Source organism: Callorhinchus milii, unplaced genomic scaffold (genome assembly GCF_018977255.1).
Source record: "Callorhinchus milii isolate IMCB2004 unplaced genomic scaffold, IMCB_Cmil_1.0 Scaffold5, whole genome shotgun sequence".
NCBI classification, from domain to species: Eukaryota; Metazoa; Chordata; class Chondrichthyes; order Chimaeriformes; family Callorhinchidae; genus Callorhinchus; species Callorhinchus milii.
Genome location: NW_024704746.1, coordinates 50,983,795 through 51,055,883, shown reverse-complemented (window position 1 = coordinate 51,055,883; position 72,089 = coordinate 50,983,795). Strand labels below are relative to the sequence as shown.

Here is a 72,089-nt window from a genome sequence, read left to right as displayed (position 1 = left end):
TTCCACCTGTAGAGATCCTGAAGCATCTGTCCAGCTGCTCCACGATCGCCTCTCCTCCACTTTCAACTCCCTAGTCCTCCTGAAATCCAGGACCATCTCCAAACCCACCTGATCCCCCTGGTATAATAACCATCTCCGCTCCCTAAAAACCTAAACCTGGCTGCTTGAGCACGGATGGCAGAAAACTGGCCTGACAGTTCGTCACCAACTGTGGCTCGAGCACCTCCACAGCCATCTCCGTTCTTGACACGCGCGAAAACAGCCTTCTACTCCAACATCATCTTGGAGGCCAAAAACAATCCCCAAATCCACCAGGCAGCCTCATCCTCCTGCCTCTTGTCACCCACCCATCACTACTTCTCTTTCCCCCCTCACCCTCCCCATCGTCAGTTCCTACCACGACCCTCATCCTACATTCCTTCCTCCCCATCTCTACTTCCTCCCTCTCACCCACCATCACCTCAATGAAACCCACCATCTGCTGCCTCGACCCCCTCCCCACCAATTTACTGGTCACCCAGCTCTCCCACCTCCGTCCACTACTGGCTGATGTCATCAACCAGTCCCTTTCCTCTGGATCAGTCCATGCCCCCCTTAAAACTGTTGTCATCACCCCCCTCCTCAAAACATCTTCCCTAGATCCCTCAAACCCTAGCCACTTACGCCTTATTTCAAATCTGCCTTTCTTTGCAAAAGTCCTAGAATGCATTGTTGCCAATCAACTCTGTGCACATCTCTCCTCCTACTCCCTCTTCGAACCCCTCCAGTCCAATACAGAGACTGCGCTTGTGAAAATCACAAATGACGTCCTCTCTATCTGTGATCAGGGCTCCATCTGCCTCCTTGTCCTCCTGGACTTCTCCGCTGTTTTTGACACAGTCGATCATCACCTCAGTGGGACCACAGTCGCCTGGTTTGAGTCCTACCTCACGAACCGCCAGCACCAACTACATCTGCACCAACGGCTTCTCCTCCCGCTCTCACCCGGTTACCTGAGGTGTACCCCAAGGATCCATCCTTGGCCCCCTCCTCTTCCTAATCTATATGCTCCATTGGGGAGGTCATCCGCAGACATGGGGTACACTTCCACATGTATTCGGAAGACACCCAACTCTATTTTTCCACCTCACTTTGAGACCCCCATTCCCCTGATGTTCTGTCAGTCTGCCTGTCAGACATCAGGAGCTGGATGAGCGCGAATTTCCTTCAGCTGAATGATGACAAGACGGAAGCCATACTCTTTGGCTCTCGTCAATGTCTAAAATCACATGGTTCGCACCTCTTCCACCTACCTGACCTTTCCCATAAACTCTCCCAACCCATACGCAACAGGCGTCATGTTTGACCCCCAATTATCCGTCCTCCCCCACATCCAGTCCCTCACCAGCACCGCTTTCTTTCACCTCCGACGCATCACCCATCTCCGCCAATACCTTACTCCAAAAGCCGCTGAAACCCTGGTCCATGCCTTCGTCACCTCTCGGCTGGACTATTAAAATGCCCTCCTCACTGGTCTCCCCTCCACTACCATTCATAAAATCCTGGTTATACAAAACTCTGCCGCCCACATTCTTACCCGCACCAAACTCCGCTCCCCGATTACCCCAGTCCTTGCCAGACTGCACTGGCTGCCTATCCCAGAGAGGATCAACTTTAAGATCCTTCAAATCTCTCCACTCCTCTGCACCCCCCTACCTCTCTGACCTCCTCTCTCCTCACAACAATGCCCGTTGCCTTCACTCCACTGGGTCTGGCCTCCTTGTTCCCCAAGTCCTCCGCTCCAGCATCGGCGGCTGTGCCTTCAGCCACTAATCCCCGAGGCTCTGGATCTCCCTTCCTCACTCCCTTCGCCTCGTCCCCTCTCTTCCCACTTTCAGGTCTCAGCTGAAGATCTTCCTTTTTGACCTTGCCTTTTGTCACCTTCCTCCCCCTCGCTCGGCCCTGGGATCCATTACTGTGAAGCGCTCTGAGATGCCGTCCAGCATGGAGGGTGTTTTATAAATCCGAGTTGTTGTTGTTGTTCAAGATCCTCACTCTATTGTTTAAATCTCTTCACACCTTGGCATCCCCCTATCTCACCAACCTCCTCTCTCCTCACAGTACTACCCGCTGTCTCCGCTCTACTGGTTCCGGCTTCCTCCTTGTCCATCGAATCCTCCGCTCCACCATCAGCAGCCATGCCTTCAGCTACTATGCCCTGAAGCTATGGAACTTCTACCCTCAATCCCGTAACCTTGTCCCCATTTTCAGGTTGCGCCTGAAGACCTTCCACTTCTTTGGTCACCTTCCGTCTCTCCCTGGCTAGGCTTCAGGTTCTACCATTGTTAAGCGCTCTGGGATGCCGCCTGACATAGAGGGCGCTATTTAAATGCAAGTTGTTGTTGTTGTCAAGCACAAGCCCAACCCGATAAATATTCAAGTGAGGATTTGCAAAAAAAAATAATAGTAATAATTCTTGCATTTGACGTAGTGCTTTATCATTGAGACATCTCAAAGCGCTACACAGAATATACTGTAAAGTGAATTGACTATATTTTGGGGGCAAAATGTGGCAGGCATTTGCGCACAGCAGTGTCCCGCAAACACTCAGAGATTGGGTGACCACATTTTTTTTTGGAGGGAATATTACACCCAGAAAGTGATGTGCCAATCAACCAACAAACATGTTCCAACTTACTGCTAGGTAAACAGAGGCATGTGGAGTAAGTAAACTTGCCTAAGGCGACCTGCCCAGGAATGAAACCCGGGTCTGCTCGCTTGCGAGCCGAGCATGCTAACCACTATGCTACAGAATTCCACAAGTTAAACCCATGTTGCTGATCTTTGAAATTATAAATTGAAAATATCAGAACAGAGTGTTTCATTCAGCACAGAAGCACATCCAGAAACAAATGATTAACATCGATCTAACCAGTTATGGTCACTCGAGTTGACTCAAGCCTCAGATACATGAGACAATTGTGTCCAGAATGATTATTTCTGCCTGTGATGCAATGTACTTGTTTGTGTCTACAAGAGAGGGCTATGATGTTGGCTCACAAAATTTAAATTAGAGACAATTTTGTAACTCCATTAACTACTGACTTGTAAACATGACCTCTTGGCTTCTCTGCCTCTGTTCTGAAGACTCCTTGTTTCACTGGAGCAACTTTCTCACACTTTGGCTAAGTTGACCAGAACCCAAATTTGGCTGACTTGCTGATGTTAAATGGGCACTTCACCTCAAAAGCACCTGACAGTGCTGACTCCAAGGTTGGCTCAAAAATTAAGTTATAATAATAATTCTTGCATTCAGTATAGACCTTCAGAAGGTCATCCCAAAGTGCATCAGAGGATTTCCTGTGAAATGGATTAACTGTGCATTTGTAGGCAAACACGGCAGCCCAATTGCACATAGGAATATCCCACAAACAGCATGAAATGAATGACCATTTTGTTTGGTGGCTTGTTTGCCAGCACACAGAGGAAACTTATTTCTCTTTTCGAGTAGTGTCATGGGATCTTTAATGTCCACCTGAACAGGCAAACGGGTCCTCAGTTTTGAATAATGTCTTATTCAAAAGCCAATACCTCTGACAATGCAACACCATCCTTACCACTGCATTGGAGTCTAAGTATACATGGGATTGAAAATGTGGACAGTCTGAACATGACTGAGAAGCTGTATGGGGCTATCAATCCATCTGATCCATTGCTAAATTGGTGATAAATGGTAAGTACTTTGTCTGATTGGGTGACTTAACAGGTACAAGAACTATTCAATGATGGATTGTTTCATGACATCAAGATCATTGGTACAAGTTACAATCTCAAAACAATGTCTGTTTGATTGGGAGATGCTCATTGTCCTCTCAGAGATGGTGGTGACCAGTGGTTTCTTGAACTTCCTTCCCAGAACACCCAGAGAAGCTGTAACCCTTGCTGTCTGACAGGAGAGATTTTCTTACTTTCGGAGGGTGATTGTTTTGGTGCTGGCTATAACCAAGATTCATTTCACTGTGCTCCTCAGTCAGAATACCAGCAGAATACCAGAAAAAAGGAAAGGACGGGGAAGTCTGTATCAGTTCCTGATGTGAAGACACTCATGGGATGGGATCACCTCTCAGGAAATCGTAGCCCACTTGCCGAAGGAGGGAATCAGAATCTGAGGGTGCGGATATGTCTTCTAGAATAATAACAACAAATTATATTTGTATAGCGCCTTTCACATCAGGACGATGTCCTAAGGCACTGGACAGTCAGGGAACAGACAAAGAATGAAATGTTCTTGCAATGCAGGTGGTGGACAGTAGTTACCACACGTAGTTATCACACACAGTTACTCATACAGTTACCGTACACAGTGACCACGCACAGTTACTAAACACATTTACTACACAGTTATCACACAGTGTTACCACAGTTACCATACACAGACCAAACCACCTCTTGCAATACTTAATTGTGTTGGATTCATAATAATAATGATCCAGAATATATTATAAAGTATGAGTGTGTGGGAGAAAAGTGGCAGCAAATTGTGCACAGCAGTGTCCCCCAAAAATCATGGATTGAGTGACCAACTTTTTTTTATGGAATGATTATTACCCCCGGAATTTAATCCGGCAATCAACTAACAATTAGGTTCCTACTGACTGCAAGGCACATGGAGTAAGCAAACTTGCCTAAGGTTTCGCCCACCCCGGGAATCAAACCCGGGTCATCTCACTTGCAGAGCGAATGCACTAACCACTATGTTACAGGACTCTACAATTCAGTGTAACTGGACTGAACAGAATGGTTTTGTCTCGGGCTTTCCGACCACTTGGATAGTAGATCAATCCAAGAGTGACAAAAAACAGTCAGGTCAAAGATTAATGATTCTCTCCTTTGTTTCTGGATGTACTTTTCAATGGATTCTGTGATGAATGAAACACTCTGTTCCAGCCTTGCGTTTAGTATCAAACCTAGAAAATATTTGAGTAGATACTGATGAGCAAATACAATCATACAATCATAGAATCATAGAATTCTACAGCACAAAAAGAGGCCATTTGTGCCAGCTCTTTGAATAGAGCAATTAATGTCAATCCCACTCCCCAGCCCTTTCCCCATAACCCTGCAAACCCATCCTCCTCAAATACCCATCCACCGCGTTTTTAAAAGTTGTTATCGAATCGGCCTCCACCACCCTTTCAGGCAATGCATTCCAGATTCGAACAACTCGCTGCATGAAAAAATTTCTTCTCACCTCCCCTCTGCTTCTTTTAGAGACTATTTCGAATCTGTGACCTTGAGTCACCGCCACACTCACCAGTGGAAACAATTTTTCCCTTTCTAACCTACCAAATCCCCTCATGCTTTTGAAGACCTATTAGGTCTCCTCATAACCTTCTCTGGTCCAGTGAGAATAATCCCAGCCTCTCCAGCCTTTCCTCATAATCAAGGCCCCTCATTCCTGGTACCATCCTCGTAAATCTCATCTGCACTCTTTCCAATGCCTTAACATCCTTCCTATAGTGTGGTGCCCAGAACTGGGCGCAGTATTCTAACTGAGGCCTAACCAGCGTTTTATATAGGTTAATCATAACCTCCTGACTCTTGTACTCAATGCCCCTATTTATAAAGCCTAGTATCTCACATGCCCTTTTTACAGCTTTGTCTACCTGTCCTGCCACCTTCAAGGATTCATTTACCTGCACCCCCAGGTCTCTCTGTTCTTTTACCCCCTTTAAGATTGTATTACCAGCCTATATTGCCTCCCCTCACTCTTTCTACCAAAATGCATTACCTTGCATTTCTCCACATTGAAACTCATCTGTCTGCCCATTTTACCATTCTGTCTATGTCTTCCTGCAGTTGGCTCCTATCCTTCTCACCGTTGACTACCCTACCTAACTTTGTGTCGTCCGCAAACTTGGAAATGGTGTTTGCTGTACCCAAGTCCAGATCATTTATGTATATTAAGAAGAGCAGTGGTCCTAATACCGATCCCTGGGGAATGCCACTGTACACTTCCCTCCAGTCAGAAAAGCAACTATTCACCACAACTCTCTGCTTTGTGTTTCCCAGCCAGTTCTGGATCAATACTGCTACTGTTCCTTTTATAATTCCAGGCAGGGTGAAACCTTGGGCAAGTTTCCTTAATCCAAGGATTATTATTATTATTATACCATGAGCTTCTATTTTTCTTACAAGTCTTTCATGTGGCACTTTGTCAAATGCCTTTTGAAAGTCCATATAAACTACATCAACTGCACTACCTTTAGCCACCCTCTCCATTACCTCATCGAAAAATTCTATTAGATTTGTTAGACAAGATTTGCCTTTAACAAATCCTTGTTAGCTGTCCCTAATTAACCCATATTCTTCTGAGTAAAGATTTATTCTATCCCGGATTATAGTCCCCAGGAGTTTTCCCACTACTGATGTTAAGATGACTGGCCTGTAGTTCCCAAGTTTGTCCTTCTGTCCCTTTTTGTACAAGGGAATCACATTGGCCACTCTCCAGTCCTTTGGCACCACTCCTGTTGAAAAATTGAAAAATTGTAGCCAAAGCCTCCGCTATTTGTACCCGTGCCTCCCATAGTAATCTTGGTTGCATCCCGTCCAGACTGGGCGACTTATCTATTTTCAGCACAGTCAACCTTTTCAGTACTTCCTCTCTGTTTATACTTAACCTATCCATTTCCTCTACCCTCTCCTCCGATACTGTGGCATTGGTGCATCCACTTCTTTTGTGAAGACAGATGCAAAGTACTCATTCAGCACATCAGCCATGCCCTCTGCCTCCACAATAAGATTTCCCCCCTTGGTCCTTAATTGGCCCCACCCTACCTTTGACTAGCCCTTTTTGCTTGATATGTTTGTAAAATATTTTAGAAATACCTTTAATATTACCCGCTAACCTTTTCTCGTATAATCTTTTTGCCCCTCTTATTTCCTTTTTCAAACCTTTTCTGCACTTCCTATATTCTATTTGGTTGTCCTCTGTATCTTGGGTTTGACATTTGTTATACGCCTCCTTTTTCTGCTTCATTGTAGATACAATTACCTTTGTCATCCACTGAGGTTTGGAAGCCCTTTTGTGGGAATGTATTTATTCTGCCCCCGAGCTATCTCATCCTTGAAGACTTCCCACTGCTCTTTAGTTGTTTTACTGCCAATCTCTCTTTCTAGTCCACCTTGGCTCGGTCCCTTTTTAACTCAATGAAATTTGCCCTCTTCCAGTTGAATATCTTCACCTTAGATGGTTCCTTGTCTCTTTCCATATGCACTCTGAATCTAATGATGTTATGATCACTATTGCCCAGTTGCTCTCCCACTGAAACCTGCTCCACTTGCCTACTTCATTCTCCAGAACTAGATCTAGCACTGCTTCCTTCCAATCACATACAATATAAAAATTACATTTAAATAGCTCCTTTCACAAGTATAGGACGTCCCAAAGCACCTAACAGAATTGGCTGTGCACAGAAACTGGGGGTGGGAGCCAATGGGGAGGGTGAGGAGGGGGAGGATGATTGAAACTATAGGGTTAGACCTTGAGACACACTCTGAGCAAGTTGAGAGATGGTAGAAAATCAGAGGGACTTGGGGACAGAATTTCAGAGAGTGGGACTGAAAGTCTGAAAGCCCACCCGCTGAGGGCTGGAAGGGCAGGAGTTATAGAGCAGGCTGAGTGAAGGGAGCAGTCAGGTCAATAGGTTTTGAGGAGGTCACAGAGGATAGAGAGGGGTGAGACGTGGAGAGGTTTAAAGATGAGAATCAGAATCTTGAACTCTATCCACTAGGGGATGAGGAGCCAATGGAGCTGAGCAAGAATGTGAATGACAAGCTCACAGAGCTGGGGATTCCGGTGAGCAGAGCATTGGTAGCATCCTTCAGATGGAATGTTAAACCGAGATCCCATTTGCCTATTCAGGTGGATGTTAAAGATCCCACAGCACTATTCAAAAAGAGAAGGGAGTTTCTCTCAGTGTTCTGACCACCAATCCCCAAAATAATATTGATCACTCACTTCATTGCTGTTCATGGGACACTGTTGTGTGCAATTGGCTGCTGTGTTTGGCCCACAAAGTACACAATCAATCCACTTTACAGTATTTCCTGTGAAGCACTTTCAGATGGCTTAATGACATGATGAGGCGCAATATCAAATGCAAAGATTTTTATTATTATATATTATTTTAGTCAAACCTGGACATGATAATTCCATGGATGAGGGTCTCAGCAGCCCAAGGGGAGAGTTAGTAGAAAACATAGGCTGCAAAATTCTTCAATAATCTGTGTTTTGTGGAGAAGAGTTGGGAAGTCCTGTGAGCAGAGAGTTGGAGTGATGAATACGTGGATAAGCCCGAGAGTAGAGGCATTGGCGGAGGCAAGCAACGTTTCAAAGGTGGGGCAAGCTGAAGAGTTGGGAAGTCCTCTGAGCAGAGAGTTGGCGCAGTCTAGCCTGGAGTGATGAATATGTGGATAAGCCCGAGAGTAGAGGCATTGGTGGATGCAAGCAACATTTCAAAGGTGGGGCAAGTCGAACGGGTCACAGCAAAAATGTAAGGTTTAGAGGAGAGTTGGGATTCAAACAAGACCCTGAGTTTCTACACTAGGCCAGCAAAAAGGAGTGTGCATCCATGCATGTGAGAAGCGCTGATGGGAGCCAAGCAGGAGAAATTTTGTCCTGTCAATGTTCTATTCAAGAAAGTTAGAGCTCATCCAGGATTTGATGTCTTACGGGCATTCGGTCAGAACAGCATTGCTCCTCGAATCGAGGGTGGAAGCAAAGAGATAAAATGGGTGCAAGTGAGCTAGGAAGCAATAACTCACTTCAGTACCTGAGGAATGAAAGACAGGTTAGAGAGCATGGTTGGGTCAAGGGAGAATGTTTTATATTAGAATACATTAGAATATACAGCACAGAAACAGGCCATTCGGCCTAACTTGTCTATGCCGATGTTTATGCTCCACATGAGCCTCCTCCTGCCCTTCCTCAAATAAGCCTTCAAGCATAACCTTCTATTCCTATATCCCTCATGTACCTATCTAGCTTTCCCTTAAATACATCTATGCTATTTGCCTCAACAACCTCTTGTGGTAGGTAGTATGTTCCACATTCCCACTACTCTCTGTGTGAAGAAATTTCTTCTAACTTCCCTATTTGATCTATTTGTGACTATTTTATGTTGATGACCCCTGGTTTTGGTTTCCCCCATAGGTGGAAACATCTTTCCTGTGTCTACCCTATCAAAATCTTTCATCATTTTAAAGACCTCTATCAGGTCACCCCTTACCCTCCTCCTTTCAAGAGAAAAGAGTCCAAGCATGTTCAGCCTTTCCTGATAGGTATAAGCTTTCAGTTCTGGGATTATCCTTGTTTGAGAAAGTTGGCAGAGGTTTTGAAAGAGAATGGGAACTGGGAAGTTAACAATATCAATTAGTAGGGAGAAGAAAATGGAGCTGGGTGGTCAGGGATGGGTGGGATTGGGATCAAGGGAGCACATGGTGAATTTTGAGTGGGAATTGAGGAGAGAGATGAAAGAGAGACGGGGTCGAAAGTGGAACATTGGTAGGTTTAAATGATCCTTTGACTTGGGTCAATAGATCCCACACTTTTTCCAATAAACCTTTCTAAAACATATTAGATTAATTAGTCTGGGAATCACTGTGAATGTTTCTGTGAGCCCTGCAGTTCATGCCGCCCAGAACAAAGAGGAAACAAAGGAGGGCAACCAGAATGACTGAAGAGATGGGGGTCTAGATTTTGATAAGCGACTGGGCATGTTCCTGCTTGAAAAGAAAAGCTTGTAATATGATTGTGGTTTTTATGATTCTATTAGATAATGTTCTGTAGACCATGACAAGCTATTTCATCTAGTCTAGAACAATAGATTCAGAGGACATGGCCTGCGATTGAAGGGGAGTAAATTCAAAACTAATCTGCAGAAACACTATTTCAGTGAGCAAACAGAAACTCAATGGGACAAGCTCCCTAAGGAGACGGTGGAAGCCGAAAGTGTCAATTCATTCAAATGCAAATTAGATCAATTTCTTTTGGAAAATAATATTTTGGAATTCAGTGTATAAGTAATCTGAGACATGATGTATAGTAAGTGTGGTATGCTTTGAAAAACTAGGCAACTTTGGATCTAAGGTTTCCATAAAGAATTAATTGCTGTCAACATCTCCCATATTGTAGCATGCGACTACCACCACCACCAAGAACAACAACGATTTGCACTTATGTAGCCCAGCCACCCACCCCCCCCACATGCAGGGTAGTGTTGCTAAGTACTTAACAGTAGTGGAGCCTGATTCCGGGACGAGGTAGGAAGTGGCCATAAGCACGGTTGAACAAGAAAGTTTTCAGGCAGGATTTGAAAGAGGAGAGAGAGGGGGCAAGGCAGAGGGAGTGAGGAAGAGTGTTCCAGACTTTCGGGGCATAGTGACTGAAAGCATAACCTCCGATGCTGGGGCAATGGGTGCGAGGGATGAGCAGGAGAACGGTGTCAGTCAAGCAGAGGCATCAGGTGATGGATTGGGGATTGAGGAGGTGGGAGAGATAGGGAGGTGCCAGAGAGTGAAGGGATTTGAACACGAGCGTGAGGATCTTGAAGTCGATCCGTTCGGTGTTGGAGAGCCAGTGGAGCCTGGCAGAACTGGTGAGATGTGGGTACGGAATTTGGTCCAGATAAGTATATGGGCAGCAGAGTTCTGAATAGTGGAGCTGGGGAGATTGGCAAAGAGTGCAGTTGAATAATCCAGGCGCGAGGTGACAAACGCATGCATAAGGGTTTTGGCTGCTTTTGGGGTAAGGTATGGTCAGAGGTGGACAATGTGGTGGAGGTCGGAGAAGGCAGTCCTGGTCAGGAACCAGATGTGGAGGATGAAGGACAGCTGGGGTCGAACTTGACTCCTAGATTGCGTACTCGTTCAGTGAGTGTGAGGGAGAGCCCAGGGAGGTTGAGGAGTTTAGATCCGCAGGAGTGAAGACATTGATTGAATTCAGGGAGTATGGCTTCTGTCTGTCCACATTCAGCTGCAGGAAGTTTACACTCATCCAGGCACTGATCTGCCAGACAGGCTGATAAAATATTGGCGGACCTGGAGTGAGCAGCAGCTGGGTGGGGAGGGGGTCTAGGAAGCAGGTGGTGAACTTCATCTAGGTGATTGTGGTTGAGAGGGAAGGGGGAGAAATGGGGGCAAAGGAGTGTAAGGAGTGGGGAGTGGCAGGAGCAGCGGTGGAGGGAGAAGGCAGTGTGGATCGTCTGGTGGGGTGGAAGCTGGTGGGGCAGGTACCGATGCAGCCAAGTGGATGTTTTCAATCTTTGAGGTGAAGAAGGCTAGGACCTCGCACTTGGTGCTTAATATGAGGATAGAGGGGGCTTAAGGGGACGTACGGAGGAGGTGATAGATGGTGGAAAACAGCAGCTTTGCATTGTTGTTTACCTCCAGTATGACTTTGGAATAAACGTCAGTTTTGGCCTCTGAAAAAGGCGGTAGGTTCAGAGCCACAGATGGCGGTGTATCGTGAGTCCGGATTTCTGCCATCTGCGCTTGAGCATCCGGGTTTGTGTTTTGAGTTGGATGACTGTTGTACCAGGGGAGCTGGTGGGTTTGGAAACAACCCTGGATTTCAGGGGAGCCAAGGAATTAAAGGCTGATACCAGGATGATAGAATGTGAACTAGATGGACCTTAGTCTTTTTTCGTTCAGCAATTCCTATATTTCTATATGTTGTGGTGGATTTTCTTCCAGTCTTATTGTGTCTGCTCCACTCAGGGGCTGTTAATGACTGATTGAACGTCGGTGACTTAGGTATTATCATTTGCTGTGCCAATGGTAACTGATTTGTTTCTTTCCAAAAGGTTGCAGAATCTGCATATCTGTGTGTCTGTGTGTATGTGTGTGAACAGTTCTAACTTAATCAGAAGAAGAGAGAGGTAGGAATTGGAATTGTGTGTTAATGTAAACATGTTTTGCTTTGATAATAGTGTTTCTGCTCTTATTTCAAGAAAGAACCTTAACTCTGCACATGCAATACTTGAACAATAAGTGAAGCCATTTTGACATTCATGGTTACTGTTTTCATTTCAGATCCAGGAAACGATCTTCACTCTGCAGACATGATGCTGGGATACTGGGTTTTGCTGCTCGGTGCATTGCTCTCATGTGGTGCTTCAGGTACTTTTCACTGTACAGACAGCAGCAAGACATTTCTCTGCTCTCTAATCCTGCCAGAAATGTGTATGCGGGTCATCAGGGTGGATTACTTGTTACTTTTCAACTCTTTGTAGGATTCTATGATTCTATATTTACTTGAAAAGAAAAGAAATTGCAAGGCTATGGGAAAAGAATGGGGGAGTGGGACTAATTGGATAGCTCTTTAAAAGATCTGTCACAGGCACAATGGGCCAAATGGATTCTATGATTCTATTTACAGAGACGAAGCACATCTAAACACAACCTTCAAGAATATTCTTGCTTTTGTAAAAGAGTCCCTGGTTTGTACTCTTTTGTGCTTCTCAATTTTTGCGTCTTTGCTTCCACCATGAACAAATACTCTAAAGTTCACAATATATAATAATACTTGCATTTAATATAGTGGGTTATCATGTCATCTGGATATAATGGAAAGTGGAGGTACTGTGTGTTTTGTGGGTGAATGCGGCAGCCAATTTGCACAGAGAATATCCCAGACATCCATGGAGTGAATGATCAATTTTATTTGGGAGATTTTTAGCCACGACACCAGGAGAGACTCTCTTCTTGACTTGAATAGTGCCATGGGATCTTTAACACCACCTCAGCAGGCAGCTAGGTCCTCGGTATCAAGGTGACGAATATCCGAATGATGGCACCTCTGTCAATATGGCGCACCCTGAGCACTGGGTGCTCAGTGTCAGCATGAATTATATTGTCAGCATGGATTGCTGACAATATAGTGTCAGCGTGGATTATATTGGGTCCAAGTCCCAACATGGAGCTTGAACCCACAATGTTCAGACTCAGAGCCGAGTTTGCTACCAACTGAGCCAGGCTGGCACTACAATGCTTTCTGTGCAGCAAGGGTGGGGGTGATTCCTTTGCGGAAAGGAGGGCACGGTTGTACAGTAGAGATCTTTGTCCTCCTGTTCCCGATCACTATCCAATGACTCTGCTGTCTGGATGTGTTCTGTATGGCTCAGTGCTGCCAGCCAGTGCAAGACATTGGAGAGCTCTCCACAGCTGTGCTTTCAAGTAGTTTTTAAATTTTCCTGAAATGTGGAGCTTGATGTCTTGAATTCTGTTTGTCATCCTGCCTCTTTTTCTCATTTGCATTTTGGAATTTTGATGAAGCTCTGTTGCGAGACCTTGAAGACTTCAGGTGTATCACTGGGTGGACTCCTTTTCCAGAGGCAAAGACCTGTAGCAAATACTTCAGCGGACCATCTAGCTGGCTAGAAGCACAGGCAAGACTCACATTATCCTGATTTGTTTTGTGCTTTTTACTAAGTTCATCAGTTACTGAATTCCAAAACAAGGATCGTAAAATTTGATGACCATTCCAAGTGAAGCTGTACAGTGCTTTGGTCAGGCATACACGGAACACTGCATACAGTTCTGTTCTCTGAAACTGGTAGCAAAAGACCATAAAATGTAAATATTGTTTTTTATTCAGGCATAGGGTGCAAAAGCAAGTAGCAAGTAGTTTTGAACTTGTACAGCACCTTGGTTAGGTCACAGTTGAAGTATTGTAGACAGTTTGGAGTACCCTATATCCCTTTAAAAGCAATCAAAAAGGTGCATGATAGATACATATTGATGTCATCGGGCATGAAGGGCTTTAGTTTGAGACTTAAGGTGAAAAAAGATGAAGAGGTGACGTATTAAAGGTCTTCAAGATTATGAATAGGATAAAGAGTAATAGGTTATTTCCACTATTTGGGAAGTTGGTAACAAATTTAAGGGAAATCAATGCAAAGAAACAAATTACAGAGAGGGAAGAGGATAGATGACATTTGGAATTCTCTGCACAAATTTTGTTTTTTAAAGTGTAGTCATCAATAATTTTCAAAGGGAATTACATTGATGTTCAGATGAGAATCAAAAGATATGAAAGTTGAGCAAGAGTGTGGGATTACATTGTTTTAGGTGCAGATAAATAGAAGTTCAGACTTGATTCATTATTGTTTCTGTCCTGTGACATTCTATGTTTTGAAATGGGCCAAGGGATTTCTTTATCCAAAACTCTCTTGCAATCTTGAGCGTTGAAAAGCTTCGCCCATGAAATACACAGTCAATCCACTTTACAGTATATACTGTGAAGCACTTTCAGACATCTCAACGACAGGATAAATTTAAGGATTATTATTTGTGAGCAATGAGGTGCAAACAATACCTGATTTACTAAGAGCCAATTACCTACTTGTACTCGATTGGTCATTGGCTCACTTGTACTTCATTAATTACTGAGATTTTCCTGCTTTTCCACTTATTTCATGTTTCACCAAATCATTGTTCTGCTCTCCAAGGGAGAAGCTGAAAGAGACCTAGAGGTATGAGTTGACTTATCACTCACCATATCAAAGCAGTATGATCCAGTAAAACACTTGAAAGGCAAACAGGGTACCGCACTTGAGATTCTGGTCACCATAACATAAGGGGCCTTGAAGCATCGCAAAGGATAACAATGAGGATGATCCCCAAGTGTTAGTGGAATGAGCTATGAGTAACGATTAGATAAACTAAGACTCTTCAGTCTTGAGAGAAGCTGATTCAGAGGGGAATTCATAGAGGTGTATAAAATTTTAAATGGAATTGAATACAATACAAATTATATTTGTATAATGCCTTTCACATCGGGAGGACGCCCCAAGGTGCTGGACAGTCAAGGTTTTAGACCCGAGTTGGGGATTGGGATCGGGGAGGATAGAGGGCAGGGAGAGTGACCGAAAGTTCAGTCAAAGAGGAGGGTTTTGAGACGGGCCTTGAAGGAGGCGAGGGAGGGAGTGAGGCAAAGGGAATAGAGGGTGGGTGGAAAGATTGAAGTCCCAGAAACCGATGTTGGAGAGGGTCGGGCAGGTGACATGGAGCAGGCCGGAGCCTGCTGAGTGGAGGGAGTGGACAGGTTCATATGGGGTCAGCGGGTCGCAGAGTTAGGAAGGGGCAAGGTCATAGAGGGCCTTGAAGGCAAGGACAAGGATTTTGTCCTCTGCGGGATGGGGAGCCAGTGGAGCCGGGCGGCGTGGGATTGATGGGGTCATGGAACCTAGTACAGAAGAGGACACAAGCTGCAGCGTTCTGGATGATCTGCAGCTTGTGGAGGGGAGAGTTGGGAAGGCAGACAAGCTGGGAATTGGCATAGGCAAGCCTAGATATGATGAATGCACTGATGAGGGTTTTGGGTGGCCTGAGGGGTGAGGCAGTGGCTGAGCCGGGCAATGTTGCAGAGGCAGAGCAGATCAGGATACAGTGGAAAGGGTGCCAGTGGACAGGGAGAGGTCTATGATGTTTCTGAGTAGGGGCCAAGGAGGTGGAGCTGGTAGGTAAGTAGAGGGATAGGAATGGTGTTGAAGGAGCATATTGTTAGTTTCATGTGGGTCATAGTGCTGGTGATAGAGGAGGGGAAGACAGGATCAAAGGCATGGAGGGAGGGCTGGATAGGGTCCATGGTGTTATGGTGATAAGGGTGGAGGTTAGTAGTTGGAAGGGCAGAGGCAGCTGAGCAGGCTCCTTCGATTTTGGTTTCAAAGAAGTCCAGCATCTCCTCACATTTGGAATTGAAAACTAAAATCCAAACATTAAGGCTTCACCAAGACAGTAGAACAAGAGGATATAGGTTTAGAGTGGTACAGGGGAATTTTAGGACAGACGCCAGGAGGTTTGATTAAGAAAAGAACAGTGATTGTTAAGCAGAATTTGCAAGATGCTTGCTGAGTCAGATGTTCTATGCAGCATGTAACTCTCTAAATGTTAAATCAATCCCCAGGAATCTCAACCCAAGTTTCTCACCACCTGCAACATACCTGATGACAGGTGTTGCAACCAAAGACTCCATCACCTTCTTCATTTCATGCCTGGGTCTCAGGTTTTTTCCTCCTTGGGTTTGTCTCTAGGCCTCCCCCACAAACATGTCATTGACGACTCCACCCCCACACCATATCTATGTCCTCAGCTATACCATGTCCTCAGCTACAACACATCCTCATCTATACTATGTTCTAAGCTATACCACATCCTCATCTACACCATGTCCCTTCCTCATTGACACCATTTCCTCATCTACACCATGTTCTCAACTAAACTATGTTGTCATGTACACCATATCCTCGTCTATAGCATCTCCTCATCTGCACCATGTCCTCATCTACACCATGTACTACGCGACCACCACCTCCTCACCTACACCATGTCCTCAGTTAAACCATATCCCCATCTACACCATGTCCTCATCTGCACCGCATCCTCAGCTACATGAAGTCCTCAGCTACACCACATCCTCATCTACACCATGTCCTAATCTACACCATGTCCTAATCTACACGATTTCCTCATCTACACCATGTCCTCAGCTACATCATGTCCTAAGCGGCGCCACATCCTCATCTACACCATGTTCTCATCAACACCATTTCCTCATCAACACCATATTCTCAGCTAAACCATGTCCTCAGCGACATCATGTCCTCGCGTAGACCGTGTGCTAATTTACACCACCTCTGCGTCTACCCCATGTCCTCAGCTACAACATGTCCTAATCTAAACTATGTCCTCAGCAAAACCACATCCTGATCTACACCACGTCCTCAGTTACGCCCATCCTCATCTACACCATGTCCTAATCTACACCATGTCGTCAGCTACACCATGTCCAAAGGTACACCACATCCTCATCTACACCATTTCCTCATCAACACCATTTCCTCATCTACACCATGTTCTCAGCTAAACCATGTCCTCATTTACACCACGTCCTCAGCTACACCACGTCCTTAGCTACACCACGTCTTCATTTACACCACGTCTTCATTTACACCACGTCTTCATCAACGCCATGTCCTCAGCTACTCCATGTCCTCATCTACACCATGTGCAAAGCTACACCATGCCCTCATTTACACCATGTCCTCAGCTACACCACATTCTCGTCTACACCAAGTCCTTATCTACACCAAGTCCTCAGCTACACCACATCCTCATCTGCACCACGTCCTCATCTTCATCGTGTCCTCATCGACACCATGTTCTCAACTACACCACATCCTCTTCTACATCACATCCTCTTCTACACCATATCCTCATCTTGACCGCATCCTCTTCTACACCACATCCTCATCTACACCACATCCTCATCCACACCACGTCCTCATCCACACCACGTCCTCATCCACACCATGTCCTCGTGTACACCATGTCCTCGTGTACACCATGTCCTCGTGTACACCATGTCCTCGTGTACACCATGTCCTCGTGTACACCATGTCCTCGTGTACACCATGTCCTCGTGTACACCATGTCCTCGTGTACACCATGTCCTCGTGTACACCATGTCCTCGTGTACGTCCTCGTGTACACCATGTCCTCGTGTACACCATGTCCTCGTGTACACCATGTCCTCGTGTACACCATGTCCTCGTGTACACCATGTCCTCGTGTACACCATGTCCTCGTGTACACCATGTCCTCGTGTACACCATGTCCTCGTGTACACCATGTCCTCGTGTACACCATGTCCTCGTGTACACCATGTCCTCGTGTACACCATGTCCTCGTGTACACCATGTCCTCGTGTACACCATGTCCTCGTCTACACCATGTCCTCGTCTACACCATGTCCTCGACTAGACCATGTCCTCGACTAGACCATGCCCTCATCTAGACCATGCCCTCATCTACACCATGTCCTGAGCTACACCATGTCCTGAGCTACACCATGTCCTCATCTACACCATGTCCTCATCTCAGCTACACCATGTCCTCATCTACACCATGTCCTCATCTCAGCTCACCATGTCCTCATCTCAGCTACACTATGTTCTGATCTACACCATAATAATAATAATAATAATCCTTGCATTTGATATAGCACTTTTCATGTCTTCTAGACCTCTCAGAGTGCTTCACAGAATATGCTGTAAAGTGAGTTGACTGTATATTTGTGGGCGAAACGCGGCAGCCATTTGCCACAGCAGTGTCCCTAAATGACCAATTTATTATTGTTTTTGTTTTTTGGGGGGATTATTATTAGGCGTGTGGAGTAAGGAACCTTGCCCAAGGTTTCACCCTGCCGGAAATTGAACCCAGGTGTCTCGCTTGCAAGGCGACTGCTCTAACCACTGAGCTATAGGACTCCACATTATTCTGGTTTAATTACAACATTAGCTTGCAAACGACCTATATGCTTATTATCCCTGTTCCTAAAAACACACATAAAACTATTTGAAATGTAGTTGTAGATATTTTACTTCTGATCTCTTCAATCTGTTGTGGAATCGTATTGGTGACACTTAGCATGTAACCAAGTGACCATTTTACTTGGTTCACAGTTTCTATAAAACTTATTTGTTTCCAGCGAATTGGTGAAAACTTGTACCCATGTATTAGCAGTGTTTGCATTAGGAATCCGTCAAAACAGTTTTGTTTGATATCATGATCTTTATCATCTGGTAATATAATTTTCAGCTTGGCCCAGCCTTTTGTACAAAAAGACCTCAGCTCACCATGTCCTCATCTCAGCTACACCATGTCTTTATCTACACCATGTCCTTATCTACACCATGTCCTCATCTCATTTCACCATGCCCTCATCTCAGCTCACCATGTCCTCAACTATACCATGTCCTCAGCTACACCGCATCCTTATCTGATCTACACCATAGTCTCATCTACACCATGTCGTCATCTCAGCTACATAATGTCCTCATCTCAGCTGCACCATGTCCCCAACTACACCATGTCCTATCTCAGCTACATCATGTCGTCATCTCAGCTACATAATGTCCTCATCTCAGCTACACCATGTCCCCAACTACACCATGTTCTCAATTCAGCTGGATCAGTGCTTTACACCACGCTCAGACCTGAGAGAATTGTTGAAAATATCAGTGAGTTTAATAAACAATATAGAAAGAAATGATTTCCACTATTCAATGAATCAGTAACTATGCCAAATGCTTTCATGTGTAACTTGCAATTTTAAGATATTACATTTCTGCCAATGAGTAATTTGGGAAACAAGCTGAGTGGTGTTTTAAAGGTTCATTTGGAGGTTTGAGAATGCTCAGATACTGACCATCAATACTCAATAGAATAATTGACAATATTCTACAATATTCTACAATCAATAGAATAATAAATCTTACATTTGGTATTGCATCTTTCACATCACAAGGATGTCTCAAAGCGATTCATTGGATTACTGTAAAGTGACTTTGTACTTTGTAGGTAACTCCAGCATTGAATTTGCACACAGCAATGTCCCACAAATAGCCATGAAGTGAACCCCCATTTTTATCTGGGGGATTGTTGGGCAGGACACTGGGAGGAATTGCTATGAGATCTTTAACGTCCACCTGAATAAGCAGATGTTTAAATTCTCATCTAAAGTAAGGCACCTCCGACAATTCAGTGCTCTTCTGCTCTGTATTGGAGTGTCAGTTTGCACTTCGAGCTCAAAGACTTGACTTAAACACATAATTTTCTGACTCAGAGGCAAGAGTGTTACAAACGAAACCAGTCTGCCACCAATTAGGGATTGCTGCTCAATGATCAATCCCAGCTCTACAGTCAGTGTATGGGCTATACAAGAATACAATATGTGTGAGACTGTATTGCGTTTTCCTAACTTCATCTTTGTTTAAAATATTTCAAGAACAGGGAATGGTGCAGGTTAGGTTGTATTCCTTCCTACAACTGAATGTTGACAAAACGGAAGCTCTATCACCATCTTCTATCCTGTGGCTCTGACCTCTTCAACCTCTCTGACCTATCTCTGTGACTTACTGAACCGGTGCACAACCTTAGCATCAGGTTTGACCTAGAGCTATCCTTCCTTCCCCACATCCGGTCCTTGACCAGGACCAACTTCCTCCAGTTCCACCACAATGTCCGCCTCCAACAATACCTTACCAGAGATGCAGCCGAAACACTCATCCATTAGTTTGTCACCTCCTGACATGACTTCTCAAATGCCTTCTTTGCCGGTTTCCCCAACTCCATCATTCACAGAATCCAGCTGATCCAAAATTCCGCCGCTCGCATACTCACCCCCATCACACCAGTTCTAGCTGGTCTCCACTAGTTCATCAAATGGATCAATTTCAAGATCATCCCACTTGTTCTCAAATTCCTCCATGATCTGGCATCTCCCTACCTCTCCAGCCTGCTTACCCTCCAACCCCCAATCCCCTGCTTCCACTCGACAGGCTCTGGCTTTCTGCACATCCCTTGTTCCCTTCATTCACCATTGGTGCCCATGCTTTCAGCCATGGCACCCCAAAATTCTAGAACACTCTTCCTCTATCCCTCCACCTTGTCCCTTCCTTCCTCATCTTCCGGTCGCGCCTGAAGACCTTCCTATTCGACCGTGCCTTTCCTCAGCTTGGTGTCATGCTCTGCCACTGTTAAGCACTCTGTGATGCTACACTGCAAGTTGTTGTTGTGTTGCATACAACAACTGGATGGAACTTAATTGTACAAAATTGCAAATCTCTGAAACAAATTATTTTTTACTTCAAGGCTACCTGTGCCTTGGTGGTAGCAGAGGCAACCCTTCCTTCCATCCACACCGAAAAACAAAATGATTTCCTTCATGATCTGGTGAGCAATGCAACCAAACATCACGATCGCCCGTTCTGGATTGGATTCAATGATATCAATGTCGTAAGTTTGACTGAGTTACTGTATTACAAATTATTTAGGATGGGTGAGGGTTAGGATGACAGCTAGATTTAGAGGAATGAGCTCTGAACAATGATGTGTCAAGTTTGGATTAATTATCAATTATTAAAAGAAATATATCTGAGGAAATGTTAGTGAGGTGTATAAGATTTTAAAAGGAATTGAGAAAGTAAACTCAGAACAGCACTTTCAAATATATTAATAATAAATCTTGCATTTGATCTAGTGCTTTATCCTGTCATTGAGATGTCTCAAAGTACTTTTAATAATAGTAATATAATAATCCTTGCACTTGATAAAGAGCCTTATCACATCTACAAGACTACTCAAAGTGTTTCACAGAATATATTGTATAATGAATTGACTGCATATTTTGTGGGCAAAACATAGCAGCCAATTGTGCACAGCAGTCTCCCACAAACAGTTGTGGATTGAGTGAACAAATTATTATTATTTTAATATTTATTTTGAATGGATTATTACCTCTGGAAAGCAAGCCGCCAAAAGACTAACAACTGGGTTCCTACTTACTGCTAAACAAAGGAAAAATATCTAAAACAACCTGATGTTGTTGCTAATACGCTTCACAGGATATAAGGCGCGATATCAAATGCAAGGATTATTATTACTATATCTGAAATTACTCTTCTGATTTTATTTTCTCAATTCCATTCAAAACAGTTGAAGGTCACTCAACTTATTTTTTTTAATTTCACTTCTAGGAGGGTTTCCATAACAATGGAAGCTCAAAACTTTGATATTTAAAATTGTAACCTCATTGAAGTGCAGTTGGTTGTCTGATACCCAGCCATAGGAATTAACCACATTGTGGATATAAAAATCATGCGAATATGAGGTCATCATGTGAATTCAATGTACATGGTGTCCACAAAGATCTGTTACCCCTTTTTTTTTACACAGTGCACTGACCAACAAGTGAAACATGTAGAAGAATGATGATAATTGTATTTAGAAGTATTAATTGTATTCAGAACAAGCGCTTAACTGTATTTAAACGTTCAAAGCATCAGTGTGAGTGTAATAATTTTCATGGCAGATATTGATCTGTCACCATGTCTGATGCGACATCTTCCGTAACATGGATGGAATGACAAAGCGAAATGCGTCTTTGACAGCTTGGTCAGAGCTCTGTCCTTGGTTCCCTCTTCTTCAATATCTATATGCTCCCTCTTGGTGACATCATCTGCAGACTTGGGGTCAACTTCCACATGTATGTGAATGACTCCCAACAGTATGTCTCTGCCTCCATCCTTGACTCCAGGACCACCGTGGTCCTTCAGACTGTCTGTCAGACATCAAGTCTTGGTTGAGAGCTAACTTTCTACTGTTGGAACGTCAACAAGACCAAAGCCCTCCTGATTGCCTCCTGTTGGTGTCTCCACACCTCAGGCACTGACAGCATCACCATCGAAGGATGCACACTCCATCTTACTAAGCCAGTCCCGGACTTTGGCATCTTGTTTTACCCTCAACTATTCTTTCTACCCCACATCCGTGCCATGACCCGCTCTGCCTTACCCCACCTCCGCAACATCACCCGGCTCCACCATTGTCTTCCATTGCAGGCAGCCAAAACCCTCATACATGCATTTATAACATCCAAGCTTGACGGCCTCCCCAACTTCCCCCTCCATAGGCTGCAGATCATCTGGAACTCTGCAGCCCACATTCTCTTCTGCACCAGGCTCCGTGACCCTATCACCCTCATCCTTGCCTGACTCCACTGGTTTCCCATCACACAGAGGACACAGTTAAAGATCGTAGTCCTCATCTTCAAAGCCCTCCATGGCTTAGCTCCCCCCTACCTCTGTAACCTCCTAACCCCCTACAAATCTGTCTGCTCCCTCCATTCAGCAGGCTCCAATTTGCTTCATATCCCCCACTTCGCCTGGGCCTTCAGCCATTCTGCCCCACCCTCTGGATCTCCATCCAGCAGTCCCTCCACCGCAACCCCTCCCTTGTCTCCTTCAAAACCCATCTTAAGACACTCCCCTCCAACCTTTCTTTCGATCTCCCTGCTTCCCCTCCCTACTCTCCACCCTCCCCGATCTCGACCCCCAGCTCAAGTCCGAAACACTGACTGTCCAGTGCCTTTGGACATCCTGATGTGAAAGGCGTTATACAAATGTAATTTTGTTATTGTTGTTGTTTCAGCTTCTCCATAGTCTCATATCGCTGTTCTGTAAGAGGGGGTAAGAGATTTTGTGGACCCCCTGTACAGTACATTGTGAACCAAAATATTATTTAAGTGTGACTTATACATCACCACAAAGCACAGTATTATCTTTTTTCTTTTGCTCTCTCATCCACACAGAACGGCTCTTTGGTTTTCTTGTCCACTGTAGGGTCACTGTAGGATTTACCCCCAAAATAGTTCAAGGGTTTTGAAGTTTATAAGAGTGAACTTTTTGGTTTTGTGGGAACGTTAACGCCGATCAACTCTGGCACATGAATGATTGCCTTCAGAAGAGTTGTACTTGAACCTCAAAAGAAAAGCCGATCAGAATGAACCTCCAGCGCCACCCGCAACCTGGTTTTGTCAATGACGACAATAAAATCATTGATTATTGGCCTCAGAAAAGCTTGAGGAATATGTTAACAGTCATCTGCAATGGAAAAACATGGGAAAAACCACAGCAACTTACACAGCTCCCTTCACACGAGGTAGCATCTTAGAGCTTGTCAACAAAATGAAAGAAAATGAAGAGAAAGGAGTCAGCAGTGGCAGGAGAAGGTCCAGGCGTAAATGAAGCTGCTTCAGTGAGACGGTCACCATTCCCACTGGCATCGTGGAGCTACAGGCACATCTTTTTCTTATGTTAGACCACATTTCAAAAGAGAGGTTAGGTACAGAAAGAAAGATTCAATGTGGTCTGCCATACAACAACAACTTGCATTTGTATAGCCCCTTTCATGCAGGACGTTGTCTTGGAGCGGTTCACAATGGTGGAGCCCGACGGTGAGCTGGGGTGAGGGAGGAGGTGACAGTAAGCATGGTCGAAGAGGTAGGTCAGTTGTGATCTAAAAAAGGGGAAGGAGGGGGCAAGATGGAGGGATTGACGGAGAATGTTCCAGAGTTTCGGTTCATAGTGGCTGAAAGTGTAGCCACCAGTGGTGGAGTGAAGGGGAAGAGAGGCCAACAGGAGGCCAGAGACAGTCTAGAGTAGACAAGAGCTGTTCTGGGCGGGAGGAGGGCAAAAATTGAGAAGGAGTACCAAGGTACAGTGGTCCTTTATTTTATAGTTAAGTCAAGTATACCTGGGCTTACGTGGGGCAGCTACAAACATAGGAGTACTTTTTTTAAATAAAGCTGATTTCTTAAATGGAATTAAATCCAAACCTGTGGTATGAGAGGGCATTCAGGATGAGAGGAAGATCATGATTCATGAATGCCAGGAACATTTGTATTCACTCTACATCATTTGTGACGTCTAGAAGAGCACTATATAAAATGTAAGGATTATTATTATTATTATCATCCTTCCTTTGAGAGCAAGATGAGCAAAAAAGATCAGCAAAACAACAGCTTCCTGAATCGAGGAGAGGCAACTTTGCAAGGCTGAAATACTCACACCGATCAGCAAAAAGAGAGCGTGGAAATCCTTGGGAAGAAGTCTCAACCTGGTACAAGTAACAATAATACACATAAAATAGAAACGAAACATTATCGAATGCATTGTGCATTTTTTTGCTTGCACTGCAGCACAATTAATGGTATCTTCAACAGGAATTGCACTAACGTCCTGCTTTTCTTTAGAAACTGCTGCTGAGCAATCAACAGTTCCCACCTGACTCATGCGATCTGCTTCCAGCACCTCCAGCAGCACAGAGGAGCAGGGAATGAGGAGGGAATAATGACCAGCAGTGAAGAGCAGGAGCACCACCATTATAATGGTGAGCCAAGAACAACAGGCGAGGCCAGCAGAGGGAACAGCTCCCTTCCAGCACATCAACCACTGAACAAAATTGGAGCAACAACATGATGAACATCATTGTGCTCTCCGCACAACAACAACAACAACTTGAATTTATATACAAAGTGCAAAATACTGCAGATGCTGGAAATCTGAAACAAAAACAGAAATCGCTAGGAACTCTCAGCAGGTCAGGCAGCATCTATGAAGAAAGGAAAGCAGTCAACGTTTCAGGTCCATGACCCTTTGTCAGAACTGGGGCATGTTTGGAGGGAGAGGCTTTTAAGGGCTATCAGACGGGGAGGCAGGGCAAGGGAGACAAAGGAGAAAATGGGGTAGAAGACAGGGGATTAAAGAGATCTTAATAATGCAAAATAAAGGGGGGGCTGGGGGGGAATTGCAACAAAATAGGCAGACCAGAGAGAAAAGAGGTGTGTCCGGGACCCAGATGATGTGGTAATGGTCACAGAAGAGAGAGGGGGGGAGGGAGCTGTTATGAACTGAATTGTTGAAATCAATGGCCGTGGCTCATTGGAACAGCATAGGAGACTTGCATTTCACGGCCTTCATGTGGGGTAGCGTCCCAAAATGCTTAAACTCACATCTCCCTCAATGCCTCCACCTCCCAGCACCGCAGATCCAAACCAACACCAATCTCTGCAGAAGGACGCACAGCAAAACAATCAGAAATGAGACCCAGCAGGGTAGTGGAGTGAAAAGCAAGGCAGTGGAGGGAAGAGCAAAGCAGTGAGGGGGGGTAAGGGGAAGAACACTTAATGTTGTACAGAGAACCTCAGAGGTGAGGGGCATGGTTGGTGTGAAGCACAGAAAAAGTGCGAGATGGAGCAGTGTGAGTGTGAGAGAGATAAGAAGGCGATGTCACTAATAGCCCATTGATTCCACCACATCCATTCCCCATCCTCCCTGGTTGCAAAACCTGGCTCAACCACTGAGAGGAATCCAACATACGATCGGAGAGTGCTCTGCAGAGTCTGCTATCCTCCTGAAAACATCGCTCAGAAGCAGAGGCATTGTGTCAGATCATTATAATTGTCACAGTCATTATAATTTTCTATTAAAAAGTAAATAAAAACAAAAGTATGTACACACCCGAAAAGTGCGTCTGCTGTGGAGGGTGTTTATTCTTTCAACACACCCACCCATTCATGAAAATGTATTTTATTTTTTCATACTTGAAAGCAGTTTTCGAATATTGCCAGAATTCATTTTTTATTTAAAGGCATTAATAGGTGGATTGCCAAATCTATTTTCTGAACAACTGTATCTAAATTACAATATATTATAAAAACATTCTTTTTTATAGAACAGACAACTTCTGCACCTCCTAATCCAATCCTCCGCCTCCCTTCTTGTGATCCTGAAGATGGTGTTACCTTGAAATCATAAATGCTGTAGAACAAATGCTAAATGATACACCTCTGCTCCCAAAAGCATTTTTGTAATTCCTGAAATTTTGCCCTTCAATTCTCCCGCATATCCTCAAGTGAAGTGTTTGGTACTTTACATCTGTACCCCCCAGCCATGTTTATATGGTACTAGAGTATGAGGGAAAGTGTGCAAACTGTATGAAAATTTGCACAATCTCTGAAACCATTTACTTCAATTGAAATCAAACAGGTCAATCTAGCAGGCACTGAAGCATCATTTTTGTGCTTTTTTTTTAACCGTATCTGTGTCTGTGTGTCTCTCTATCTTCCTGCCTTATTTCTCTGTAAAGTTCTTTAAGATGTTTACAATATAATCTTTCCAATGGATAGAGATTTTCACAATAAGTAACATGTGGGACTGTAACGTGCAGATAAAAATGCAAAGAACTAATTATTTATGCTAACATCACAGCCCATCATAACTTCTGTATCTGAGCACCATTGTAGAAGAATGGTGCTCAGATACAGAAGTTATGATGGGCTGTGATGTCAGCATAAATAATTAGTTACTAGAATACCATTGTAGATGAATGGACATGGAGATAACTAGTATTCTACTGTACTGACATTGTTATTCACTCTCACACAGGAGGGCAACTTCAAATGGAGTGATGGATCTAAGATTAATTTTATAAACTGGTACAACGAAGTTCCTGATGACTTCAACGAGCACGAGGACTGCGTGCATATGAACCACCGTACGTTGTAGTCTCTTTTCTTATCTTAATTCCAGATCTGGGGCCTGAGATTGACTCAGATAAATCACAAGATTGCTTTGGATGAAGAAAGCTCTTCAGCCCATCCAATCTCATCCCTACAGAACACCTGCCCTACTGCCCCACCATTGCAGCAGTGAGCTGCTTTTTAATGAATCTCAATGTCTAGGTCTCAACCACACTTTGATAATCCTCTGAGTCAAGAAAAACATCCTAGTATTTGTCCTGAAATCACCTTTTACAACTCTAAACCCATGTCCTCCGGTTCTACTATCTTGGTGCAGCCTCAAGTATTGATCTGGGTTTATGTTTTCAATCTGATTTGAAATGTTATACAGCTCTATGAGGTCCCCTTGGAGTCACCTTCTTTCAAGAGTGAAGAGCTCCTAGTTTGACTAATTGTCACTCATAGCTCATTCCTCTAATATAGGGGCTCATTCCTCTGACACTGGGGATCAACCTTATTGATCTCCTCTGTTATTCTCTCCTACTGCCTGAAGGCTATTCTGTTCAGGGAATGTTATTCTCCTCTGCTATTCTCTGCAATTCCCAGTACCCCGTCCTCCCAATGTGAAAGGTGCTATACAAAAGTAATTGTTATTTTTGTTGAAGGGGCTGGGCAGCCACCTTTTGCTGTACTGACCAGAACTTAAGGAGTTCCTGTAGCTCAGCGGTTAGAACACTCGCCTTGCAAGCGAGAGACCTGAGTTTGATTCCTGGTAGGGTGAAACTTTGGGCAAGTTTCCTTTCTCCACACATCAGATAATAATCCCTCAAGNAAAAAATAATAATAAAATTGGTCACTTCAATCCACAACTCTTTGTGGGACACTGCTGTGCGCAATTGGCTGCCGCGTTCGCCCACAAATATACAGTCAATTCACTTTACAATGTGTTCTGTGAAGCGCTTTGGGACACGTCCTCCCGACGTGAAAAGCGCTATATCAAATGCAAGGATTATTATTATTATTATTATCTAGAAGATGTGAAAAGCGCTGTATCAAATGCAAGGATTATTATTATTATTTACTGCGTGCGGTACTCAAGATGCAGTCTGACCAGTGCACTGTACAGCCTGAGTAAGATATATGATCTGAAGTATTTCTAAAAAGGGTTCTAAGAACAGTGAATGCTCCAGTTATTTATTGCCATAACAGGCATGATAGCAGTGTTTACCCACTCACTGATGAAATGGCAACAAGGAATGTGATGCTTTCAGTGAGGAAATGTATTGGGGGAAAATACTTCCACATGTAAAGATGAATATTTAGCATTGGAAGTGAGCGCTTGCTGAGCATCGAACAACTTGGCTCAGTGCCAGAAGATTGTGGGTTCAAACTCATGTCGCAACTTAGAATCAAGTTTAAATTAAGCTGACACTCCAATGCAGTGCTGGAGGTGGGTGTGTGTTGTGGGGGAGGTGGGGGGGAGGGTTTACATTGCTGGAGGTCTCAAAGTAAGATGTTTTAGAAAGAGATGAACCTACAGTGAGATTCAGTTCACACCCAGAAAGCAGAGAGATGGTTCGGTATTGGCTGGACACCACCCTGCCTGTAGCTATTTTCCCTTTCTATCCCAAATCTGAAATCCACATACACAGAATATTTTGATTCACTGAAGGTTGAAAGTTATAGGTTATTACTGACAGATGATTGCATTTTAATTATTTTACAGATATACCCAAAAAATGGAATGACTTGCCCTGTGACGAAAAATTGCCGTACGTTTGTGCCTATCAAAATAAATCATAAAGTTGCACGAAGAGATTCGCGGCATTGATTTGCTTGTAGTTACTGCATTCAGTTAGTCACCAGCAATAAAGTTAATTGCTCAGCAGCTTATTGTTGTGCGTTTAATAATTTTTGGGACCTGATCCTAATCTTGCATTTATTGATTCCTTCTGCAATCTCATTGTACATCTCTGCTGCCAATAACCCTGAAAACTTGCTGTGAAAGGGTGGTAACCTCTGATTGAGATATTCAATCACTCGATGCCTGGTAGTCACGCTGACCCTTGCAGTGCTACTGACCTGTATTTAATGTGGGAACTGCAAATATTCTGCAATTATCAGAGAGGCAGAGTGTCATGCTGTTAGAGTTGTACCCAGTCTAAGAGCTAATGAAGAGATCGCTGGATCCACACTGTGCTCCTCAGAGCTCAAGGCATCTGATAGTGGATGTACTTTTCTGGACCAGCTCGAACTCCGCAAGAACAATAATTCTCGCATTTGATGCAAGTAACTTTGAGACATTTCACAGTGCTTTGCAGGTAATGACTGTGAACTCTCTCCCCCAAAAGGCTAAGGATGCTGGATCCATTAAAATTTTCAAGATTGACGATAGATTTTTGTTAGGTAAGAATATCAAGGGATATGGGGAAGAGGCGAGTCATTGGAGTTGAGATACAGATCCTAACAGAATAGCGGTACAGGCTCGAGGGGCTAAATGGCCTACTCCTGTCCCTATGTTCCTACAACTGTACAGTATAGTCACTGGGTATTCGTAAGTCACTCAGAAAACAATTGGAAAATAAAAGCGGTAGAGGCAGACCTGGGAGGTTGAGGAGGTCAGAGCTGGAAATGGGGAGACAATAGCAGGAGCTGAGGAGGATAGCTTCTCTCTTGCTCATGTTAAGGTGCAAGAAGTTGAGGCACATCAAGGCATTGATATCCGACAAGCAAGCGGACAGAACAAGCATGGACTTGGAATGAAGAGTAAAGGCGGCGAGGTAGAGTTGAATGTCATGTCATCCGTATATATGTGGAAGTTAACCTTGTTTCTGCAGATGACAAGAGATGTAACTGAAGGAAAGGAGTTGGTGGAGGATAGAGCCCTGAGGTAATTCACAGGTAACTTTGTGACAGCAGGAGGAGAACCTGTTGAAGAAGATAAAGAGGGTCTGGTTGGATTGAAATGAGGAGAATGTGGTCCTACAGAGGTGAATGAGGCGAAAGCACAGAAAGTGAGGAAGCACTGGAGTAAACTTTGTTGTCAAGTCAGTGTTGAGCAGGGAAGCTGATTTCTTTCAGATATAAGCTGGGCTCAGTTGATAGACCTCCTGTCTCTGAGTCAACAGGTTGTAGGTTCAAGCATTAAATCAGTACTTTGAGCTCATCGTCCAGGTTAACTTTTCAGGTGGATATTAAAGATCCAATTGCTCTGTTTGAAAAAGAGAAGATAACTTCTCCCATTGTTCTAGTTAACAGTCCCCTGGATAAAATTGGTCATTCGCTTGGCGTCTTGTTTAATCCTCAACTATCCTTTCTACCCCGCATCCGTGCCATGTTCCTCTCTGCCGCCGCAACATCGCCCAGCTCCGCCATTGTCTCACATCACAGGCTGCCAAGACCCTCATACACGCTTTCATAATATCCAGGCTCAACTACACAAATTCCCTGCTTGTCGGCCTTCCCAACTCCTCTCTCCATAGGCTGCAGATTATCCAGAATTCTGCCACCCATGTTCTCTCCCGCACCAGGCACGGCAACCCTATGAGTCCCATTCTTGCCCGACTCCACCGGCTTCCCATCACACAGAGGATACAATTCAAGATGCTGATCCTTACCTTCAAAGCCCTCCATGGCCTCGCTTCCCCCTACTTCTGCGACATCCTAACCGCCTACCAACCTGCCCACTCCCTCCGTTCAGCGGGTTTCAGCCTGCTTCATGTACCCGCCTTGCCCGCCCCACTGTAAATAATGATTAATTATGGATGATTATATTATGATTCAACAGCGAGAGCTTCCCAATCATCGGAGCGTAGTGCAAGGAAGTTAATTGGGACTATAGACTAGCTACCACAATGATGGGTTTTGGTCTTCCCTATCCTTAAGCAATCTATTCCATTCGAACCAATTGCGAGTAACAGACACTTTGCGTGACCGGTAGTGAACAGAGGTCCACCGCAATTAATGTTGGTCGATACTGGGTCTGAAATCCCTATCCTACACTCCAAAAATCCGCGTAAATATTAGAGTGCCACTAATTTGAGATGCTGCCTCACAGGTTTCGATGGTAACCAACGTAAGGCTATAGATGTTTCATGTTTAAGGAAGGGATGTTGTCAGTAGTTGGTCCCGAGGCGATGGATATGCCCAAAGAGAAGAGTATCCTCGGATCCGCCGTACTCCTCATGTACTCCATAACCATTAATTTTGCAAATCAACACTTATGGATTGGGGATCCCTTCGGAAATGGGATAATGGATTGTACTACGTGATCGCTGACTGTTTTGCTGTTAATGCCATAAAGAAATTCGAGCAATACCCCCATTACCTTCCCTAAAGAATGCATTGCTTCACTCTTCCGCGATCATTCAGACATTTTGGTCAAGCACAAATATGATTGTGGGAGAATGGATTCGCCTGAAACGATGAACAGTCCTCCCCACCGACAGTGCCAACATTACCCAATATCTTGGGAAAGTCTCCCGTGGGTTGATGTTGCGATCGAGTCACCGTTGGATCAGGGAATCATTTGCAAAGGCAGGTTTACCGCAAATTCTCCAATATGGCTAGTCTGTAAACCCGACGGGAGTTGGCATCTCACGATTGATTATTGTCACCTTAACAAGGTTACCCCTTCCTGCGCACCTGTAGTTAGTGACTCTCCTACGTTATTAACCAGTCTGCCGCGGACTGCCCGAGTGTTTTCGACCCTAGATATTTCTAATGGGCTCTGGAGTGTCCAGGTGACAGAGGAAGACCAGTACAAGTTTGCTTTTATGTTTGATAACCAGCAATACATCTGGACTTGTGTTCCTCAGGGGTTTCACAATGCTCCCACCATATTCCACAAGCGTACGGTGGCGATTCTGAAGGGGTGTATACACTCCGAATGTATATTCCAGTACGTGGATGATATACCACGGCAGATGAGCAGCAACATTTGGAAATCTTGGCTGACGTAATCCAGCGGCTACAAGCAGCAGGTTTAAAAATCAATCCTAAAAAGGCTCAATTGATGCAACCTACTGTCACCTTCCTGGGCGTCCAAGTATCCGAGACATGGCGAACACCAGATGAACACAAGGTGGAGATCATACAACGATTGCCCTTACCTATTTACAAAACTGCCCTGAGATCATTTTTGGGATTGGTGGGGTACCAGTGATCCTTTATATCATCTTTCACTGAACTGGCAAAACCTTTGCACGAACTCTTTAAAGGGGACAATGACTCCTTGCTGCAGCAATGGACTAAGACACATACTAAGGCAGTGGAAGCACTGTATCCTCTCAGGCTACATTTCACCCAATCCCATTTCTGCGTTCCACCTGGAGGTGGCTGCATCCCAGGAGAGTCTCTCAGCTGTACTCTACCAAATGTAGAATGGCCGCCTGACCCCCATTGCTTTCGCCTCTGGTATATTAACTGGAGTAGAATAGGGGCTTGACTCCTGCAAACAACACCTACTCGCAACACACTGAGTGTGCAGTAAAGCACTTCATCTTTATTACTGGTCTACAGCATCTAGTACTCCATACTCCACATACTCCTCTCAGCCTACTTTTGAATCCAGGGGACTCCCACGTTTCCTCACAGCGACTGAATTATTGGACTTTGTTGTTAATGGAGCAAGACCTTGATATAGTCACACATCATACTATGCTGTTGCCTCACATGTTAAGCTACAGTGGTGAATTTCACAAGTGTCCCCTTCCCAGAACTTGGTTCACACACAGAGCACTAAGTCCCCGGCCGGTGGAAAGAGCAGTGGATGTTTATATTGATGGCTCATCCTTCCACGACAACGGCACACTACACAGGGTTTGCAGTCCTGATAGAGGAGGACAAGGAACTCCTGTTTAAATGTACACGCCACTCAGCCCAATATGTCGAGCTTGCCGCTCTCCATGAGGCTGTCACAAACACCGCTGAAATGTCTGCGAACATCTGGTGGGATAGTGCATATGTTGTCAACATGGTCACATTGCTTTCCCTGTATGTAGCTAATGACTTTAAATCAAAGGATGACAAACCGCTAGCCCACCATCAGCTGTTGCGCAGCATAAGGCAACTCCTATCCAATCGACAGGCAACTCTGCACTTGGGTAAAGTGAAAGGACATTCCAAGTCGTCTGGCCCACAGGTTCTCGGAAATTCGGCTGTGGATCGAGCTGCCAAGTAGGTCGCGTGCCACGCCACCATATGGTCCCCACCGGTACCGCATCGGACTGTGTGGAAATGGTTAACAGTGCACAACAGAGCGACGGGTCATCGACTTGGGATCTCTGCAGCAAACCCAAGAGCCCTACCAGCAAGTGATGGCCTGGCACAACGAGGGAAAACCCGACCCTCCTCCCACTGATTGGACTATGGACACACTGGTAGAGCAAACCTCAAGTGACTCGGGGACTAAGCCATTGCTCATGTGTGCTCCCACAGGGAAATGCCACCTCCGGAAGGCCTATGGACCCACCTACAGACTTCATTGAGCCATTACCACAGATCAAAGGGGGTTACAAATTCTGCTTGGTGATCATCGACAAATTTACCAAGTGGATGGAGGCGTTCCCCACCGCTTTGGCGGCAGCTAGGCTGCTATTGCGTGAAGTGGTCTGCAGGTGGGGAATATCGGTGCAAGTGGACAGCAACCAGAGGTCTCATTTCACGAAGCAGATCTTCATCGAATTACAGGTCATGTTATCCAGCAAAAGCTTCATATTTCCTTTCACCCCCAATCATCAGGGGTAGTGGAGAGGGGAAACCGGACACTAAAAACAATGGTCAAGAAGTTTTGTGCAGACCACCCCACGCAATGGATGGAAACGCTTCCTATGTGCCTGATGGCAATCAGAGCTACTCCACATTCCACCACAGGGATAACCCTACATCAAGCAATGACAGGCTACTAGACAATAACACCAGGAAACATGATGCTGCCCAGCTTAAAACGGGTCCAAATAAGCACCATTACTGAAACTTAGGTACTCAAAATGAAAGGCTACTAACATGTATGTAGCCACCAACATTGGGAAATCCCAAGCAGCAATTAAATGCTGCTTTGACAAAAAGTCATAGCAACTGAATATGACGTGGGAGACTCGGTTATGGTCCTGGACTTTGGGAAGAAAACCCTCCCTTTTCAAGCCTGATATAGAGGCCCCTTTCCACAGTAGAAAAGGCCAGCCCCTCCGTATACTTACTGTAATACAATATAAAAGGGAGGAAGCACACAAGATGGCATCGCATTAATCAGCTGAATAAGTAACACATCATATGCTTGATCCTTTACAGAAGCAGAAACAAGGATGGAAGCGTTAGCCAGGACAGGGAGACTGGGATGAGGAGATTAGGAGCCAGGAAAAGAGTCATGAGGGGCAAAGGAATGCATGAGAACTCATCACTGAGGGGTACCGAAACAATGAACACCATGTGCGGGTTAAGATGAGCAGATCTGAAGGAAGGTAACAGTCAAAAGGTGATGTGACTGTAAGAGTCAGTACTTTTAGAAACTGAGTGAAGTTGTTTCAGATCGGGGAGAGAACGAGGAGGAAATCTGGTCACATTTGAAGGGCTGACCTCTCCAACCGAAACTCAGAAACACAAGATTGAGAACAACTGCTCAGAGGATGAGCAGAGGGCTGAAGGAGGGAGAACTAAACGGACTTTGAGTTAAAACTCAGAGACCAACAAACCGGCGGCTCTTCCAGTTGGTCACGCTGATCACTGGAGAACTCCGGACTGCAGACTTCAGGGGAAAGATCCCCTGATGCACCAGAGGGAGACAGGGTAGCCGAGAGAGAGAGAGAGAGAGAGAGAGAGAGAGAGAGAAAAGGATGCCTTGTCACAGACTCCAGACACCAGTTGGATTTAACCACTGACCCAGCCTCCTTTCCCAGCACGCTGCTTAAACCCAACCAGAGTGATTGACTGCTACTTACCAGGAATATAGTTTCGCAACTTCCACGCATCCATGAATAACGCGCCCTCTTTCCCTTAAAACCTTTGATATTATGTGATGCCACCTTGTTATTTATTTGGAACTCTATTTGGGATTAGTGTGCTACCTACGGGACTGTATGTGATTTATTTAGTTTAAAGTCTAATGTTCATTTAACTCTTAAGGTATAACCAATCACTAACCCTATGAGTCTTTCAATATTCGTGATGTCAGTTGCAACCAATTATTTTGATTAAATTTACTTATACTGTCAAAATGTGGTTCAGATCTGTGTTTGTATCAATTCAGCCGTCGCCGCTACAGTTAACACCACCATTGCGGGCGGGCCTTCTGCCACTCGGTCCCCATCTTCTGGAACTCCATCCCGCAGTCCGTCCGTCTCATCCCCTCCTTGCCTCCTTCGAAACCCGCCTCAAGACCCTCCTCTTCGACCATGCCTTTGGTCACTCTCCTTTTCCCTACCCTGCCCTCCAACCTCCCCAATCCCGACCTCCAGCTCAGGTACGAAACACTGACTGTTCCGAGCCTTGGGACGTCCTCCCGACATGAAATGCACTATACAAATGTAATTTTGTTGTTGTTGTTCACAGCTGCTTGTGAGACATTACTGTGTGCAAATTTGGCTGCTACTTTTGCCATATAGGTCATAAAACTCTACAGTAAATTCTGTAAAGACATTTTGGAGATATATCAAATGCAAAGATGATTATTACAGTAGATCAAAATATTGAAATTTAATTTATTTGTGTGCATTATTGTAGTGGATGGTTGAGACTATTTTTGTTTGGTCGGCTGGGTGTTTAACACATACGGAAACCCGTCATCGTGTTCAAGAATATCTAAATCAGACTGAGAGTTCCACATATGTTTGCCACTGACACATAAACATTTCCCTGTATTGGAAAGGGAATATGCACTCTTTACGATCTTAGCTGCAGAAGCACCAGAGTCCATGGTTATATCATCAATCGTCGGGTCCACATTGTCAGCCTTGGTCCTGGGCTTCGTGATCAACCATATCCTTCATGTGGTGGAGTACCTTGCCAAGTTCACTTGTAGCACCAGGAACATCAGTCACTCCATTCTGGCAGATGCCCTATCATCAGCACCCCGCACCCTCCTCCTCCTTCCCTCTATCCCCCCCATCCCATGTCCCCTACCATCCCACACATGCCTCCTTCACCACCCTCTCCTCCTAACGTGGGCTTCAACCTTCTTTGCCCCCATCTCTCCCTCCTCCCTTTCCCCCACCAAAACCCATATGAAGTCCAGCACTTGCTGCCTTGAACCCCTCCCCACCCAACTTCTGAACACTCAACTCCCCCTCCTCGCTCACTGCTGGCTGACGCAATCAACCAGTCCCTCTCCTCAGGCTCTATTCCCATTGCCCCTCAAAACCTATCCTCGATACCCCCAACCTCACAAACAGAACCATCTCAAATCTGCTCTTCCTGGGCAAAGTTTTTGGAATGCGCGGTTCCAAATCAACTCTGCTCAAAAATTGTCCTCCACTCCCTACTCAAGGCCCTCCAGTCCAGTTTTGCCCAGCCCACAGCACAGAGATATCGCTCACCAAAGTAACAAATGACGTTCTTTCTCTCTGTGATCGGCGCTCTCTCTGCCTCCTCATCCTCCTGGATCTCTCCATCACGTTTGACACAGTTGATCATGCCATCCTCCTCAACCACCTATACTCACTCATCCACCTTTGTGGGACTGCACTCGCAAGGTTCAAGTCCTACATAGCAAACCGCCAGCAATGCACATCTTGGCAATTGTTTTCTCCTTCCACACCCGCCCGGTGACTTGGGGGTACCCCAGGGCTCCATTCTTTGCTCCCTTCTTTTCCTTTTCTACATGCTGCCTCTCAGCAATGTCATCTGCAGACATGGGGTCAATTTCTATATAAAATCAGAAGATACCCAAATCTACTTCTCCTCCTCTAGCTGCAACTCCCAGTCCGCTGATGTTCATCAAGGCCTGGATGAGCATAAATTTCCTGCAGATGAATGCTGGCAAGACGGAAGCCATACTCTTTGGCTCCTATCAACATCTTCTCTCATGTGGGCCTGAACGTCTTAACCTCCCCGGGCTCTCCCTCAGACTCATTAAACCCATGTGCAACTTAGACATCAGGTTCAAACCCCAGCATTCCTCACAACCGTTCCCTGACCAGGACCGCTTTTTTCTACCTCCGTCACATGGCCCGCCTCCACCTATACCTCACAACCAAAGCAGCTGAAACCTTTGTTTATGCCTTTATAATAATAATAATCCTTGCATTTGACATAGCGCTTTTCACGTCGGGAGGATGTCCCAAAGCGCTTCACAGAACACACTGTAAAGTGAATTGACTGTATATTTGTGGGCGAACGCGGCAGCCAATTGCGCACAGCAATGTCCCACAAACAGTCGTAGATTGAAAATGACCAATTTATTATTGTTTTTGGTTTTGGAGGGATTATTATTAGGCGTGTGGAGTAAGGAAACTTGCCCAAGGTTTCGCCCTGCCTGGAATTGAACTCAGGTCTCTCGTTTGCAAAGCGAGTGCTCTAACCACTGAGCTACAGGACTCCACGAAATGAAATGACAAGCACCGAGTTTGCAGCATTTGTGAGGAAAGAAGCCTCATAGGTGCCTCATAATGGCAAGAAGAGAACAGTAGGAGAATGTTGAGAAGAAGGGAAGGAATGAAAAAAGGTGTATGCGTGAAATGTAAATATCATTATGTGTTCAATTTTTCATTGACCTAATAACACATTTTAAACAAATAGTGCAGTAATGGACACTAGTGTCGGGTTTTGAGTAAGTGGAAAGTTGTCAACCCTGTCCCTGACAAGTACTTCTGGATTGTGCAACTGTGGATAAGGTGCTTCTCTGGGCCACTATGTGGTGCTATGGCCCAAAGCTACCGCAGCCAAAACACTTGTCCATCTATTCATCACCTCTCGCCTTGACTACTCAAATGCCCTCCTCGCCAGTCTGTCCAGCTCCACTGTCCACAAAATCCAGTTAATCCAAAACGTTGCCACCTGCATACTCACCTGCACTAAACTCTGTACCCCCATGAAACCAGTTCTAGCCAGGTTCCACTTGCCCCCTATCACCAAACGGATCAATTTCAGGATCCTCACACTCATCTTCAAATCCTTTCATGTCACGCTTTCAATCATGACTCTCCGAAACTCTGGAACACTCTGTATCCCTCTACCCTGCCCCTTCCTTCTGCATCTTGAGGTTGCGCCTCTTCCTTTTTGACTGTATCTACTGTCACCTTCCCCCCCTTCCCCTGGCTCGACGTCTTGCTCCTCCACTGTCAAGCACTCTGGGACACAACCCCACGTGAGGGACACAATATACATGCAAGTATTTCCACTATCATATCAAGAAAAAAAGGTTAGTCAAAAGTAGGGTGGGGCCAATTAAGGACCAAGGGGGAAATCTTATTGTGGAGGCAGAGGGCATGGCTGATGAATGAGTACTTTACATCTGTCTTCACAAAAGAAATGGATGCACCAAATGCCGCAGTTTCGTTGGACACAGGGGTGGTGCCAGAGGACTGGAGAGTGGCTAATGTTATTCCCCTGTACAAAAAGGGGCAGAAGGACAAACCTGGGAACTACAGGCCAGTCAGCCTAACATCAGTGTGGGAAAACTCCTGGAGACTATAATCCGACAGAATAAATCTTCACTTAGAAGAATATGGGTTAATTAGGGACAGCCAACATGGATTTGTTAGAGACAAATCTTGTCTAAACAAATCTAATAGAATTTTTCGATGAGGTAACGGAGAAGGTGGATGAAGGTAGTGGGTTGATGTAGGCATTTGACAAAGTGCCACATAAAAGACTTGTAAGAAAAATAGAAGCCCATGGTATAAAAGGGACAGTGACAGCATGGATCCAGAACTGGCTGGGAGACAGAAAGCAGAGAGTTGTGGTGAACGGTTGCTTTTCTGAATGGAGGGAAGTGTATAGTGGGTCCCCCAGGGATTGGTACTGCTCTTCTTAATATATATATATATATAAATGATCTGGACTTGGGTATAGCAAGTTCCAAGTTTGCGGACGACACAAAGTTAAGTAGGGTGGTAAACAGTGAGAAGAATAGGAGCCAACTGCAGGAAGACATAGACAGAATGGTAAAATGGGCAGACACATGGCAATGTGGAGCAATGTGAGGTATTGCATTTTGGTAGAAAGAATGAGGGGGGGCAATATAGGCTGGTAATACAATCTTAAGGGGGGTGAAGGAACAAAGAGACCTGGGGCTTCAGTTAAATGAATCCTTGAAGGTGGCAGGACAGGTAGATAAAGCTGTAAAAAGGGCATATGGGATACTAGGCTTTATAAATAGGGGCATTGAGTACAAGAGTCAGGAGGTTATGATTAACCTATATAAAACACTCGTTAGGCCTCAGTTAGAATACTGCGCCCAGTTCTGGGCACCACACTATAGGAAGAATGTTAAGGCATTGGAAAGGGTGCAGAGGAGATTTACAAGGATGGTACCAGGAATGAGGGACCTCGATTATGAGGAAAGGCTGGAGAGGCTGGGATTATTCTCATCGGAGCAGAGAAGGTTACGAGGAGACCTAAGAGAGGTCTTCAAAATCATGAGGGGATTTGATAGATTAGAAAGGGAAAAACTGTTTCCACTGGTGGGTGTGTCGGTGACTCGAGGTCACAGATTTAAAATAGTTTCTAAAAGGAGAGGAGAGATGAGAAGAAATCTTTTTATACAGCGAGTTGTTTGAATCTGGAACGCATTGTCTGAGAGTGGTGGAGGCTGATTCGATAACAACATTTAAAAACGCGGTGGATGATTATTGAGGAGGACGGGTCTGCAGGGTTATGGGGAAAGAGCAAAGGAGTGGGATTGACATTACATTGCTCTTTTCAAAGAGCCGGCACAGACTCGATGGGCCGAAAGGCCTCTCTTTGTGCTGTATGATTCTATGATTCTAAGTTGTTGTTGCTACCGACACAGAGTAATAACTCCTGCGTGATCAATAGTCACAAAAACAGGCTCCAGTGCATTCAGCCCTCTGAATTGGAGTGTGTTAGTAATAAATGTTGACCCACACATTATTTTCAGTGTTAGTCAAATAGTCAAATAATAGAAGAACATAGATCAATATCTAATATCTATTAGATAAAGCAGCAAACAAGTATCTCTGAACAGTTCCAAAATTACAGAGTTGGGGAATGGTGGTGGGGAGAAAGAATATTTTTCAAGTTACAGGTTTATCTTCCTATGACTTTGCCACTCTGGCAATGCTGTCTTATCCATCTTTTTGATTGCACTTTCAGATACCCTCCCCCCTTTCCCCCACTGGCACGGGCTCCCAGTCAGCCATTTAATATTATTTGAGAAGTCCTGCCAGTGTAAAAAGTACTGTATAAAGGTAAATTGTTGTTTGTGCTCATTTAGATCAGGGATTTACATTTTGGTACCAGTATTCAACATCCTCGGTTCAGGTTTAGAATTGTTAATACAGACCAAAGCTGCCTCCACTCTACTCAATAATAAGGAGTTTGAGCCACAACTCCAAAATAGCACCCCTGACTGGAAGAGTGTCATCATTCTGCACTACACATAAACCACCTTTATCCTTCCTTCAAGGAAGACCTCCAATTGCCTATTCTAATTTGCATCAAATCCTAGGTAGTTTTGTGCTCAGTGCCTATTAGGCACAAGGACTTGAGTTAAGAATGCCCAAATTCATGTCCCATAGGAACCATTTTGCTAGCAGAACACATTTAACAGATCAGCCTTGGCTGGATTTAAATAAACCCAAATCCCAGAAGTATGAGGGCTCACTGCACAAGCAATTATCGATTAAATATTCTTAAAAAATATTTTGAAGCATATATAAATCTTTGTTCAGATGGGGATTTAGCTTTGTGACCAAATGAAGTTAGAGACAGGTGAACATTTTACATAGAGTGTATGATATAGACAACAAAATCATGCTAATTACGTACAGCTCCTCTACTGCCTCTCCCCTCAGGCCACCGAGACCCTCATTCACCATGGTAACTCCCTGTTTGTCAGCATTCCCGACTCTTCCTCATTCAGAACTCTGCAGCTCGTGTCCTCTCTCACACCAAGCTCCATGACCCTCTCATTAGCCGTAGCCCAGCTAGACTGACTCCCCATCCCCCAGGGGATAGAGTTCAAAATCCTCATCCTTGCCTTCAAAACCTTCCACGGCCTTGCTCTTCCCTATCAGAGTTAGTGAACTGCTAACTCCATATAGATCTGACTGCTCCATCTGCTCAGCAGGCTCCACCTGCTCCACGTCCCCCACCAGCCTATCCCACCATTGGCAGTTAGGCCTTCAGCCTCTCTGCTCCCACCCTTTGGAACTCCACCCCACAGGCCCTTCACCTTGCTCCTCCACTGCTTCCTTCGCGGACCACTTCAAGACCCAGCTCGATTGTACTTCGGTCATCCTCCTACCCCTAGCCTCACACTAACTGTCCAGCACCTTTGGACATTCTCCCACTGTGAAAGGAGCTACACAAATTTAACTTGCTGTTGTTGTTATCTCCTTTAGGTTGTGGAAAAAGATGGAATTTCTGAACTTAAGTTCCAAGAATATTTGATTTTGTTTTTTTCCAGCTTGGGTGGCAAGTTTGCAGAAGATCTTTCTTCAAAACCACAACCGAATGTGATGTTTGCTCAATTTGTTTAGTTTCACAGGTAGAAACTTTGAATGTAGATCATTTAGGTGGAGGGGAAAAGGTGTGGTTCCTGAACTATCTCCTGGCTGGGTAAGTGTTTGATTCTATGTCAGTTACTTGTGATAATTTTGTGAAATATTATTTGTCTTTTTCCAGCTCAGCTGGTAAATTTTCAGGAGATATTTCTTCAAAAACCCCAATTTGTTTAGCTTCACAGGTTGAAACTTGAATGTTGTTCATATAGGTGGAGGAAATGGTGTGGTTCTTGAACTATCTCCTGGCTAGGTGAGTGTTTCTGTTTGTTGTGTGATACTTTAAAATGGTAGCTCATTTGCTTTTTTTAGCCTGTATTGTAAATTTCCATGTGGACTCATCTCTCCAAAACCTCAATTAAATGTCACCTCTGACCATACCAATTTATTTAAATTCCTGGCCATCCGGCTGAAAATTGCACTCAGTCAAGTGCATTTATGGTGTTCCACTTTGACATATACTTACTGTTTATCAAGAGATTCTGCCTACTTAAACCTTAACCCTACATATTTCTCCCTTCCCAACTGAGCAGTGGAAACACCTTGCTAATCAAGAGGGCATCACTATTTAATCAAAGGACCTAACTGTGATGTGGGGACAATATAAAGGATCTCTGTGTTAAAGAAATAAACAATGAACAAAGAATACAACTTTCCTGCATTCCCCACACTTCAACTGAAGTTGCAAAAATGGGCTCGGGAAGAGAGGAATACTGAGCAGTGAGGATAAATAATGAGATTAGCAATGCTTTTATACAAATTTTTATTCATATCTAAAAGAAATAAACATGACTCAAGTTACAACAATTAAAAGGTAGTTTGCAACTGGTTCCACCGAATTGCACAAAAAATTACACTTTCTCAAAAATGGATGCTTTTTGGTTGCTCTGTTCCTGACTTCTCCTGTGACTGAGACAAGCACAGGCCTGAGCATTTCTCTGATATTCACAAAAGGAATCATTTTCATCCAGGATTCTGGATAGGAGATGAAAGTAGAAAGTTACAAAATTAAGAAATTCAAAAATATTTTTTAAACTTTAACAACTGGCATCTAAAATCTAAGTTAATTCTATATTCATTTCCTTCACTTTTTCCATAAGTCTAATTTCTGTCTTTCCCAAACCTTTTACAACTTATTTTTAAATTTTCCAATTACGGAACACAGGAACAACTTACTGGTTTGGCTTTTCATTGGCTAAAATGTGTGATCGTCGCAAATTCGAAGATCTGTAAGATAAAAATGTGAAGAATAAACTGATGTTGAATACAACAAAACCCAGTGATTTCCCAAATAAAGTCAATAAACATTCTCTGGGCTGTGAGTTGAGCAGACTGAACGCGATGGAAGACACCAACTAATAATAGCGGCAGCCTCTGAAAAGAAATTTTAAAAAATTAATAATCAAAAACTCTACGAGTAAGAACTTTGAATTCACGCTGTATAAATGCAATTATTTGTTGTTGGGAAAAGGAGCAGCCAATTTAAACACAGCAAGTTCCCACAAACACTCATGAAGTGAATGGTCAATATTATCTGGGGGGATTGTTGGCCAGGGGAAAAACTCATTTCAATTTTCAAATAGGATCTGGGCAAAATGTGGGCTTCTGTGTACAACACGTTTCAAACATCTCAACAAAAGGAGCTGCATTGTTCCAGCTAAGTATGGTATGAAGATAGTCAACAAATGTAGATGTGCAGAGTTAAGACTGTAGCTATGTGGACAGTGACAAATGTTTTGCAACGATACTAACCTATGCCTTTGAAACTTCGAAAGATGGTTGTTGCTTTGAGATGGCATAGTCCTTTTTGATGCGGCAATGATAAAAGCCAGGCAATCAAGAGCTGGAGACAGAAAAACAGACCCTGCAGTCTTTGGCTGACTTAATTGTAACTTTGCATCATCGCAATTTTCATTGTATGTTAAATCTTTTGAAAATCCCAAAGTGCTAATATTGCTTACTTCAGGCACTGATAACAGAAGTATTAAGTCAAGAAACACATTAGATGTATCCTGGTCCTTTTTGCCTATTAGTACAAAAAACATACTAATATTAATTCTGTGATATTCTAAAACAGTCTGACTATAAACACACCCTAACTCCAACTGCAGGTACATTTGTCAGTGGGAAAGAAACTGAAGTTTGAAACAAGTAATAGGGCTTTTCAATGCCACAAAGAATTAGCAGGTTTCCTAGTTAAAATAATAATCGTTGCACCTTAGCACTTTGTTGTGATGTCTCAAAGCACTTCACAGAATGTATTGTAAAGTGGATTGGTTGTGTACAGCTCAATGAGCTTCAGTCTGTTTGTACTGGACCATTACTAACTCAGAAACTCAAACAGTGTGCCAGCGAAGCAGTGTTGAAATCCTTTGTTGCTCCGAGCAATGATCAAGGTTCTTTTCAGGAAATCTCCAGTTTCACTTGTTATTATTGACACCTGTTATTGACAACCCAATGTGCAAAAAAGAACGGTCCCATGCATTTTTAAACTTATTTTTTACTTGAACTTCTCACCAATCTCTTCAGGTCACTTCAGTTTCCTGTTGTTCTCTCCTCTTCTGAAGATGTTGACTCTTTTGATACAGCATCAAATCCATCGAACCTTCACCAAATGGCCACACCTCACTTGATCCTATCCTCACTGAACATCCCCACGTTTAACATTTCCCAGACAGTGATCAGATATAGTAACCTTTGCTTCTTTTATGTACTCTTAATGATGAATGTCGCTCTCTCTCACGACTGACGAATCACAGACCAGCAATCAAAGTTGAGACCTTCCCTGGTCTGTATGTCTCAGTTTCATACTCATTAGCAAGCTTTAAACGCTGAAGGGTAAAAGTCACTGGCACATTTATCCTTTAGTTTTATCATCTATGCAACATACGGCAACTCAAACTTCTTTACCAAAAATCAAAACAGGAATCTAATCCCACAAACAAAAATTTCTCCCAACCATAATAATTGCATTTGGTAGTATTTTACATTGGGAAGACATCTCAAAGTGCTTCACAGGATTTACTGTGAAGTGGAGGGACTGCATTCTGTAGCAAAAATAGCAGCCCAATTGCATATAGCAATGTCCCACAAACAGCCATGAAACAAATAGCCAATTTAATTTGGAGGATTGTTGGCTAGCACACAGGGAGAAAATCCCTTCTTTTCTAACGATTCTGTAGGATCTTTAAAGTCTACCTGAACAGGCAGACTGGACCAGTTCAACATCTCAGCCGACAATGCAACTCACCCCGCATCCGAGTGTCAGCTTAAACATTGTGAGGTGAACAACAAATTGCATTTATGTAGCAACTTTCACGAATGTCACGAAGTGTATGCATCTGTTACATAAGTGAAAGGGCGCAGAACTAATCCATCAGGCATCTCCATCAAACAAGGAACCACAAATCTACACAGAGCTGATGAATCAAATTGCTCAAATCCTGGAAACCTACCAAAACCTAACAGCATTTTCGTACAGTGATGCACCAATCAGAGTTTCTTTTTCTTAATTATAAATTGTATTAAAAGCACACATTTGTGGCTGGAGTAACCTAGTGTTCAGTGTTGAACAAGGAGCCAGTGAACAAGACGAAAGCCTTTAGAGATAATAAACAAGATACATCAGTGGCACGCATCAATAAATCCCCCCTTGCACTGCCACTTATTTCACACGTTTCCTTTCATCCTGTGTATGCAAACAGGAAAAAAAGTAACAATGCCCATATTGTAAGGTGTGTATGAAATTGTCTCTCTAAGCACAGCTCATAATATTCAGAAAGAAAACTGCGGTGCGGTGTGACTGTCAATATCAATTTACTCCTATTATGGTTACAAGAAGTCTCTGGTATAAACCTGCTTTTACATCTTATAACTGTGAGCCAACACGTTAGTAGCACAGAAGAGGCTGTAAAACAAAGCCTCTGCTGCCCTATTCACATCACAAACTCAATAGAATTTTAAAAAGGGTTCATGACAGGAGCTGCCTTTTCTTCACGTGCAAATAAACTTTACTAGTGATCTTTCAACTGACGTCTTGTCTTCAGTGGTCTCCTTCAAACTTCCTTGGGTGAAAATTTAATACCGCATGATTCAATTGTAATTGACTGCTTTTTAAAACACTGTGCAATTCAACAATATCTATTGCACGCATTTACAATTGAAGGACAATGCTGAACTGTAAACTGAATGGAGTCCTCTTTTCTGGCTAATGCTGAAAGCCATCTGAAATTGTGAGACTGTGATTGTTCATATGGCTATCGAGGACTGTGACCTAGAAAACAACAGAAAAATGTTTCAGCAAACTGGTACGACCATTGTCTAACAACACTTCAATGACAATTATCCAATATTAGGGGGATAATAAATGGCCATCAAAATTGGTTCCCCAAAATCTGTACAAGATTCCCTTTTCCACACTGCTTACTTCATAATTATGCAGTACAGAAGGAGGCCATTCTCTGCCGGCTCTTTGAAAAGAGCTATCCAATTCAATCCCTCTCCCCCGGCGCTCTCCCACAGGCCTACAAACTTGTCTTCCCCAAATAATTATCTACTTCTCTCTTAAAAGCTGTTATCGAATCGGCTTCCACCACCCTTTCAGGCAATGTATTCCAGACTTGAACTCCTTGCATCAACAACGTTCTTTGCTCTCTTTAAAATGTACTATTTTTAACCATCACGCTCTTCCCCAGACGACAACTTATAAAACTTGATTTAAATTCGCTCAATCTTATTTGTACTCAAATACATGACTCAGACCAGAGAGAGAAAAGGTGTGTCTGGGACCCAATGATGTGGTAATGGTCACAGAAGAGGGGGAGGGGTAATGTGAGCTGTTTTGGTCTGAAATTATTGAAATCAATATTGAGGTCAGAGGACTGTAAGGTCCCTAGCAGATAGATGAGGTGTTGTTCCTGGAGCTTGCACTGTGACTCATTGGAATAGCGTAAGAGACCATGGATGGAGAGATCAGAGTGGGAGGAAGAGTTGAAATGGCAAGAAATTGGTAGCTCAGGGTTGTACTTGCGGACAGAACTGAGGTGTTTTGCAAATCGGTCACCCGATCTGCGTTTGGTCTCCCCAATGTAGAGGAGACCACATCGTGAGCAGCAAATGCAGTAAACTACATTGGTGATAGTACACATAAATCACTGTCTCACTTGAAATCTGTGTTTGGAGCCCTGGAGAGTGGTATGGGAGGAGGTGAAAGGGCAGGTATTGCATCTACTACGCTGGCATGGGAAAGTGCCAGGAGAAGAACTATGGTGGTGATGGAGGAATGAGTCAGGGAGTCATGGAGGGAACGGTCCCTTCGGAGTGCTGAGAAGGGAGGGGAGGAAAAGATATGCTTAGTGGTTGGATCACTTTCCTTTCAAGCCTCTCCCTCCCAACATGCCCCAGTTCTGACAAAGGGTTGTGGACCCAAAACGTTGACTCACTTTTGTTTCTCCATAGATGCTGCCTGACCTGCTGAGTGTTCCCAGCAACTTCTGTTTTTGTTTTCAGATTTCTAGCATCTGCAGTATTTTACGTTTTACTAGCAACTAAATTGGTCTTGTTTATCAGTGTGCACTTTGTGCTCCCGAGCCAAGCACAAAATTAAAGCTTGACAAACGAGTCAGCTTTATCTCTGAATAGAAACAGAAGTTAAAAAAACTCACAGATTTCAGTTTGTAGGCTCCAATTTTGAAACGACAACAGATTACATCAACTGAGAAACCAACCAAGCGATGTAGCATGCCTAAGAAACAGACAAAGCACAAGTTTGAGCTTTAGATTTACTTTAAACAGAAATTCATGAAATTTCTTTTGGCCGAAGTATGATCGCTGCAGTTTAGTCAGGTCATTAAATCAAAAAGTGCCAGAAATGCAATCCTCAGAAATAATGCAGTCATTTGGGGCTTTCAAGTAACCGAGTAAACAGCAAATCACAAGAAGATCAGAATGTGAGAGCCACAACGCCTAAATTATATGACTTGCCTGTTGTTGAAAAGATTCCTCCAATAATTCCACAGAGTCTGACCAGGAACTGCCCCAGAGGCATGTGCTGCTCAGTCACCGTCACCATAAGAGAGCTGATGTCGTATTTCATGAAGATACCTGAGACTCCATGGCTGCCAGCGGCATGGTTTATCACTCGCTCCTGAGGACAGACACAATGCTCCATTTAACCTCACTCAAAGGAAGCCGTGAAGTATAGGAAAGATGGACAACATGAGAAAACACTTGGACTAAACTCAATTTTTGGGGAGGTCCAGTTAGGTCAGGAAACAGCCCAGCAGAACACCACCACCTTCCCAGCTAGAGAAAGTGTTGTTTTGATCAAGCAGCCCACAGGGGAAAAAAAATCTAAAAAAAAACTAAATAGCAAATGATTTTGTCATGAGTGTTATTTCACACTTTTCTGACAATAAACTAAAGGATGTTTTCATGTTTTGACTGGTAAAACGTGATGAGAATATCACGTTCATCATGTTACTTTGCTCTTATTCTCTTCAATACCTTACTCTCATGCATCACAGCTCAAAATGCTCTGCTCAGTTATGAATTTGGAAGGACAAAATGAGCCACACAGCCAAGTTGAAGATCCCATGACGTTATTTGAAAAGAGATGGGAATTTCTCTCTCAGTGTCCTAACGACCAATCCCCCAAATAACATTGGTCACTTAATTCATGGCTGTTTGTGGGACATTGCTGTGTGCTATTGTGCTGTCGCGTTTGCCTACAAATCACAGTCACTCCATTTCACAGTAAATCCTGTGAAGCACTTTGAGACGTCCTTCCGTATTATGCATACTTAATTACTCAAGAAAGATTAGTTTTTAAATTTTTTAAAAAATATTAAAAATGACAGCTAGAAATTACAATTGTAAAACACCATTGAGAATCACAAACCCTCGCCTTAAAACTGCTAAAACACTTCCCTGGATCTGTTCCCAGCTCACCAATGACATCACTGCAATGTTCAATACACATCTCAAATGACATAGATCTTGATTGTAAATTTGACTGAATGGAATGCAATTGAAATATGACGACATCTAAATCCAAGACACAAAATGCATAAAAAAAGAAAAACAATTATAGTTTACTCACCCGCTCTGTGACTGAATACTGATGAGTGTCTGCTGAGAATTTATGGGTGTTAAGTTTTGTTGGCACAATTGTGATAAAGTACTGGAACATCTGATTGTCTGTAAAAGCATTTCAAGGCACTGATTAAAAACATCATTAACTTGCATTTATATAATGCCCTCCACGCTGGCAGTGTCTCAGAGTGTTGAACAATGGTGGAGCCCGAGGCCGAACTAGGGGGAAGGTGAAGGTGACCATAGGCGCGGTCGAAGAGGAAGGTCTTCAGGCGCGTCCTGAAGATGGGGAAGGAGGGGGTGAGACAAAGAGGTTGAGGGAGGGAGTTCCAAAGTTTTGAGGCGTAGGGCTGAAGGCACGGCCGCCGATGGTGGAGTGGAGGATTCGGGGGACAGAGGAGGTCGGACCCGGTACAGCGCAGGCAGTGGGTACTGCTGTGGGGAGAGAGGTTAGAGAGATAGGGGACTGCCAAGGAATGGAGGGAATTAAACTAGAGTGAGGATCTTGAAGTTGATCCGCTCTGTGACAGGGAGCCAGTGGAGTTTGGAAAGGACTGGGGTAACCGGGGTGTGAAGTTTGGTGCGAGTGAGAATGTGGGTGGCCGAGTTTTGAATAAGCTGAATTTTGTGAATAGTGGAGGAGGGTAGACCAGCGAGGAAAGCATTAGAGTAGTCCAGCAGAGAGGTGACAAAGGCATGGGCAAGGGTTTTGGCAGCTTTTTGGAAGAGGTATTGTCGGAATCAAGTCTGACGTCTAAGTTGCGCACGGGTTCGGAGAGTTTTAAGGACAGGTCGGGTAGGTTGAGGAGGTCGAATTTGTGGAACAGAAGACATTGGCATGAGCCAAAAAGTATGGCTTCCGTCTTGTTGACGTTTAACTGCAGGAAATTTGTGCTCATACAGTTCTTGATGTCCAACAGACAACCTGACAGAACATCAGGGGACTGGGGGTCGCAGCTGGAGGTGGAAAGTAGATTTGAGTGTCATCTGCATACATGTTGAAGTTAACCTCATGTCTGCAGATGACATCACCGAGAGGGAGCATATAAATGATGAAGAGAAGGGGGCCAAGGATGGATCCTTGGGGTACCCTGCAGGTGACCGGGTAGAAGCGAGAAGAAAAGCCATTTGTAGAAATGTAGTGCTGGTAAGGTAGGATTCAAAGTGAGTGCGATCCCACTGAGGTGGATGACGGAGGACAGTTAGTGGAGGAGGATGGTATGATCGACTGTGTCGAACTCAGCGAATTAAGACATGAAAACTTGTCCCCACAATAACAACACAGTTTTGTTAACTGTTAATCCAACCAAAAGTAGACAAGGCTATTGGGGCAAAGGTGCGATTCGTCAAACTAATGTTCTAAAAACAGAGCATTATATTTTGAACACGTAACTTCAGGCAGAAGTGAAGCGATTATCCAGATTCTTTCTGAGTTCTTTTTGAACATCACATTTCCCAATTGTTTCTTGGCCAATGGAGTTTACACAATATCTTTTCTGATACAATTGATCTGGAAAGTATTCATGTTGTTTTATCAGCTCTTTTTGAAGAATTGCAGCCTCCTGGTCAGAATTCTTACCAAAGTCAGGAGAATACAAATTGCATGGCAACCAGGAGTTCTTACTAATGCCATAATTTCACAGCATATGAGAAGATGCGAGACCTCAAGCTAAAAGAGTAAAAAAACTAAAATTCACACCAACTTTCAGAGTAAGGCAACATGAACAGTCACCTGCAGCCCCTCTCATACTATGCATAAAATCAACACTGTTTAATGTTTTTATAAATAAATAAAACTTACGATCTATTGCTATTTTTTCCGTTCCATCCAGTGGATTGATAATTCCTGGAATTGGTTCTCCAAAAGAAAAATGGTCTATTCGATGTGAAAAGTTGTACACTAAAAACAAACACAGTAAATTGTTATAAAGGACTACAGCAGAGGATTTGTATGGGGAACATTTCAAAATAATAATTCTTGCATTTGATATCTTATCCTCAATGACCTTATCACGTCGTTGAGACATCTCAAAGTGCTTCACAGAATATATTATAAAGTAGATTTTATTGTGTATTTTGTGGGAGAAATGAGGCAGCCAATTTTTCAAAGCAGTGTCCCATAATCAGTCGTGCATTGAGGGATTATATCCCCCGGAAAGTGATTTGCCAATCAACTAACAACTGGGTTCCTACTTACTGTTAGGTAAGCAGAGGAGTGTGAAGTAAGAAAACTTGCCTAAGGTTTCGCTACCAGCCACCCCTCCCCATCCCCACCCCCCAAGAATCAAACCCGGGTCTTCTCGCTTGTTATCCTCTACGCTACGGTACTCCACAAATGCTTGCTGCGTGTACTTCACAAAGTGCACTAGTCCTGTAAGTATTTTTAAACAAAGATTGCTCTCACATTGGAAACAAAGCATTCAGAAAAGTTATACATTCCTGAGACAATTTGCTCACAGATTGAAACTAAACTGGGAACTCAAGGGACAATTGCACGAGCAGCAGTATTTGTTCACATCAGGTGTTATTTTTCTGAGATGATTTTTTTCAATTAAAAAATTCTTATTAAAACTGTTTAAGATAGTCTGGAACTGCACCACAGCTGCTAAATTCTACTGGGGTGGTGTTGGCTAGAATCATATTTCTACACTACTATGCACAAGCAGCCTAAATAGGAACATAGGAATAGGAGTAGACCATTTAGCTTCCTGCTCTTGCAGTGAACTGGAAAAATTCACCAATTTCGCTTCCACCTTCCACCCCTCCATAACATTCGCATGGTCCATCTCCGACTCTTCCCTTCCTCAACTTCATCATTTCCATCTTGGGACATAGATTATCAACAAACATCTTTTACAAGCCCACCAACTCCCACGGCTACCTGGATGGACTATAACTCTTCCCACTTCCTGTAAAGACTCCATTCCCTTTTCTCAGTTCCTCCGCCGCATCTGCTCTGACGATGCCACCTTTCACATCTGAAATGTCCTCCTTTTTCTTCGACCAAAGATTCCCACCCACTGGTAGGCAGAACCCTTGACTGCGTCTGCCCTATTTCCCACACCTCTGACCTCACCCCTTCCCCTTCTTCCCAGAACCGTGATAGGGTCCCCCTAGTCATCACCTCCCACCCCACTAGCCTCAACATCCAACAAATAATTCTCCGCCATATCCGGTACCTCCAGGGTGATCCAATTACCAAACTTATTCCTTCCCCTCCCTTCTCAGTATTGCAAAGTGACCGTTCCCTCCGTGACTCCCTGGTTCATTCCTCAATCACCAACATCAGTTGCTCTCCTCCCCAGGCACCTTCCCATGCCAGTGTAGTAGATGCAATACCTGCTCTTTTACCTCCTCCTATACCACTGTCCAGGGCCCCAAACACAGATTTCAAGTGAGATGTGTACTACCACCATTCGCTGCTCACGATGGGGTCTCCTCTACATTGGGGAGACCAAATGCAGATTGAGTGACCAATTTGCCAAACACCTCCTTTCTGTCTGGAAGCACAACCCTGAGCTTCCAGTTTCTTGACACTTTGACTCGCTCTCCCACTCACACTCCGACCTCTCCATCCATGGTCTCCTACACTGTTCCAATGAACCACGGCGAAAGCTCGAGGAACAGCACCTCATCTATCTGCTAAGGACCTTACAGCCCTCTGGCCTCAATATCGATTTCAATAATTTCAGACCATAGCAGCTCACCTTCCCCCTCCCCCTCTTCTGTGACCATTACATCAGCTTGGTCCTAGACACACCTTTTCTCTCTCTGGTCTGCCTATTTTGTTGCAATTTCCTCCTTTGTTCTGCAGTATTAACACACCTTTTCCTCTGTTTTTTTGCAATTCCCTCCCTTTGTTTTGCATGATTAACACCTCTTTAACCCATCATCTCCTGTCGTCTACCCCATTTTCTCCTTTGTCTTCTTTGCCCTGCCACCCCACTATCTGTTAGCCCTTAAAAGCTTCTCCCTCCCAGCATGCTCCAGTTTTGATGAAGGGTCGTGGACCCAAACTTTGACTCACTTTCCTTTCTCCATAGATGCTGCCTGACCTGCTGAGTGTTCCCACCGATGCCTGTTTTTTGACTCAGCATTGGTTTCTACTTCTCTGTCACTGACCATTTCAAGATTTTGCATTAAAAATTTCTCTTTATTTAAGGTTGATCCATCAAGATTAATTCAAGTCCTTGAAAACAACAGCACTTGCAAAACTACCTTTAGCTTATCAGGTTTTGCTGCACCTTTACTTGTATGGCAGAGCAAATGGAAGCTGCTTAAATTACAGGGCAAACAGCATCTCCTTGTAGCCAAAAGCTTAACAACAGTATTGTAAAATTGGACAAAGCTTGTGAACGTTATGCAAATTTGCCAGCACTTACCATCATGACTGACAAGAGCTGCCATATGGGCGTGCCCTCGAGGGTGTGGAATTGCCCTGAAAGTGCAGAGAAAATTTCCATCATAATTCTTAGATAAACCAATAAAGCACAACTACATCTTTGACACCAACAACACACATCACCTTCACAGGCTCAAACCCTAAATCCCATTTGCATGAACCAATAACGTTATGCCATGTCTCATTATGACCATACATTAGGCAATATAAAATGAACATTGAAATCCAATTCCAGTGTCAGTAAATTCCATCATTACCTGCAGTTACACAGAAAATAAATCATAATAGTGAAAACAAAAACAGAAGTCCCTGGGAACACTCAGCAGGTCAGGCAGCATCTATGGAGAAAGGAAAGTGAGTCAACATTTCGGGTCCACGACCCTTTGCCAGAACCGGGGCATGTTGGGAGAAGATGCTTTTAAGGGCTTAAAAGCGAGTCCATGTTCTGAGAGCGTTCGGTTTTTCATGTGAATGTTGTGGTTTACAATCCGGCAAACCCACATTATAATAAAACAAGCTCCCCATTAATCCTCCAACAACATTGATTTAACCCTTTTTTTGCATCAGAGTTAACAGTCAAAAGAATGTACGTACTTGCCCACTGTTATATGAAAATTTCCTGCTACCTTGTTGACATGTAAGTGTCCATGTATCCTACATGCATCATATGGCTTCGATAGATCTTCTTCCCTGACAAAAATAAGAGCAATCAATATTTGTCGAGGTTACAGAGTACGCATGTACCTCATCACACCACAAATACACCAATGTTTTTACAGAACACTATTTACTGAAGTTGTGCAACAACAACAACAACAAGATTCCATTTATAGAGCGCCTTTCACGTCGGGAGGACGTCCCAAGGCGCTGTACAGTTGGGTCAGGACCCAAGCAGGGGGGAAATGGTCAGGGTGAGGGGAGGGAGCGAGGAGGGGGTAGAGTGGAGAGGGGAGCTGAAGGCACGGTCAAAGAGAAAGGTCTTCAGACCGGCCTTGAAGGAGGAAAGGGAGGAAGCAAAGTGAAGGCACTGGGGGATAGAGTTCCAGAGCCTAGGGGCTGAGAGGCTGAAGGCCCGGCCACCGATGATAGGGCAGTTGGGGCGGGGGATGTGGAGTAAACCGGAGCCAGAGGAACGGAGGGTACGGGCAGGTAGGTAGGGGGATAGTAGGTCGGAGAGGTAGGAGGGAGCAAGGCCGTGAATGGCCTTGTAGGTGAGGGTGAGGATCTTGAATTCGATCCTCTGGGGGATGGGGAGCCAGTGGAGGCGAGCGAGGGTGGGAGTGATGTGGTCCCGATGCCTGGTGCGGGACAGTACACGAGCTGCAGAGTTCTGAATGACCTGCAGCTTGTGGAGGGAGGAGCCGGGAAGGCCGGCGAGGAGAGAGTTCCCATAGTCCAGCCTTGAGGTGATAAAGGCGTGGACCAGAGTTTCAGCTGCGTGAGGGGTGAGGTAGTGCTGTAGTCTGGCGACATTCCGGAGGTGATGGAAGGCGGTGCCAGTTGTGGTGCGGATATGAGGGAGAAAGGACAGCTCAGGGTCGAACAGAACCCCGAGGTTCCTGACCGGCTTTGAGAGGTGGAGAGTGCAGCCTTGGATGCTGATGCTGTCAGCGCCTGAGGTGCGGAGGCGCTGACGTGAGACAATCAGGAGGGCCTCAGTTTTGCGCACGTTGAGCTGAAGAAAGTTATCTCTCGTCCAGGACTCGATGTCGGACAGGCAGACTGTCAGGACATCGGTGGTCGTGGAGTTGAGGGTAGAGGAGGAAACGGTGAAAGAGTTGGGTGTCATCCGCATACATGCGGAAGTTAACCTCATGTCTGCGGATGATGTCACCAAGGGGGAGCATGTAGAGCCCCAAGAATAAAAATCTTATTAAGTATTAACAAAATAAAGCTCAGTTCAGTGGCTCTCAGTTGGAAGGAAAGGAAGTGAACCACCTGGTTTGTTATCTCACCACCTCGCCTTTAAATCCCTCCATGGTCTCACCCCATCCTACCTCTGCAAGCCCCTAACTGTTTTACTGATTTTAATCTCCAGGATTCGGGTAGCTCTGCAATTCTCCCCAAATCCAGACAAACTGCAGAATGTCCCCACCTCCTGTAACTAATATCCACATGGCACAAGTCCTTGCTCATAGAACAAGCAGCACAGAAGGGCTAAAGTTCTTGTTCTGACTCTTAGAATGCTTTGAGAAATAGATGCATGTATTGTCCAACCCCAATCATGTAATTTTAAAGTACCTCAATAATTGGCCCTATAATCAAATTGCAATTTACAGAAGTCTTTTTGGGGTCAGCTGGGTGTCTGACACGTCACTGAGCTTAAGAATTTCTAAACAAGATAGAATTCTCCACGTTTGCTACATAAGCATGGAGGTTTGCATGCACGTGGAATAGAATGTGCAATCTCGCCCTAGAAGGAAGGGCGCAGCACATTTTTTTGATTCCAGAGTCCTGCAGCTCATTTTTCGCATTCCAGAGTCTTGCAGCTCACTCGCCTCACAAGCGAGAGACCTGGGAGGTTTCTCGCTTGCGAGGCGAGTGAGCTACAGGATTCCCGGAAGGGTGAAATGTTGGGCAAGTTTCCTTACTCCACACGCCTCTGTTTACCTAGCACTAAGTAGGAACCCGGTTGTTAGTTGATTGGCGGATTGCTTTTCCGGGGGGTAATAATTCTTTAAAAAAATTATAATAATAAATTAGTCACTTCAATCCACAACTATTTGTGGGACACTTAATTCCTAAAAAAAATTATAATAAATTGGTCATTTCAATCCACAACTGTTTGTGCGCAATTGGCTGCCCACAAAATATGCAGTTCATTCACTTTACAGTATATTCTGTGAAGCGCTTTGAGACGTCTCAAAGACGTGATAAGGCGCTATATCAAATGCAAGGATTATTATTATTACAAGGCGCATGTTGACAAGAGCAAAGGCTTGGGAAAGCCAGAGCATGTGTTGGGTGCTTAAAAACAGGTAAAACTTGCCTTAGCATCATCTGCTAAGCTTTGTGTTGCTCAACCAACTTGCATCAGCATTAACTGCAATTAGCGTTCACATACCTGTGGGGCAATGCTGTAGGAAAGCCTTTAAAGACACTTTTGAATAAAAGATCTTGCAGTGAATGTTCCTCTTGGACTTTTCTGCGAACCTTTTCAAGCGCTCTAAAGAAACAGTATTTTTGGGGTATTTAAATCTGTGCAACAAGTTCATTACCAGGTCAAACCATTTAATCTCACAGAACATCTTTCAAATTGCTCAACAACCAGTGGTATTTTGATTAGGTGATTCACCACACTTAACTCTTTATCTTTTAACACCTTTTGCAGCTATGAATTTCTTTTCTAAAGGCTGCAAATGCTTCTTTTATGTTACCAGCTTGTTTATTTTACACAAGCTAGTAACATAAGCTTGTTATTTTACATGGGTATTTCATCAGTTCTTCTTCTGATCGCAGATGCAATGCTGAACCACCTGAGCAATAGGAAAGGTATCTTTTTGACTCAGATTTCCTTGGAGCCGAACTGCCTCCAAGGTGTCATGTTTGGCAACAGAATGTTGAAATCGAACCAGCCCTTTGTGGCAGTCTCAGGAGTCCGGTTCCTGAGCCAGTCAGTTCGCAGTTATCTGGGGCTCTGCTACTGACAGCAAGTCAGCCTAGTTCATCGGCAGAACTTGGGAAGGGCTTTTGACTAAGGGTATACCATATGTCAGTCTTTTGATCCATTCCTGTTTACAAACAATTTGCATCTCTACCTCTGCCATTTCATGATGCAGACCACTTGAAATCAGCAACTTGTCACTTTTAAATCCTTTAACCCTTCAATATGGTTTACATTTCTTGCGAGGTCAGTGTATTTAATAATAACTTATCGATATTAGATTTATTCACTGTGGTACTCTTGAATGTTTGAGTCCGTCATTTTGTGATTGAAAAGTACTATAAAGTTTGTATTAGTAAGGTTGGACTTACCTCTGCCACCTTCTTTGAGATGGAGACAATTCAAACATAGTCTGAAGTTAAAAAATAATATCCGTAAGTACAGTATTACCCACTTTTTCACCAAATTAAGCAGAATTAAGGTGGTCACAACCCATTATTCTCTTCACTTCCAATTAAATCTGCAGTTATCAATCTTCAGTAAGAGTACTTCAGACCCAATTAACAGTATACTGCATTTCCATCTTCTTACAATTTATATCAAAAATAAAACTTAAGAGTAACAAAGAATCTGCTCCCTCACTTTACAGAGGTGAAGCACTTAACCATTTTAATGGAATCTCAACAGTATGTTTCTGAAGGCAGGCCGATCCTAACGTACAATTTCTGAGCTAACAAAGACATAAAAAACACTTTTTTGATTCTGTTTACTAATATTCTCCTATACAGCAAGAGAAACGTGCACCTCAGTGATCCTAGTATCCAAACAATATAAAATCCTTCTGGTCAGAATTAACTGAAAGTTCAATAAAGTTTCCTTAAAATTCATGCATAAACAAATAGCTGGGGAGACATTTGTATAGCGGGGTAAAGACAACAGTTTCGCTTCCTGATCTCTGTTCATTAGGCCCTGCTGAAAAGTATACACAAGAATATATTGAAGGACAGGGTCAGGCTCAGTTCTGAGCCTCATCCTCAAATTGCCAGACAACATTCACTGTCACATACATATAAATTGCCACTGTATCATGTAGCAACACGTTCTTGCAGTGAAGAGCATGATTTAACAATTCGCCTTAATCTCTCATTTCAGTCCCAAGGCCAAGAAATAGACTTCAATTGTTAACTTTCGACTCCGGTGAGTTATTTTACATCTATAAGCAAATAGTTTGAAACCCAAAAGGTGGGAAGTGCAAGTCATAAAGAAACTGTTGATTTCAGAAAACAAACCAATTACTCTGCTAACAAGATATCACACGATTAGTTACATTATTCCTCCCTNAAAAAATTGAATTAAATTTGCCTAGTTCTTGAACAATTGCTACATCCCAAAATCTCAAAGAATACTCTTGTCCTGAAGCACATTTTAGAATTATACGTACTGGTTCATATTTCAACCCCTCTGAAGCTGCCATCATTGTTTCTGCTAAATCTAAGACATCCGCCCCAATATCTGTTCAAAAGAAGACAGGCAATTAGATGCTCACCACAGAATATCTTATTAACTTAGAATTAACTTCAATAAAAAGAATATTTGGAAATTAGTATGAGCGATATTTATGTAAAAGGACACATTCTACTAACCAAAAATATTACAATTCATTCAATGATAATTCTTTGCATTTACATTATTCATTCATTAACTCAACAAAAAAAATAAAGATTTGGACAACAAACATTAATATAAACGTGTTAAATTAATCAAATTCTAAAGTAGCCTGCAACAATTTGCATTTATTTTGCGCCCTTCAAGCAAGCAGCTCCTTGGAGCGCATTCGCAAACTGTACTTACAGCCTTGACTCGTATTTAGTCCCGAACATGAGGTAGTCTCTTCAATCGGGCCTTCAGCTCCCCTCTCGAATCTCTACCCCCTCCTCACTCCCTCCCCTCACCCTGACTATTTCCCCCCTGCTCGGGTCCCGACCCAACTGTCCAGCGCCTTGGGACATCCTCCCGACGTGAAAGGAGCTCTATAAATGCAATCTTGTTGCTGTTGTAGTCAGTCAAGTAAACTAGATTCAGAGGATTATAATAATCATTGTCTATCTACACTAATAAACATATAATGTTTGCTGATCTGTCCGTCAAAAACTCAATAACCGATTGGCATATAGACATGATTTATACCACATCAGCAAGGTCTTCATATGGGGGAGTGTCACAGGCACTTTTTTTGGCATCACACTTATGGCAGTTTTGCTTAAGGTGTGCACACAGGGCGTATGGCATGTAAAGTGGTTTGTGACTTGTATCACTGAAAACGCCAGTTCTAACAACGACCATACAAAAATTATTGAGTCGGTATCTGCAATCATTTTGCTTAAGGTGTACACGCAGCCTTTATGGCATGTTAAATGATTTGTGAGTGGCATCACTGAAATCTACATTCCAGATTGGATCCTTTGGTTGCAAGCATAGCTGCAATGGGTACAGCTAGAATTGCATTCTCATGCTGTCAAGAGCATCAAAGCGCTTTGCAGGATTTACTGAGAAGAGAAGTGACAACATCAACGAGGCAACTAATCTGCACTTAGCAATGTCCCACATACAATCCCAAAGTGAAAAAACAGCTGTATTTGGGGGATTGTCGGCCAGCACACCTGGAGAAATTCCTTTCTCTTCAAATCATGCTGTGGCATCTTCGCTTTAGGCGCAATTGAACATATTACATATTCAGACTAATGCAGTGGCCCCTCCACTCCTACCATAGGTAAAGCCTACCCTTCCTCTTCCCCATAATGGAACATCTTGCCCCTGCCTCCATTCGTCCCCACCTAGAGTGCAGTCCATGCTTCCGCTGCTACACACCGAGGGCACAGGTGGTACAATGATAATAATCACCAAAATCAGAGACATGATCAGATTGCCATTCTTTGTAAGCCTTCAAACTGACATAAGCCTGGCTCAGTTGGAAGCAGGATCATCTCCGAGTTAAACGTTCGTGGATTCAAGCCCACATCAGGACTTTGAAATCATAGCCTAGGCTGATACAGTGCTGTGGCATGCTTCATTGTCAGAGTTGTCATACACCTGGGGTCCCAGCTGCATGTGTTGAGGTGGAGGTTAAAGATCCCATGGAATATGCGAATAGAGAACAAAGTTTTGGCCAGTGACCCCCCAAATAAAATTGGTCACTCATTTCATGGGTGCCATGTTTACCTATAAATACAGTCATTGCACATCAAAGTAAAACCTGTGAAGCCCGTTGAGACATCTCACGACATGACAAGGTACTAAATCAAACGCAAATATTATTATTATATCTTATTGCTTGCTCTCGAACATGTAAATCTGTTGCTGGAAGTCGGGATTTTCCTATTCTGTTACCGTTAACCCTGTAATCCAAAGTCTGAGCAGGTCGGGTGGTCCAAGCTGGAGGAGTGGGAAACTAGCCAGATAGTGTTCTGAATGGAAAGCTATGCAGTTTTAGAACATTAAACTGCAGCAGGATCCCAACAACAATGATAATTCTGCATTTATATAGCACCTTTCATGCAAGAGCCTTTGCTCTTTCCAACTTGTGTCAAATGAACTCCGGAATTCAGTAAAAGAGAACAGCTTGTATTCCACTTGAAAATTTACATATGTGGATGGCATACTTATGCGGAACCCTGCCCGATTTGGATAGAATGGTGTTAGCTTTCCATGCGTACCAGATCCCCAGCTGACTTAAACACATGTGAGTTCACTTGCATATACTGATGTACTGCAATCAGTTTCAATTGCAGACTCATATGTACGAGTCTCACACGGAATAATGAAGGTTATTTACTTCAATACATACAAAAGAACAAAATATCAAGAGTGTAAAGTACTTACAATGACATTTCATTGAAACGGTAATATCTAAATTGATTCGCAGTTTACTGCAAGAGAAAAAGAATAATTAAACTGTCTGTAATAAAACATCACTTTGCATATTTGATAAAAACATAAGGATTGGACTTCTCAAAAGAATCCCATTACCTGCCTCACTACTGAGACTCCACTTAAAACATTTGAAAAACGAGTCCTTACAATTCTAACAAAGATCTTTGTGATATCTTTATCCTTTTCTCTTGCTTTTGAGCACTGACACATTTCCTGCAGCAGCAGGGTTATGAATGATTTTTTAATAGGCCTTTTTAATAGAAACTCTTCTTTAATTTCACTGCCACATTCGCCTCACCTTGAATAAATCCAGGTGCTGAATCCAGCCTGGGATTTTCTGCTCACAGAGCTGAGTGCATGGATTTGAACAAAATTTTAGTGACTGATGTTCAGTATGCTTGAAGGATACTGAGGCAGCTGAACATTCCAACAGAATATCAATGATAACTGCAGAGTGCAACATCAGGGAAATGAATTTAACTATGAAATCTGTTAAGAGGTTTTGTTACGTTTTCTATTTTTACATCTCTTTTTTCTCATTTACTTCCAAATGTCAGCATATTTGGTATCATCCTCGCCTATGATTCCTAAGGCTGTAGGCTTCTCTCTTCAAGTTGGGACTTTGAACACAAAGGCTAGGCTGGTCTCCAGGGCCAGGTTGGAGGAACACTGTTTTGCTGGAGATGCCTTTATACAGATGAGACTTTAAACTGAGGTCCTGGCAGTGTGTTAAGGTGGAAGTTGAAGATCCTGCAGCAGTATTCAAAAGGAGTATCTCACAGTGTGTTAACCTGGCCAACAATCCCACAGATTAAAAAAAAATAGTTGCTGCATTTGCTAACGTATACAATCACATGCAGTTTATAGGAAATCCATCCCCCAGAGGATTGAGTTTAAGATCCTCATCCTCTTTTAAAGCCCTCCTTGGTCTTGCCCCTCCCTACCTCTGCAATCTACGAAAACCTTACCAACCCGGGCCTCTGCCGGCTGTTTATCCAACGCTACTGTCGGCTGCTCCAGACGCATGTGCGCTGCGCGGCCAAGCAGGAAATGGTCTTTGCTCCACACGGAGGCCCCGCTGTTGTGATTGTCTGTGTGTCTCTGTGTGTGTCTATGTGAGCATGTCTGTGTATGTCTCTCTCTATGTGTGTGTGTTTGTTAGTGGAGTCCTGTGGCTCAGTGGTTAGAGCACTCGCTTTGCAAGCGAGAGACCTGAGTTCAATTCCAGGCAGGGCGAAAGCTTGGGCAAGTTTCCTTACTCCACACAGAGCCTAATAATAATCCCTCCAAAAGAAAACAATAATAAATTGGTCATTTTCAATCTACGACTGTTTGTGGGACATTGCTGTGCGCAATTGGCTGCCACGTTCGCCCACAAATATGCAGTCAATTCACTTTACAGTGTGTTCTGTGAAACGCTTTGGGACGTTCTCCCGACGTGAAAAGCGCTATACCAAATGCAAGGATTATTATTATTATTATAGTGTGTCTGTCTGTCTTTCTGTGGGTGTGTGTCTCTCTCCTCTTTATGTGTTTGAGTGTCTGCATGTGTGTAACTGTGCTTCTTTTTCTGTGTGTGTCTCTCTCTCCTCTGTATGGGTGTCTTGTGAATGTGTGTGCGTCTCTCTTTTCTGCATGTATATGTTTGTGAGTCTATCTGTGACTCTTCTATATGTGTGTTTATAAGCGTCTGTGTGAATGTGTCTGTCTTTCCTGTGTCTGTCTCTTGCCTTTGTCTGTGTACATGTGTCTCTCCCTGCGTCTGTCTCTCTCTCTCTGCACCTATGAGTGTCTCTCTCTCTGCACCTGTGAGTGTCTCGCTCTCTCTGCGCTTGTGTGTCGCTCTCCGTTTGCGCCTGTGTGTCGCTCTTTCTGCACCTGTGTGTCTCGCTCACTCTACGCCTGCGTGTCGCTCTCTCTGCACCTGTGTGTGTCTCTCTCTCTGCGCCTGTGTGACTCCCACTCTGCATCTGTGTGTCTCTCTCTCTGCTGATTAAATATTTCTACAGTTTTCTATTGGTCTGGTCTTGACTCACCCCTGGGCAGGCTGAACAGATTGCTTGTGTTCTCCCAGTGGGGAGATTCAACTCACAGTACGGCTGAGCACCAGCTCAATTCCTATTTATAGGATATTTCAACAATGTTTGAAATAACTCTGCAGTTCTTCCGAATAAATTAAGGATTAAAACATCACAAATTTGTGGAGGACAAAATTGGCATTCTAAATTGAATATCCAAGCTATGACAGTGGATGTCATTATCAAACCTTCTCAGAGTCTTCACTTGTTTCCAAGACTCAGAATTCAGTGGACAACTGCCGCAAGAAACTCAAAGAAAAGTAGGTCATCGAGCATTCTCTGTGTTGTACTGTCATTGGTTTCAAATGCACAACTGATATATGGAGGGGGAGGGAGATTTTGGAAATGAATGCAGGTAATCATTGTAGCAAGACTGTTCCAGAAAGCAAAGGTTTGGAGAAACATCTCAGATAAATTTACATGTAAATTTACATGCAACCTCAATTGAATTCTTCATAAACTACCCACCCAATCCAACTAGTTTTTCAAAAGAAACGACCAGCTAGATGAACCATAATACTGTTTTCCGAATGCGTACCATTTGTTTCTGTCCTGGAGCATCCAGCACTTTTAATTAAATATAATAATAAACCTCACATTTCCTCTAAGGTTATATCATTGAGTAGAGACATCTCAAAGCTCTTCACAAAATTTTACTGTGAAATATAGTTACTGTACATTTGTTGGCAAATGCTGCAACTAATTTGGGGCACAGCAATGTCCTATAAACTGCCATGAAGTGAATCCCCAGTTTGTATCTGGAGGATTGTTGGCCAGGACACCAGAAAAACTCCCTTCACTTTTTGAATAGTGTCATAGGATCTTTAGCCTGAACAGGTAGACAGAACCTCGATTTATATAAATGTCTCTATTTAATAAATTCGTCACTTCAATCCACTACTGTTTGTGGGACACTGCTGTGCGCAATTGGCTGCCATGCTACGCCCACAAAATATAGAGTCAATTCAATTTACAGTATATTCTGTGAAGCGCTTTGAGATATCTCAAAGACGTGATAAGGCGCTATATCAAATGCAAGGATTATTATTATTTATATAAATGATCTGGATTCTGGAATAAGGGGCACAATTTCAAAGCACTCAAATGACACAAAAGTAGGGAGTGTAGCTAATATTGAAGATTGTAAATTACCTCAGAGGAACATAAACAGACTGGTGGAGAAATGTCAAGTGAAATGTAATGCAAACAAATATGAATTAACATATTTTGGGAGAAGAAAAGGATAGTATGTCAGATGGTAAAATATAAAAAGGAAAAGCACGAGACACTCAGTGGTGAAACAACATAATTCCTTAAAGGTGGGAAGGCAGGTGGACAAAGCTGTGAAGAAAGCAAATGGAATCCTAGGTTTTATAAATAGGGATATAGAATATAAAAGCAAAGAGATAATGTTAAACTATGCAAATGTGGAGTTCTATAGCTCAGTGGTTAGAGCACTCGCTTTGCAAATGAGAGACTCGAGTTCAATTCCAGGCAGAGGGCGAAACCTTGGGCAAGTTTCCTTACTCCACACAGAGCCTAATAATAATCCCTCCAAAACCAAAAATAATAAATTGGTCATTTTCAATCTACGACTGTTTGTGGGACATTGCTGTGTGCAATTGGCTGCAGCGTTCGCCCACAAATATACAGTCAATTCACTTTACAGTATGTTCTGTGAAGCGCTTTGGGACGTCCTCCCGACGTGAAAAGCGCTATATCAAATGCAAGGATTATTATTATTATTAGGTGGTTGTGACAGAATCCATATTACGCACAGCTTTAAAAGGGGGACAAAATAAATACTTAAAAATAATAATAATAATCCTTGCATTTGATATAGCGCTTTTCACGTCTTCTCGACATCTCAAAGCGCTTCACAGAATAGACTATAAAGTTAATTGACTATATATTTGTAAAAAGGATGAAGCTACAGAGGTATGGGGAAAAGGCAGGAAATTGGAACTGAAAGGATTGCTTTTAAAAGAGCCAGCACAGACACACCAGGCTGAACGACCTTCTGTGCTGTAAATTTCTATGGTTCTTTTCCAATCATGTGAGTGGGAACTTGGGTGCCCAGTGTCATGGGACCCAGCCTGTCCCTCTATCACTTGACGAAAACACTCATCAGTCTACTTGAACACCTTGTTATGCACAGTTTGTAAATTTTTAGTATTTCAGGCCAAAATGTCATTTCTGAGTGGAAGTATAATCATACTCCTTGCATTTAACATTGCGCCATTCACACCAGGATGGCGTCCCATTCACGATCAAGTATTGTGACAGTCTATTTTGTCGGCAAATGCAGTAGCCACAGCAATGAGGTGGACAAACAATCATGATGTATAGAAACAACAAAAGAAAAACCCAACTTTCCTACTAGTTGAAGACTTCAAGCCAGTCAGGAACCTAGGTGTCTTGTTCGACCCTCAACTGTCTTTTCTCCCCCACATTTAAGCCATGACCCGCACTGCCTTCCCTCACCTCCGTAACATTGCCTGACTCTGCCACTACCTCACCCCTCAGGCCGCTGAATCTCTTGTTCATGCCTTCATCACCTCCAGGCTCGACTATGCAAACGTCCTGCTTGTCGGCCTTCCCAACTCCTCCCTCCACAGGCTGCAGATAATCCAGAACTCTGCAACCCGTGTCCTCTCCCGCACCAAACTCTGTGACCCCATCTCCCCCACTCTCGCCTGACTCCATTGGCTCCCTATTCTTCAGAGGATCCAGTTCAAGATCCTGGTGCTCGTATACAAATCCCTCAATGGCCTCGCCTCACCCTGCCTCTGCGACCTCCTAACCCCCTACCAATCCGCCCATTCCTTCCGCTCAGCCAGCTCTGGCCTGCTCCACATCCTCCAACCCACCCGCCCCACCATTGGCAGGAGAGCCTTCAGTCATTCTGCCCCCAACCTCTGGAATTCCATCCTCCAGTCACTCCGCCTCATCTCCTCCTTAGCCTCCTTCAAGTCCCGCCTCAAGACCCTCCTCTTCGACCATGCCATCGGCCGCCCCTCTTCCCCTACCCTCCCTCCCCCCACCCCCAGCTCGGGTCTGAAAAGCTGTACTCTGTTCGGCGCCTTGGGACATCCTCCCAACGTGAAAGGCACTATACAAATGTAATCTTGTTGTTGTTGTTCAACATAACTTCCTCCCTTCAAATAAATTGGGCCAGTATTTTGCAATGAAACTTCTGAGCCCACATTTCCTTCTTTACAAAATTTATATAAAGATTTACAGCCAAAGTCTTCATATTGCTTTCACATTAACTAGTATCTAAAGCAATCAAAACAGAAACATAAATCAGTAAACATCAGCAAACATTTTATTCAAGTCATTGGAAGAAAATAATGGATTTAATAATGTGAGATCTGCTCTAAGCTATCTACTTCTAGTGTCTCAATATCAGATTGTTATTATGTCCTACAAACTAATGACACGACTCCCACATCAAGAACAGTTAAAAATCAAATAGTTACCTGGAAAAGTCTTTGTCTACTTCGTAATCATACTTCATCCATGTTTCTCGGTACACAAAGAATTCCATTATAGATAACAGAGCTATGATGCCAAAAGCAATTAGAGAAACTGAAAACAAAGAAATGTGTTTCATTATTTGAATGCATATTAAGACACAAAATAGTATTTTTTAAAAATAGCTCTACATACATTTTTGTCACAAAAAAAACGCATAACATGAATATTTTAATACATCAGAAATGACAGCATCAAAGTGAATGCCTGCACTTATTCCTTCCTAGTCCTCACTTATTCCTTCCTCTAGTTCAAATAACAAATTGTGCTTTTCAGGTATAGAAAATGCATGGAAGTGCTTCACATTGAAGGAGTGGAACCTCAAGCAGAGTGGGAGTCTGGGGATCAGGGAGTCTGAGGATCAGGAGAAAATATACTCAAGATGTTGTCAAAGAGGTATGTTTTCAGGGGATTTGCAAGTCGGAGGAAATGTGCAAAGTGGAGGTATTGAGAGTTCCACAGCTCAGAGAAAAGGTGGCTGAAGGATCTTCCACCAATGATGGAATGTGCGACATGGAACAGACTGATAAGAGAGGGTGGGGTGGAATGCAGGAGATCACACAGATAGGGTTGGGAAAAGTAATGAGACATTTGATTTGAAAGTAAAATTGCGATTTTAAAATCAATCCTCTGGGATTAGTAAAACAGTGAAGCTTGGTGAAAATCAGGTCGATGAGCTTGTGGAGCCTTTCATGGGAAATGAACAACTACAAAGGGCAGAGGAGGGCACTGGAGCAGTCAGTTGTGACTGTAAGGCTGAAGTAAGAACAGAGGCAATTATTGTTGTGAAGATGGAGGAATGTGGACTTGATTAAAGCTTATAGGAAAGCTGGTAAGCAAGAGGCCGAGATTTCACTGGCTCCATGAGCTGCAGTGACCTGGAGGGCTCAGTGATGAGTTATCAGTAACGGCGAGTTTGGCATGAACAGGCATATTGGGCAGTAAACTCCTGATAACTCTACCCTGGTTTAACTTTCACTGCCACTTAAGTTGTCATGCTGTCAACATGCCAGCCTTATTTATACATATGCCTACCTCGCCATACCTGGAACTCATCACTGAACTGTTTCCCCTCGGTAAGACAAGTTATCAGGAATTTATTGTACATAAATATTGTAAAACTGTATTGCACATGAGGGAAGCAAATGGTAAAACCATATTTGTTTCCCTCATAAAACCCTTGTGTGCTTCCCTCACAGTTCCCTCCACTGTATCCATTAGGTTAATTTTCCCTCAGTTAACACCCACACTTACTGTTCTACAAATTAGAATGTACAATGCTTTTTACTTAAAAAAAGCATGCCTGAAAATACAGTCAACCTCCAGTCAACCACTCTTAATGCTCATGCAAATGATATTCTGGGAATACAGCACCTGTTCCACCACTTGTTGAAGTTTCAACGTAACTTTCAGGGATTTTGGGGAAAGCATCCAGCTCTCTCATTAAATTCAACGTCTTCTTATTTATTCGTTTCATTTTCAAAAATACATGAAGAGGCCGTCACTTCCAGCTTCACAAATCAAGTCTGCAAACATATTAAATTCCAGTTAAGGCAATGACCAGAATAAATGTACCAACAATGACTAGGTAGAAAGGCCCATGTGAATTATAAACATCAACAGAATCTCACAATGAAATTATAGTGCTCCGGGACGCTATCCCACGGGAAGGGTGCTTTATAAATGCAAGCTGTTTTGACAATCTTTCCGCAAAATGGAATACATGCCAAGTAGTTTTAATGTATTTTCTAAGAAAGGAAGCAAGCCTGAACATACACCAAACTGATGGATTGAACATTAATAAACGTGCATTCACTCCTGAGGTTGGGTCCAAAGTGCTCGAGTTCACAACATTGTGTCCATAAGAATGAATAGTGCGTGTGTGTATACATATGTACGTGCATTCTGTGTGCGTGGTATGTGAGAGAGCCTGCCAGTTCAGTCGGTGGGTGTTATAGATCCTTTTCTTTCTGCTTTGGGCAGTTCCACTAGGTGGCATTGTTCCACAGGCATAAGAAATCTCTGGTGCCTCATCATGTCAAAATGTGTCAAACTGCTTCACAGGATTCACTGCAAAATGCTGTGTTGGTAACAGAATTTAAACTCAGCAATGTCCCACAGAAGCCATGAAGTGAAAGATCAATATGTTTTTGGACAGCAGTGTGTATCACACACGTGGAGTGGAACCCATCGTCATACTTTTGAGTACCCAACCAGACTTCCATATACATAGGCAATCTATAGATGGAAATATTCCTGTCTGGAATGGAATGTGCACTGTTTCACACGAAGGGTTAGTGGTTTTCATGCAAAGGCTAATGAAAACCTGGAACTCTCTCCCCCTAAAGGTTGGGGATGGTGGATCCATTCAAATTTTCAAGACTCAGGTTGATAGATTTTTTTATTAGGTAAGGCTATCAAGGGATATAGGGCAAAGGCGGGTATTTGGAATTGAGGTACGAGTCAGCCATAATCTAATAAAATGGCGCAACAGGCTCGATGGCCTATATGCGGAATGGCCTATTCCTGTGCCTATGTTTCCCTGGTGGAATGCAACCTGCTTTCCTAATACTATAGCAACGTGATACATCAGGCAGCCCGGCGGATGATTTTGTCTGGTCCAGAAACCATTCCTGACTTGACTGATTTATCTACCGGCTGCACCTCTCTTCTGGTCAGTCTCCATGAGGCAGCTCAGAGAGTGACAGGAAGAGGGGTGGAACAAGAGGTATCCTCCCGTCCTTCCCCTTCCCGTCACGTTCTCATTGCCTCATACAACCTGGTAAGACGCAGCAGGAAGAGTATTTAGCAGTTTTTAACCTACAGAACTATGAGTCTCAGTAGGAAACGCAAGATGTGGAAAATATCAATTTTAGTGTAAGTGGATTACTTGTTTATTGAAAGTAATGGAAAACCTGAGTGCCTTGCTTGCTTCAAGGCATCTCTTCGTTGAAGAAGTTCAGAGTTAGTTTACTAACAGACTGCAGTAAAGTTGCTGCCCTGGGAGGGCATTCACCAGGGAGGGAGGGAGCAGGTTGAAATGTTGGAAATGGTCTCGGGCTGGATGCAGCCCGCGGGCCACCAGCCGGCTCACGTTGGATGTGGCCCACAGACCATTCTCAAATAGGGAATGCGGCCCGCGGCAACCAGACTTATTCAGACTTATTCAATTTCATGACTACTTGCAATTTCTTTTAAAACTCCACGTCCTGGGTCGTGCTGAACAGTTCATATCTTTCAGTATCTTTCAGTATATATTAATATAAAAAAGACTGCTTCAGATTCATGAACATTCGGCAAAAATAATCCTTGCATTTGATCTGGTACTCTGAGTGCTCCGAGTTTGCCAGGACTCCAGGAGAAAAACTTTGCTTCTCTTTTCAAACTGTGCCCTGGGATCTTTAATGTCTGCCTCAACAGGCACAAATGGGACCCTGGCTTGGCGTCTCAACTGAAGATCGGCATATCCAACAAGCAGAAAGTCCTACATTGGAACTTGACTCCACAACCTTTTTTCTGTACAAGGGGTGAGAGTGCAATGAACTATCCACACTGATGGAGTTCCAAAGGGTGGGGGCAGAGTGGCTGAAGTGTGAGACAGTGATGTAGCTGGGCAATGTTGTTGCGGGGGAAGGCAGAGACGGTCATGGCACGGATCTGGGGTAGAAATGATAGTTGAGGGTCAAACAAGATGCCAAGGTTCTGGACTGGCTCAGTGAGGTGGAGAGTGCATCCATGGATGGTGATGTTGCAACACAAGTCATCACTATTTGCAACAATTATTTTGCAAAGTATTCAAAGAAAAATTTGGTACAATACAAAAATAGTAAATAATCCCTAAAACACAAAAGCTCCCCTCTCGACTTCTCTAGTCCTACAAAGGCATAAATGGCGTCTTGTTGTTGTTGTTGTTGTTGTGTAGTTCAACAATTTAGGTGAGAGGCAGCACCAAACTAAAAGTCTTACACTAATGCACGAAAAGTGGAAATCCAGCAGATTGGGAGATTTATTAAAAGCAACAGAGATATAAAGAAAGTAATAAGAAGTGCAAAAAGGGAATATGAGAAAAAAACTTGCAAAATAATTTGTGGAGTCCTGTAGCTCAGTGGTTAGAGCACTCACCTTGCAAGCGAGACACCTGGGTTCAATTCCGAACCTTGGGCAAGTTTGCTTACTCCAACGCCTGATAATAATCCCTCCAAAAAACAAAAACAATAATAAATGGGTCATCTTCAATCCACGGCTGTTTGTGGGACACTGCTGTGCTCATTTGGCTGCCGCATTTCGCCCACAAATATAGTCAATCCACTTTACAACATATTCTATGAAGCGCTTTGAGACGTCTAGAAGATGTGAAAAGCGCTATATCAAATGCAAGGATTATTATTATTTCAAAGGCATTTTAAATTTAAATTTTAATAAATATATTAAGAGAAAAAGAGTGGTAAAGGGGAATATGGACCAATTAAAGACAAATGTTGGTGAGACTGTAATGGGCAATAAGGAAATGGCAGGCTTGCTGAATGAACACTTTGCTTTCCGTTTTCACAGTAAAGTATTTTCACAAAATACCAGCAGTACAAGGGAACCTAAAGATAAGCCAAAGAAGTTTCCCCCAAAAGAGCTTGCATGATTTCCATCAAACAGTCTCACTGACAGCTCTGTCACCCTTCATTATACATTTTCAACAACCAGAGAACACAAATAGCTTTACCGAAATTACAAGAAACTTTCCCTAACACAATGTCTGGGTGACTTAGTTTGATCAAGATAAATGTTTGGCATCGGGGAAGATCTTTCCCTGGTGCAATGTCATTTCGCAGCACAACCTGAAATTCTAAGTCCATGCCTGCTGAATGTTGCTGGAAATCACAAAAATAAGCATTAGCTTACTTGTTTTTAAATGTACATCAACTTCAGTGTATATTTTGTTACATTTAATAGTACATGTCTTAATGAAGTTCAGGCCAAAATACGTGGAAGTGTATTCTATGGGGCACAGAGATCAGACTGCCATTTGAATAGCGAAAGGTGAACTTTGGCGAATTCTTTTCACTCAGGTTGTTGAGATATGCAATGCCCTGACAAGTCCATTGTAGTAGAGACAGAGTCTATTGTGCGTTTCAACAAGGAAGTAAATGAGTTTAATAATGTTAGAGATTTATCAGCATAGGGCAGAGCAGTGGAATTGAAAGTGCAGCTTGCTTTGAAGGCTGATGCAGACTCTTTCTGCACTGTCAATTTCTATGGTTTCAAAGCACAGATAAATCTATGTGCTGTTGTTGTGTTGAAGATACTTTTAAGCTACAGTTCTCAATCACCTTCAGGCTGCTGCTGAGAAGATCCCACCCATATTAAGCCTGAGCCAATAAGCCAGAGTACAAGATACGTGAAAATTATGTGACCTTAAACTACAGTTGTTTCCAGGTGACAAGTTGCAAATTTTAATTTTCTGTCTGTCGCTCACCCCAATCTCTTGAGACAGATCAGTTCAAACAGAACCCGCTCAATAATACCAAAACCACACATTGGCAGAAAAAATATGAAATCCATTTTGCAATCAATCCTGTTGCCTCCAAACTCAAGAGTTAAATTCCAGTTCAGGAAAGCATTGGCAAGACAAAGTTCGGGTAACAGCTTATTCACTAACAATATAACCACATTTGACCTGGGTGGTTGCTGTAAAGTCAACAATAATAACAACAAAATTACATTTGTATAGTGCCTTTCATATTGGGCGGATGTCCCAAGGCGCTGGACAGACAGAGTTTCAGGCCCACCCATCAATAGAGGGGCGAGTGAGGTGGGGAAGTGATGTAGGCCGGAGCCCATTGAGCGGAGGAAGTGAGCAGGATGGTAGGGGGTT

General features: G+C 43.5%; 1 protein-coding gene and 1 long non-coding RNA gene across 4 annotated transcripts; one reads left to right on the top strand and one right to left on the bottom strand.

The window, feature by feature from the left end:
• The first annotated feature begins 11,863 nt into the window (after window positions 1-11,863).
• On the top strand, window positions 11,864-28,709 carry LOC103181866. 3 transcript variants are annotated; one of them, XR_488256.2, is made up of 4 exons: window positions 11,864-11,918; window positions 12,073-12,159; window positions 26,829-26,937; window positions 28,629-28,709. It is a non-coding gene; the product is annotated as an uncharacterized LOC103181866 (long non-coding RNA). The 3 variants fall into 3 exon arrangements; XR_006085157.1 differs by lacking the exons at window positions 26,829-26,937; window positions 28,629-28,709 and adding an exon at window positions 13,315-13,422; XR_488257.2 differs by lacking the exons at window positions 11,864-11,918; window positions 12,073-12,159 and adding an exon at window positions 20,699-20,838.
• Window positions 28,710-45,167: 16,458 nt separating this feature from the next.
• On the bottom strand, window positions 45,168-67,749 carry ergic2 (ERGIC and golgi 2; the record flags this gene model as incomplete). The annotated part of the gene is given in 13 exon segments (XM_042335679.1): window positions 45,168-45,853; window positions 47,244-47,323; window positions 47,563-47,725; window positions 48,680-48,777; window positions 50,474-50,572; window positions 53,055-53,110; window positions 53,669-53,764; window positions 56,139-56,240; window positions 57,050-57,090; window positions 58,120-58,190; window positions 60,558-60,604; window positions 66,169-66,277; window positions 67,598-67,749. Coding segments are annotated over 13 exon segments (1,131 nt in total). The 3' UTR covers window positions 45,168-45,787.
• Window positions 67,750-72,089: the final 4,340 nt, after the last annotated feature.